The sequence below is a fragment of the Cornus florida genome, unplaced genomic scaffold, assembly GCF_030987335.1.
Source record: "Cornus florida cultivar Cherokee Brave unplaced genomic scaffold, ASM3098733v1 CherokeeBrave_3.0.0_Hap2_Chr10, whole genome shotgun sequence".
In the NCBI taxonomy this organism is placed as follows: Eukaryota; Viridiplantae; Streptophyta; class Magnoliopsida; order Cornales; family Cornaceae; genus Cornus; species Cornus florida.
The window spans coordinates 74,135,225-74,207,313 of record NW_026775580.1 but is presented as its reverse complement, the minus strand read 5'-3'; the positions used below and the strand labels follow the sequence as shown (position 1 = coordinate 74,207,313).

The 72,089-nt window shown below is 37.7% G+C and overlaps 4 protein-coding genes, 1 long non-coding RNA gene, 1 other non-coding gene and 1 pseudogene across 12 annotated transcripts; 2 read left to right on the top strand and 5 right to left on the bottom strand.

Moving 5' to 3' along the window:
* Positions 1 to 3,466: 3,466 nt before the first annotated feature.
* On the bottom strand, positions 3,467 to 13,520 carry LOC132278886 (uncharacterized). The gene is made up of 6 exons (XM_059780786.1): positions 13,149 to 13,520; positions 13,026 to 13,074; positions 12,884 to 12,935; positions 11,977 to 12,140; positions 6,733 to 6,846; positions 3,467 to 3,959 (listed from the first exon to the last, which is right to left on the bottom strand). Exons 1-6 carry the CDS (start codon positions 13,475 to 13,477, stop codon positions 3,804 to 3,806), a joined length of 864 nt encoding a protein of 287 aa, XP_059636769.1. The 5' UTR covers positions 13,478 to 13,520; the 3' UTR covers positions 3,467 to 3,803.
* Positions 13,521 to 17,278: 3,758 nt separating this feature from the next.
* On the top strand, positions 17,279 to 17,381 carry LOC132280628 (small nucleolar RNA Z279/snoR105/snoR108). The gene has a single exon (XR_009471635.1). It is a non-coding gene; the product is annotated as a small nucleolar RNA Z279/snoR105/snoR108 (small nucleolar RNA).
* Positions 17,382 to 17,725: 344 nt separating this feature from the next.
* On the bottom strand, positions 17,726 to 18,574 carry LOC132277857 (uncharacterized). The gene has a single exon (XM_059779698.1). It carries the CDS (start codon positions 18,572 to 18,574, stop codon positions 17,726 to 17,728), a length of 849 nt encoding a protein of 282 aa, XP_059635681.1.
* A 574-nt stretch (positions 18,575 to 19,148) lies between these two features.
* On the bottom strand, positions 19,149 to 29,251 carry LOC132276345 (protein PSK SIMULATOR 2-like). Of its 3 annotated transcripts, none has more exons than XM_059777736.1 (13): positions 28,923 to 29,251; positions 28,347 to 28,636; positions 26,219 to 26,544; positions 26,002 to 26,094; positions 25,814 to 25,904; positions 24,027 to 24,120; positions 22,117 to 22,214; positions 21,684 to 21,753; positions 20,678 to 20,781; positions 20,475 to 20,591; positions 20,188 to 20,264; positions 19,948 to 19,992; positions 19,149 to 19,854 (listed from the first exon to the last, which is right to left on the bottom strand). In XM_059777736.1, the coding sequence occupies exons 2-13, from the start codon at positions 28,590 to 28,592 to the stop codon at positions 19,368 to 19,370; spliced, it is 1,848 nt and encodes a 615-aa protein (XP_059633719.1). In that variant the 5' UTR covers positions 28,593 to 28,636; positions 28,923 to 29,251; the 3' UTR covers positions 19,149 to 19,367. The 3 variants fall into 3 exon arrangements, with proteins under 3 accessions (XP_059633719.1, XP_059633718.1, XP_059633717.1); XM_059777735.1 differs by having other exon boundaries at positions 29,026 to 29,251; XM_059777734.1 differs by having other exon boundaries at positions 28,911 to 28,997.
* A 6,146-nt stretch (positions 29,252 to 35,397) lies between these two features.
* On the bottom strand, positions 35,398 to 36,625 carry LOC132277856 (heat stress transcription factor C-1-like; annotated as a pseudogene).
* Positions 36,626 to 38,090: 1,465 nt separating this feature from the next.
* Positions 38,091 to 71,810, top strand: LOC132277324 (uncharacterized). Of its 5 annotated transcripts, none has more exons than XR_009471009.1 (7): positions 38,091 to 38,335; positions 40,506 to 40,626; positions 63,088 to 63,677; positions 63,766 to 64,015; positions 66,748 to 66,833; positions 70,488 to 70,598; positions 71,454 to 71,810. It is a non-coding gene; the product is annotated as an uncharacterized LOC132277324 (long non-coding RNA). The 5 variants fall into 5 exon arrangements; XR_009471010.1 differs by having other exon boundaries at positions 70,461 to 70,598; XR_009471011.1 differs by having other exon boundaries at positions 63,828 to 64,015; positions 66,748 to 70,598.
* LOC132279739 (uncharacterized) lies at positions 56,095 to 59,321 on the bottom strand. Its single transcript, XM_059781776.1, has 2 exons — positions 57,311 to 59,321; positions 56,095 to 57,208 (listed from the first exon to the last, which is right to left on the bottom strand). Exons 1-2 carry the CDS (start codon positions 58,643 to 58,645, stop codon positions 56,393 to 56,395), a joined length of 2,151 nt encoding a protein of 716 aa, XP_059637759.1. The 5' UTR covers positions 58,646 to 59,321; the 3' UTR covers positions 56,095 to 56,392.
* Positions 71,811 to 72,089: the final 279 nt, after the last annotated feature.

The following is a 72,089-nucleotide window of genomic DNA, read 5'->3' as shown; positions in this document are numbered from 1 at the left end:
ATCATGAGTATGGTAAGACATGGAGATGGGATGAAATCATGAATAGCAATAATTATTTCATACCTCTGTCGATTATTGCTTGCCAAACAAGGGATAAGTGAGTGATCAAAGGAGGAGGAATTCAGCGGAAGACGGCCCACCTTAGCGTCATTCAATGCATCTGGTGAGATTACCTTATCCCTTTGTCCCCCAACACAAACCCCATCGTCTCAGGTGGGGTCAACATATATCACTGAGAGCTAATATATCATACAACAAATTTTTTTTTTTTTTTGATGAGGAAACATTTAAGTCCTATTTTTTTATTTATTTTTTTTCCCAACCATTTAAGTCCTATTAACGGACCACCAAAACACCACTTGATTCGTTATATGAACACCAGCCCCCTTTGACATTGAATCAGTCATAAGGTGTGCCTGTGTAGAATTAAGGGCACTAAAACCCTCATTATCAAATAAATTAAATTCTCAAACCAAACACTCTTGGGGGCCACCGGAAGATATTTAAAAGATTTTGTCAAAAAAGAATGCTGCCTTTTTATCAATAGAAAAAGATAGCAAACAGCTGGCCTTAAAAATAATTGGAAAATGACATACCACAAATTCACAATACTTCTGGCAATATTTTGGTTACTGCAGGTTGCAGCGTGTGAACTCGCCGCCTCGTGCCTAAAATTTATGTTGATGACATTCAAATTTATGTTGATGACATTCATCGGTTAGGATTCTCAGTTACACCATAAAAAGTCTGAGAATCAGTATCCAAAATCCCGTAAAATTTAATGTTATTCTTAAACTTTTAAAAAAATTATAATTGAAAAATGAAAATATTTCCTCCATATGAGGACATTGAGGTTTCAAATTTACTTTTTCAACCTCATATTACTATTTTATCATTTCATTTGGACAAATTACACATGAATAGATCATTTGACCTTTATTATTTTGATTTCCCTAAAAGTGTGAAATATCTTTCATACCTTTACCTAATTTAATAAAAAATATATGTCAAACAAAAAAACTCTATTACCCTTTTTTTTTCCCCTTGTAAACACTATATATTACCCTACCTTTTTTAAAAATAAATAAAAATAAAAATAAAAAACCTAATCAAGCCATAAAAAGAAATCTAATCAAATGCCTTAACAAAAATATATATATTATTTTTCTAAAATATAATAATATGAAATTGGTATGAAAATTGATACTTTTCATTTCAATGGCATTTCATGTCAAAATATACGATTATTGAGGTCTTTTAACACAAGGAAATCGCAACTTAGTCATTAATGGCAAGGGGTGGTGTTGAGCGCATGCACCAAATCTCAAATCTCAAATCTCAAATCTCAAGGGAGGTTAAAGTAAAAAAGATCAAATGTTCTACCTATGTGTAATTTGCCCGAGAGGAAGTCAGTGTAATTTGCCCGAGAGGAAGTCAGTGTAATTTATCTTGGTTAGATTAAAAAAAGGTGACAACATTTTTTTTTTTTTTTTTTTCACCTACAATAAATTTAGCTCATTTTTAAATAGACATAGATGAGAGAACTTGAATCCAGATAAATTTTGATTTTTTTATTTTTGTGTGTGTACTCATAAGTAATTTAATGTTATGAACCTACGCTACAACATATCGTCAATCAAAAGCCAATGGAAATTCTTCCAAGAGAAAGTTGGTTTTGCATTTAATTAAATCAGGAAAAATAAAAAGATTCTGGTTATGAGTCATGTTTTTTTTTTATTTTTTTTATGAGTCATGTTTCCACCGTTATTGTTGAAACTAACAGATGAAAATTCAAAAATGAATTCCAAAGTTCAATAAAAAGGAAAGGATCGAATCACAGCTGAGTTTGAAGGTGACTCGGGAGAGTGAAGTCAAAATGTGAAAATCACATTTAGCTTTTAAAAAACGACGGCATTTACTGAAGTTTTTTAGTTAGGCCAGAACTTTGTTGATTTGGTTCACATTATAAGAACTTCAATCATTCAGGAGCTTTTGTCAGTTACCAAAATCAATCAGTACAAAAAACATCAACTCATAACAACGCACCTGAAACTGATGCCATCCTTCATTTTTATACTCTTCCTTTTCCGGAAAATGACGAGTTCTGAAGCAATGTTCATGTGAATGCCTCCAATTCTCAATCACATCAGATGATGCGTAAAGGAAGCCAACCTGGAAAAATAAACATTATCACGGAGCTAGAGAGATTGAATTTTTTCTTCAAGCAGTCTTGTAGTTTACAATTAGGACAACTATGTTGTTATCCTGATGACATCAATGGCCCGTAATCTATGACCTTCCATGCCTTCATGACCTACAAAGGTCATAGGTAACTACAAATCCCTGTGAATAATCAGATTGAATAGCATGAATCTATAAATGAGAGATTAAAAATGATTTGAGTTCAAGAACTACCTAGGTTGCACACGGGAACTAGATAGGTTGCCCACACAATGCGCGTGATCTGTGTGCGCTTCTTTCGGAATGTTAAATGAGTACAAACCTCATACTGGGAAGATCGTGTATCCGTACCATTGGTCCATTCAGCGAGTATAATTCAGCTTCGCATTCCATATCATATTTCTGTTATCATAATAAGTCTCATAAATTTGGATATTTGATTTTGCAACATTCAGCATGTATATTAATCAACCTAATTTTGTTAAAAAATTAAATTGCAGTTCGATTACCTGAGTCTGAACCAGCTGGGCGTCGCCTAGAGTTTACAGCTTCTTTAGGCAAGCAAAAATCATTTTATCCTCGATGAGCAGCTGGTTGGGTATTTGGGCTATAGAACCGGTCATGCATCAGACTTTTGCCCACCACAAGCAGTTCAGATGGTCATACTCCTACATCACCTGGTCAGGAGCATACTAACATGCATTGTCAGATTTACATTTCTTCAAACATCAGAAAAGCCTTTACATACATATCAATTAAAAACACATTCTGTAATTATTATTTTTTTTATCTTGTACTGTACTAGCTAAGCTAGCTAAATAAAGAGGAATAAGGAAAAAGAAGGAAAGAAAAAACAGCATAAACAAGCTACGGTTTACAACATCCTCAAATATTCAAGGGAAAAACCCTTACTTGCACTAATTGAAACATCAAGTCAAATGCCATCTTACTACCATAATACCATTACAAGAAACTTGTTTCGTGAACTTTTTTTTACCTGAATTTTGTTTCGCAAACTTGATAGACTGAATGTCACGATCACAAAGATGAACTCATTTACAACAATGAATAACTCAAATAACTTGAAAGAAGCAACTTTAAAGCATCGACATCTCTCTTGTTAACTTGGTTGGAAACTCTGCAAAAGCATCATAGACAGCTCAAAGCTCCAACCCGAAAAAATATACCAGTTAAGGTGGTGACTTAGTCATTTAAAACAAATTCTATAAAGGGGCAGCTCTGATAAGAGTATTAGAATATGGGGGAGGAAAAATGGACAAGGCACTAAAAGAACCGGAAAATGAATACTGATTTGAAGGTTGCCACATAACCAAGGACAATGCGAGCTAAGGTACAACATTTCCCCCAATTAGCCTGAATTCTATTTGATGGTACAAGATAATAATTAATCAAAATAATAAAGCTATTCAGTTGGCATCCTCTTTGAAATGGACCAAAGGAAGTGGACAAGAGCCCTGTTGGCACCTGCTATGCTGCATCGACTTGCCCTTCATTTTCCTCGCCAAGAGACCCTGCCCTCCTACATTTTCCCCCAATCAGCCTGAATTCCTTTTCTCTGAAGATTTGTAAATTGTGTCTAGTGGTACAAAATAATAATAAATCTATTCAGTTGGCATGCTCTTTGCAATAGCCTGAAGGAAACGGGTCAGAGCCCTTTCAGCACCCTCTAGTGCTGCATCTACTTGCCCTTCATTTTCCTCACAAGTGACCCTGTGCTCTTGCGTAGAGTGTACCTTCCGGACAAGTTTGCGTAATTCCTGTCAAACGGATTCTAAAGTATCAAGAGGTGACATTGCGGACTTCATTATAAATCAGTTGCACAATTTATAATTCACAGTTAAAATGTTTTAATGGGTCAGGCAAGCTAATGTACTGTGGCTGAACTCTGAAGTCATCAAATGTAAATATGATAGGATTTAACACATCAGACTGGTTGAACTACTTCAATATTCACATAGCATCAATTCTATAGTAGAATAGAAAATCGATAAACAATCTTTAAATAGTTCTCCATGCTTAAATTTGCTTATTCAATTTTAAATTCAGTGCCCAAAATTCTATACTACGACCAACAAACAATAAGCTGGAAGAATGGGTTCATTCAACTAATAAAGGATCCAGTTCTTCACCAAAAAAAGATTGGTTAGAGAAACAAAAATAAATCTCATACAATAATACAGCAATAGTTTTTATCAGTCAAAGTGTATAACTCTATATATCTCAAAGAGAATGATGTCATAAAATAATCAGCACATTCATTTACAACATATTCAGAACATTAGAATATGAAACATATCAATTCAGTATTCACAGAAGCCAGTAGTAACACTCTTTTAGAATTCAAGAGCAAACAATTCCAAGTAGTGAGAAAAGCATAGAAAACAGAAGATGTTAATGGCTAAAAATACAGTGACATGTCTTTAAGCAAAACATACTAAATAGAGCAGCTCCTTGAAGGCAACAGCTGCCAAAAGCAAAACACACAGGTTATAGCTGCATATTGTACATTAATAAGGCACAAGGCCCAAGCCTGAGCCTAGATTTAGATATCCAAACTCATATTAATAGGAAACATTTAAGACTGGGTCTTGACAAACACCACACAGTCCTTCAAAGAGTACAAGGTGCAAGCCTGAACAAAGTAAGCTACAAGAGATAACTTAAGGTGCAAGCCTGAGCAAAGTAAAGGTGCACGTTGACAGAAATGTATAATAACTATAATGCAGATGAAATATTTCACAAGGTGCCTCACAAACTAATCAAAGTTCTATGAAAGAGAAATTATTTTGGCATATCGAAAGAGGGTTGCCTAAACCAATGTACACATATCTTTCATTTTGTGCATTCAACTCAATCATATATACCAGACAAATATGCAATAATAAAAGGCTACAATCATAGAAATTTTAAATATATATTATCAAAATATTCTGATGAGGCCTCAACAATAAGCTAATGATCTTTAGATGAAGACATCAAATACGTATTTATTTAATGATTTATGCAGTATTACACATAGGACTTAAATAGGGAAAACCCTATTGGGTTTTATTTCAAAAGAACAATCTCGTCTCAAACTCAACTAGGAATTCATTGATCTTGGTAACTAACCATTCGCAACTTTAATTTTTTTTTATTTTACCATTTAATTACTCGTAATCACATCTTGGTAACTAACTATTCATAACTTGATAACTTAAAGCAGAATCTTCAACAATTACTATGTGTATCGGGTTTATACCATAGTAGGAAGTCACATCTAGGGCTGCAATGGTGCAATGATGGCCTGAGCTATCCGTGTTAAATCCAAGAAGGTTACGTCAGATCCTCCATTTGGAATGAGGTTGCACTCAAGCTCTAATCTCAACCCTAAAATTCAGTAATCAAGGGCTGGCTTGGCTCAGCCTGAAGCTCAAACGCCCACAATCACACAATCTTGCATCATACAAGGCCTAATTTATGAGTAGTAATGGTGCAGACTTGTAGTCTTCTGAGGAAGCACAAGTTCACAAGCATTTATTAATAGCCAAGAAGATGGTACACATCTTAACCAGACACGGATTATGTAAGGAAGATTGACAGCACTACTAGCTGGAAACTTCATTAGTTGGTGAAGTTTCTTATTGTACAACGTAAACTAACCTCACTCACTGGTCTGCACATATGTCTGTAAGCAAAACGAGAAGTATGTGCAAGCGCGCGTGTGAGAGAGAGAGAGAGAGAAAGAGAGAGAGAGCTTTCAGCACTTAAATGACTATATTACATAAACTTTGTACATGTATTGGATGAAGTTGTGTTTAAACTACTATATGGGATCAACCTCAAATGTGTCAAAAAGTTAGGTAGTTGTATGTCAATACTCCTTACATATTCTATTCATGTATATTATGTCTTATATAACATCAGAAATTTCTAATGTTTGATGTCACTATAATATAAGATTATGGTTTAATAGAAGTTGATTTAATTGGGATTTACTTTAAAAAGTGGGGTTTGTCTCTATCTGTGTGAGCAATTGGAAAGCTTTCCCTGCTGTAAAAATCTGAGCTTCTTCTTCCTCTTTTTTCATCATTACATGTAAAGGATCGGGATCATTATTTCGGTGCATGTGTCAAAATATATCCCATACCTCAAACCCATTCCATGTCATGTCGACATGAGTACCTTGATGGAACAAGAGAATTCGAGTAAACAGGTTTAAGTTACAAGATCAAACATTTACAATTAACAATCATCATTTAAGAGCATAAGAAATATAACATTAAACGAAAGCAAAATATGATGTATATTCTCTTGTCCTTTTTCCAGAGACACATCATGAATCAATATAAATATAGGACACACATGTAGACTTTCTTTTTCTTTTCTTTTTTTCGAAAGTTCAAGCTCCCTCTTAAGGAGGAGAGCTTATATCATCTAGGCTAGTGCCCATTGATCATGTACACACTTTCACACACAGTACATATTTATGTAATAATATATGATATTGCAGTCAAATTTGTAAATCAGCAAGAAATGCAGGCAACTTACCTGACGGTCAAACTCAACACTGTGAAGTGAATAAATCTCTTTTGTGATATCGATATCCTTAGCAATTAGGCCATCAAACCATCTGGTTGCTGTATCAACGTAATTATTGGACCCCTGTAAAGAATGCCCAAGAGAAGGCAGATGTCACATGAACTTCCCAGAGTTCTCAAAATGTAATTTAAACGGGAAGAAAATAATTGATTACTTGTTTTTTACAGATCAATATTGGAAGTTTTTTAAAGGTTTCTGGTTAGGTAATTGAATGAGGTTAGAATACTATTGACCATTTTTTCCCAATTTTGAACTTGCCAGAGATTAACATTTTTTAAACTCTTAAAATATAGATAGTTCACATTTCTTAAAACTTTTTGTAGAAATTCAAAAGGACGACCCATCTTGCTGTATGGAAAGAAAAGATGAGAATAGTTAAATTATCAGTAAAAAGATAATATATTGATATAAGCTCATAAAAGCAAGCCTACTAGTTTCTCGAGCCGGATTATATAATAAATTAGTAAACTGATGAATATCTAGCATATCAAACACATTTCCGTGTACATATCAATACAAAACAGACTTTCTTATCTAATGATGAAGGATAATAATCCGAGAAAAATAGAAAATTAATGATATCCAGACTCCCAGTTTCACAAAACAATGGAACTAAGCTTCTTAAAAAAAAGAAATATTATCTGTAATGACCCGGATTTTTCGGATAAATTTTTTTTCCGTTGTCTTTTCCCTTCTGAGTTTGGTTTCTTGTCGATTAGTGTCGTCTCGTGTGCTCAGGAGTGATTTCCGAGACTCTTTTCTTTAGATTGACAACTTTCTTTGAGGACTGAGTCATTTCTACATTTTTCGTTTTTCGACACTATTAACTTTTCGTCTTTTCCTCGTTTGGCACTTTGTTTGCGTAACCACACTTCTTGTGTTCGGAGTTGGTTTCTGACTTCGCGTATCTTCATTCTCAATGATTTCTATGAGATACGTATCTTTACTTTCGTGAGAAAGTACTCTGGTTACTCCCGGTGTCCATAGGGGCATAAATGCAAAGTTCTTTGGAAACTTTTTCTTTTCTTTGGGTGTTTTTCATTAATATCTTTTGAAGATATTTTATTTCAGAGATATCTAAGAAAATATCTTTTGGAAGATATTTTCATTCTGGGGCAGTTTCGCAGTTTTCACTTTTTGGAGGGGCCATTGTACAATTAATGAAAGTTATTGCTGAATGCCTTGTTTTGAGCCTGGATCCTCGTATGGGATTCATTTTCACATTTCGTCGAGTCGTAGACTCTTAGAATTTCCTCCTGGACGATGTTTTACAGTTTCAAGGTTTCTGACCCCGGTTTGCGCTAAACTTGTTTTGGGCATAACTCTCTACTCGGGACTCGGTTTTCGACTCCGTTTCTTCCGTTATTCATATTTTCTCATTTGGAATCTTTTTCATTCACGGAGTTTTGCCATTTGAGCGCGTCTGCGTGAATTTCACTTTTCCGGACCAGCAAGGCCCGTTCGGGGCTCTTTTTGAGTTTTTCCATAAATAGGAGGTCTTAGAAAGAAAAATCAGATTTTTCTCTCTCTCTCCTCTCTCATGGCCGGTCCAAGCTCCATCCATGGCTACCATCTTCTCTCTCCTCTTTTGGACCTCTTCCCTTCATTAAAAAGTGGTGATGCCTTTGTGTTTATTGTTCCCCTCGGCGAGGCCTTCGATTCCAACCGATTAGAATCTCGTTTTAGCCATTTCTTGAGTTCGGGTTTGAAGTCAAGTTGTGTTTTTGATGGGGCTTCCTTGGGATTCATATTCGTGGTGTTGTCCCCGACAAAACCTAGGAGTTTCGTCGGATTCGGAGCCGATTTATTTTGGTGGGGATTTGAGATTTCATCTCAAATCGAGGTAGGGAATGTTTTAAGATTTTATATGTGTTGTATTGTGTGTTTTCCATGTTTATACAACCTATATGCATGCCTTGTATCAAATCTAGGAAATTTGAAATATTTAATTCTTTGTATGAGATTTAATTTTCATTATGATGAGAAACTTGGTTTTGAATTGTGGCATGGTAGAAACTCTTGTTTTAATATGTTGGTTAACATATATTAATTTGGGGTTAATTAAATAAGAATTGCTCTTTTTAATTAATATTTATCTTTTGTGAAAGATTAAAGTTCATGACCGTACCTTGCATGAAATTGAGTTGTATTATGCTTCTAAATTAAGTTTTGGCATATTTGTTAACATACTTTAATTTGAGAGCATTTGGTTGAGTTTGAAAATTTAGAGACTTTAATTAAGAAAATTAATTAAAATCTAATTTTATGGTTTCATGGGCCTAATTAAGCTTTTGTGTGAATATATGTAATGACCATGATATGTCTATTAACATATATTAAATTGGGGCCAATTAGAAATGATTTGAAATCTAGAGAGTTTAATTATTTTGATGTAATTAAATTCTATCTTGTGTATCCATGGATCTAATCATGTTTTAGAAGTTGTTTCTATTTTAAGAGTATGGATTTAGACTTGTGATGTATTCACTAGATTGTGTTATATACATTGAAGAGCATTGTTGTTAAGTTTATATTCATGAGAGTATGTTTCTAATATGAATATATTATTGGCTTGTGATTTCGTAGCATTATGGATATGAAATGCTTATTATGCACAATTGAGAGTTATATTGCTAACTTGTTACTATGTAATAGTAATATATATAAGTTATGAACTTATTTGGCTTATTTTGGAATCTTGGAACATTGTTGAGTTGAGATGGCTAGGGTTTGGCTCTAGTACGGGGACGTGAGTCCTCTAAGTCATTGAGATAGTGCGCACTTAGGGTGGTCTTCCCTGCGGGTTAGTACCCAGAATAACCATTGAGGTCTCGGCAGAATTCCGAGCGTGATGTCCAAGTATTCCACTGTTTGTTTTCGCATTCAATTCCAAGTTGACAATCATGTTTACCTTGTTGACTTGTGGTTTTGGCTATTGGCGATTTTGATGTTGTTAAGTACATCCATACTAAATTGATATATTTAGTTGATTTTACACTTTTAGATTTCTAGTTGATAACCTAAAGAATCTATGTCTTGATGTGTGGTATTAGATATTCTAATTATGCTAAATTGTTATATTTAGTTGATGTTGCATTTTAGACTTCAAGTTGATAACCTTGAGAATCTATATGTTGTTGCTTTGTGTAAGCATGCTCCTATGTTGTTGCTTTGTGTAAACATGAACCTATGTTGCTAAAATTGCATGAATGAGGTGATTGATGCTAGAAATGATCTTAGATAGCTAGGATGCTCCTTGAGTCTCACCTTTAACATAGACGTTAGGTGGAATGAACCACAATGACTAAATCATGCAACTTGTAAAACGTAGGTCGATGCATGCTCATTTCCTACGAGTAGCTTTATGTTACTCACCCCTACGATACCGGGGCATATTTCAGGTACAAGAATTAAAGTTGAGGCCTTCATTTTGCTTGGATGGTTTGTGGACTTAGAGACTTCCATTTTTGTGAAGATTGGCTTGGAATGCCAATTGTAGTCTTATATGTCGACATGTGTACATTTGATTCCTTATATGTAATGTGTACATGAGTACACTCTTTACGATGTATTTGACATGTATGAGATGAGGCCGGAGGCCAATGACATGTAATTTGTATCTTATGTAAATTTTGACTTTATAGAATGTTATGAAAGTATTAAAAAATATTGAGTTTTTACTTCACCATGTTTGCATTGGGTGTGGGAATTCCATTTTGATTCTTCCATTAGCATTCATTCACCATGTATGAAGTGTGGCCAAGGGCCAAACGGCATTTTGAAACCATCTCATGATTGTAAATTCCAAGTTTTCGTTTCAAACTTCATTTTTGGCATTTTGGCCGTTAGGGAGTCATATTTTGCATCGGCCATATTTTTGGGCCATGGACCATTGTAGCACATCTTACTAGGTAAGTTACGTTTGTGTGCATGGTCATTTCCGGACAAAGCTTCTTCTTAGGTGAAATGAGCCTCTTACGGACTCATTTTATACTTTTGTTGCATTTTCTGACCTAAGGGTATTTTGGGAATTTCCTTTGGGAAATAAATTTCATTCTTCACATGGTTGAATAGAAAATATGATTTTAGGGGGGGTTTTTTTTTCGTGTTTTTCCAGAAAATGCCATCTTGGCATCGTATCGCATCCGAAATTCAGCTCTTAGTTTTTAAATTTAGCAGCTTTTTGGACTCTCTGGACCAATTTTCTTGGGAGGGCATTTTGGGCATTTCACATTGCGTATTTTTTTATTTTCCTCCCTAGTCACGTAGAAAACTCGATTTTGAGGGGGGTTTCTTCTTTGAGTTTTTCCAAAAAATGTCATCTTGGCCCTCAAATTTCCATTTTTTCCGGAAAAACCCCTGCTGCCAGGTTTTCCTTGCTGAGTATTCTGCCCTCTTCACATGTAAACGGTTACGAGGAGTTTGGTAACCGGTTACATGTGCATGGGCAGTATTTTGGTCGAATTTTTTGGCCTCTTAACCGGTTAGGAAGGTCTCCTAACCGGTTAGATGTTCTTGGTTGTCACTTTTTTGACCGTTTTGCCCCTTCTTCTTCCGTTAGCCATATCTTCTTCATCCGGACTCCAAATCAAGCGATTCTTGAGTCTAAATTCATTAATTTTTCGTTGTCTTTCCAATGGTGTGCTCAGTGGCACCCACTTTTAAGCTACAAATGACGATTTTTCCCCTAGGTTCATTCTTGTTCGTTTTTGAAACGTTGCTTCCCCATTTGATTCCTTTGGGTTCCGTGACCTCGTTGAGGGTCATAATGGTGTCTTAGAGCCATGTTGTATCTCTAGAGACCGTTGTTTTGTCTTTTGCTTCCTCACTTCGGATCCGTTATCAGGTCATCTTTCGGTTCATCACTGACGCACCGGGTTGAAAAACTTGGGCCGTCACATTATCACACTAATGAGTACTACTTATATAAAAGGGGGTCGGCAGAATATGTTTGTTCTAAAAGCAAAGTACTTTAGAACTTTAAGGGAGGTCAATGACATTAATAGAAACCTTATGTTCTTTTATTGCTAAGTTGATTAGAGGGCTGAAGTTTGAAAAATGAAGTTAGAACCGGCATCCCACCAACAATATACATAAAACTGAAACACCAATATGTAGCGATGAGCTATCGATCCATGTGTCATGCAAGCTTCAATTTTAAAGCACAGTTATAGACAAGAATCGATAGTATACCTCCTCTTCCTCTTCATATTCAGTTTCAAGTGCCTCATCATTATCATCTTTAATGGCATGAGTTTCTGTACCAGATAAAGCTTGCAGCCTACTCTGGTCACCATCTCTTGTGGCCTGAATTAAAGAATCCATCAATTCGGGTTGCACTCCCCTTAGCAGTCTTCCTAGCACGCAGTTAGATTGCCAAATAAGAACATATGCATTAAAATGTCGATTATATAACTAGTCATATAAAACTCAGCATGAAGAATCTCAAGATACACTTCTAGATACTGGCCCAGTACAAAGTTTCCAGTTTATTGGGTTAAATAACACCCAAAATATGTATAAAATAAATATTTGAAAATAGGATGTTTGAAGGATGGTTCAAACGTGTTTGTCCAAAAGGGAAAGGAACGCTTAGCTATGCTACCAAATGAATTAAACAAGCTTTACCAGTTGAGTTATCACGCTTCTTCTGTCCATATTTTGGATTTACTAATCAAATTTTCCAAATTACAACAACAATTAATACAATATTGTCAACTGTTTTGAGTTTCAAAGTTTCAGTATGCCACTAATAATTTGAGCTATTGGCACATGTGATATACAAAAGCAGAAAAAGTCATGAAAGAAAGCAAACCGAGAATATATATATATATATATATATATATATATATATATTGAGCATGTACATTCAGGAGATCTACACTGACTCTACATGTGAAGCAGAACAATCATTTATAAATGTAACAGCAACCAAAAACTGAAATGTTCTATTTTGCGGCACTTGACATGCACATTTCTACCGGACTAAAATAAGATAAGCCTTTTAATTCTAAATTCGACAAGTATTAACTGTATAAACTTGCCTAGTAGTATTTGATTCTGCAAAAGAATGTTCTTTTACTATTTTTAATTTACATACCTATATAATTGTACTGTCTCCGCTTTCCTTCTCGGACATCACGACCGAATGTCTGAGACAAACAAACAAACACCTTGACATCAAAGAACAACATCAACCAAAACTAAAAGAACGCAAAAATCACATTACGCATAATTACAACCTTCACTAGCACCAGTGCATCGAACAAGTCTTCCTCAAGCGAAGCCACCCTAAAAATATATATATATATTTCATCAAACAGTGTTTATAGTGATTGTTTGTAGAAGATTGGTTGGGGAATTACTCGATAATTCGTTTGATTTGAGAGTTAGAGAAGGAAGCGAGTTCCATTGCCCATCGGACGGCTCGGCGAGCCTCACGCTTCTTCTCGTTCCGGCTCTTCTTGGCATTTGAATCTGAATCGGAATCGGAGTCTCGGAGATCGGACGGTGGCGGAGCGTTGGGCACCCTGAGACCACCGCGTGATCGGAAATGGAGGTTCCGGCTATAGGAAGGTGTTGTGGTGATGAAGGATGGAGGTTGTGAGTGGAGGAGGTGGTGGAATGTTGAGCTAGAACGATACTGATGCAACCATCTCGGCCACTGCATTAGAGGCTTCACCAAATGAGCCATCCTCTCGCCCTCTCTCTATCTCCGAACTTGAATGACACTCATTCGGTTATTAACCTGGTGTTTCTTATGAAAAGGAGCTGGAACAGGCCCATATGGCCCATCATTGTGAGGCCCAATGCTGGTAGGTATTTTGACTATTTCTTCTATATGAAAAATTATAATTAATTGCCGACACAGTAAGGGATGGCAATTTGCACCATCCCGCCTATAATGGGAATTGTTTCTGTACCGTAGCGGTAAGTATGAGATAAAATATGCCCCACCCCACCCCACCCCTCATACTTTAATTTATTTATATATATATATATATATATATATATATATATATACATGTATACATGTAAACGGAGTTGGTATGGATTGTGACTTTGCTCATGTACGATTTAAGCACACTTGTATCATACTTACTCCGTTGTCATCCCAAATCGTATAGGAGCGAGAAAAGGGTCCAAAAAAAAAAAACACATAAGAGTAGAACCCACCACAATGGTGAGTAGGGGTGCACAAAAATCCATCATGATATCCAAACCGGACCGGACAGTTTGTTTTGGTTTGTTAATGATTTTGTTCAGTCACAGTTCTAAATTTGTGAAACCGTAAAGATACGATTTGGTGACTGTTTGAGATTCTTTGCTGAAGACAAATCTTCAGCTTGTCTCTGCTCTTGGTGGATCTTGGTCTAGATATGGAAGGGATGCCAAGTGAGATGCTACCAGGTACGCCTCTATCTATGATGCTGGCTCTGGTGCAAAGCCTGCTCCTACTCGATCTTACTCGTACGTTTCTTGCTCTTACCAACTCTCACGAGGATAACTACAGTCTTAAAGGCTTTAGAGACGAGGCATTAAAGGACAACTTGTTAAAGGCAACAGCGGTAGGGAGTTCGACTCTACTGTCAGCCATTGCATTCAGACAACACTTGATTAGTCTTTTTCTAGCGTGATTTCGATGCATGGTTAGGAAAAGTCAGCTAAAATATGGTATATCTTCATATAAGACTCTTCCTTTAAGGCGGGCTCCAGTGCTTATCGTAAGGTTGCCTCCACATATGAAAAGTAAACCTGCAGTATTAGCTAATTGACTCGCCTTAACAGCGCCTCTCACCTACACCTAATGGCTAGGCAGTCAAGGGAAGAAAACTAAACCGTTATGTTATATGTGTGTGTGTGTGTGTTAAATTATACAGTGTATATAATATAATATAATTTTACAATTCAAATCACTTCGAAGTTTGTAACAACTATCTATCATATGGTCCACCCTTAATTTTCTTAGGTCTTATCAATTTATTAGATAATTTTTTTCTTTCTTTTTTATTTTTATTTTTATAATGGCTAAATTTTGAAGATTGTTTGTTGTTAAATTAGTAATTCTAAATTTATTAGGTTATTAGCAATTTTTAATTTATTCACTTTAGTTCTAGAAGTGATAGAAAAGAATGAATTAAAAATTATGAATATATTAATAGTTCTGAATGTGTTGGTAACTTGGTTTATAATTGTGCATACGGATTTTGAAATGTGAATACTTCTATAACAAGAAATAAAGAAATGGAACCACGGAACCGAACCGAGCCAAACAAATTTTTCACTATTTTGGTTTGGCTTGGTTCTTTTGGTCAAATGGTTTGGTTTGGTTCCAAATTTTATGAATCCGTTAGAATATGTTTGGTTTTAAAAAATTCTTAAATCGGTCCAAGCCGAACCGTGTGCACCCCTAATGGTGAGCATAATCAGTGGTGGGTCTCACAATCCATTGTAAACGGGACGGACACGTGTACACTCATCTCCAAATGGGGCTGGTACGGATTGTGAATTTGTTCATTAGTCGGGTACATATTTGAACAAACCCGTATCATATTTACTCCGTTGTCATCCCAATTCATATAGAAGGGGGCAAAGGGTCAAAAAAAAAAAACACATAAGAGTGACCCACCAATGGTGAGCCTAGTCAATGGTGGGCCTCACTCCTATGCGAGTCGCCCGACTTTCAAGTGGGACCTCACTTCTATGTGAATCACCCCGACTTTGAGTGTCAAAGGGTGAGACACTGAATATTAGTGTCAATTGTGGGCCTACTCCCATGTGAGATGCTGCATATCGGTTCACATGGTATTGATCTTTCAATATTGGTGGTAGTCGTTTACCTTGAGTTTATGGGTGTTACTAGAGTAGTAGGTATATCATGGAACCAAGTTAACACACGTACAGAGTACAGAGGTCTTGTGTTCAATTTGTGTAGGTGCAAATCCTAATTTTTTGAGTGACTGTTGGGTATTCGAAAGGAATTGTTCAATTTTGTTTTGGTGAAAACAGCTTAAAATGATTTTATTTCAATTGAGAAATGAGCAGGGCAATGAAAATAGACATGTGGTTTGTAGCAACTGCCTTAAGGTTCATGGACATGTTTTCAATTACTACCTTTCCTTTCTTTTTTTGAAATATTTCAAGATTAGTGTCTAACTTCCCTCCTTGAGACATTCTAAATTTCAACATTCTCAAGTTGTTCTTAGATTTTGAAAACCTATGTTAATCAACAAATAAAATGCTTAGAAAAAAAAACACAAGTGTATCATACCTAATCTCTATCCAGATAGGCGCAGGCAAAGGGCCAAAAAAAAAAAAACATAATAGTGGGACCCACCACAATGGTGAGCCTAGTCCGTGGTGGGTCTCACTCCTATGTGAGTAGTCCAACTTTCAAGTGTAGTGGTGGACCTCACTTCTTTGTGAATTAGCCGAGTTAATACGAGTACAGATTACAGAGGTTTTATATTCAATTTGCGCAGGTGCAGATCCTCATTTTTTGAGTAACTATTGGGTATTCGAAAGGAATTGTTCAATTTTGTTTTGGTGAAAACAGCCTAAAATGATTTTATTTCGATTGAGAAATGAGCAGGGCAATGAAAATAGACATGTCATGGTTTGTAGCAACTGCCTTCAGGCTCACGGACATGTTTTCAAGTACTACCTTTCCTTTCTTTTTTTGAAATATTTCAAGATAAGTATCTAACTTTCCACCTTGAGACATTCTAAATTTCAACATTCCCCAGTTGTTCTTAGATTTTGAAAATCTATGTAAATCAACAAAGAAAATGGTTAGAAAAAAATACAATTGTAAGAATTTTTTTCTTTAATTTTTTCATTACAATTGTAAGAACTCACACGCTCCACACTTGTCAAGAAAAAAAAGTTTCCAATCTTTCCTTTAGCACAAAGGATAAAAAGTGGACAAAAGAGATGATATAAGGGTTGAAAGATGCATCCATCTCCTGGGAAGGAAATGCATCTTTCAACCTTTTTGTTTTTCGTTGCTCGAATGGAATGAAAAGAAAAGAGACAGACATCCTCTATTGTTTGATAAAAAGAAGAAAAAGTATTTTACCGTTACAATCCCAATGATATGAACTACTCCCTAGTGCATAACTTAAAATCCAAATGTATTTTTAATGAAAGTAGTTAAGGCATTTAACATTTGACACCATAGTTAACCTTTCCTTTCATCCACCTCTTGAAAGGAGGTCTAGATGGATACCTAATCCACTCCTTTCCTTTTCACTTGCTCTCCCTTGTACCAAACCGAGGATTAGACTTTGTAGGGCTTGACTGCAAGTGAACCAAGTAACATTTTGTGACAGAGTAAAATAGGTCTAGTGGATGAGTTGGGATTTGAAGTTAGTGGGTAATTAAGTGTGTGAGTATTGTCCCACATCGGAAGAAAGAGACTGATATAAGAAGCGGTTGTTAGTATAAGTAGGAGACGATTGGATTGAGCTAGAGCATGATCCTTCAGGCAGAGCACGGGATGTGATGAGTGGTCAATGCTCGCTATGATGCGAGTGGGGTGTCCAGCCCACGCCTGGTTACGACAATATGGGCACCCTCACTTATACCGATCTGATCCCTATCCTGAAGAAAAAAACATTTTTAAAACAGTTTCAATTTTCATTTTATAAATTTTCACAAAATAACATCTGCTAAAAATTGTTCTTATAAATTTTCCCAAAATAATATCTGCTGAAAATTTTACTGTTGTTGAGTCGGAAGATTCACAATCCAACTTCTCTGCTGTAACGACGAGTCGGTTGGTGAGTTGGATGATTCACGATCGGATTTGGACATTTAAATCATTAGACTTCTCTGCTGGATTTGGGCCTAACATTTAGATTATGGGACATTTAAATCATTAATTGAACTAATTATATATGAAGAGAGGGGCCTCCAAAGGCTATACATACTAAGCTTGAAATCAGAAGGCAAACATCAAACTAATTAGAGAAACCAAAGCAACTCTAGCACTGAATTTCTTCTTCACAGAAACCCCTCTATCAAAAGGAGTTTTGTTCCTCAAGCCTTGTTGGTTATTAGTCCCAAAAGGCTGCTTGTTAGAGACAAGTGGTTGGTTAAAGCCCGGGAAATGCCGGTTGCAAGAAGAAAATGGCTTATTAGAACTCGAGAATGGCTGGTTTTGGCTCTCACTCTGTTGTGTATAACCCACCTCTTGGTTGCCCAAAGATTGTTTTTCAATTGCAGGAGCAATTCCAGGAGTCCCCAAATAGCCACAATTTTGATTCACTGAAGGAGTATTGCTCGTCTTCCATACCAGCTTGCCATCTTTGTCCCTTATTTCCATGTCACCACCATCAAGCAAGTCCAACGTCTGCAAATGCTCGTCATCAGCACCTGTATCCCAAGCCGAATGACTCCCTTCGAATAACTCAAGGCCTGCATCCGAGAAGACTAGTGTGCAAGTGTCAGCATTGCTCACTGAGGTGCATTCGGATTCCCAAACACTTTGGCCTGATTGTTGAACTTGAATGTAACAGAAGTCGTTTCCAAAACCGCCTCCGCCAATTGAGTTCTCTGTTCTGACAAGAAAAGCAGCGTACTTTGCTGATGGTGAAGTGAGGAATTGCTGGGAAGAGCCATATGTTGGCATGGTTTCATGACTTGGCGGGAGGCTTGCTAGGACTTGCTGCTTCGACGTTCTTTCTATGGTTCCGGCTAGAGATGACGCACATCCAGGAAGGAGAAAGAAAGAGAAGGAGGTGAGAACAGAAAGGATGACAAAAGCTCTGTGGGCATTGAAGATCTCCATAATGGTTTCAATGCACAGTAGGTGTCAGTTCACATATATATATATATATATATATCAAGTGTGCATGATATAGTTAAGGGAGTTGGCGCAACTGTTTTTCAATTGAAGTAGGAGTTGAAAAAGTTGTGTATCAAGTCTGAAAAATTGAAGAAAGCATAACTTGGCATAAGATTATTTGCTGTTTTTATAATACATCGACAACCTACTTGATCCATTCTGAAATCAATACTAGTTCCAAACAAGATTTCAAGTACTTTTGAAGAGAAAGGAATAGGGTTTGCCCACCAAATAGTTTTAGACATTATCACAACTGTCACGACTAGACCGTATAGAGTCTGTTCGGAGCGTCTACACAGTTAGAAGGACTAGACCGTATATAGTCTGTTCGGAGCGTCTACACAGTTAGAAGGCATCCACACGAGTGCCAACAACCCCTCCCCACTGGTGATGTGGAACATTACACTAGGGATTATATGCAAACATTATTAGCACGGGAGCTCGTGTTTCTCGATTTTAAGATTGCTCCATCAGATCAGTAATTTCCGACTTGCAGAACATCACAGGCATTCATATCTTTCAAAAACAGGCCATTCCAATGTGAGACTAGTAAAATTACCTTCTCTTTTCCTTTGGCTCCGAAAGAGGAGTACAACAAAATTTCAATATAATTATTATCCATATGATGCAACATATATCATCATACATAAGTTTATATACAAGATAATGGTAATAAGGAGACAGATATATAAAATTAATTAAATAACTTAAACAAAAACACATTGGATGGGACTGATCAAGAAGGATCACAAAATGCTGCATCCAACCCATCCAGAACATCCAAAACACTAGACTTCGGCCGCTCCAACTGCCGTCGCGGAGAGCACCCAGTGCTCCTGCTCATGGCCCAAACTTTGGTCCCTATCTGCTTGGCCTTGGAAAATTCCTGACTTTTGCTTATTCCAGGAACCAACCTTCTCCTACTCATCACCTCTTCCAACAAATTTCTATCTTCTGGAGAAATTTGGACCCTCTGGCCTTGGAAGGAATCGCTGAAGGATGGGAGTCGCTGCACCCCAGATTGCAGAAACAGTCCCTTGTGGGTTGGGGATCTCAAAGGGATTCTGAATCCATTATCTCTCTGCCTTATGAGACTCATCAGACGGTGAAGCCATGTCACCAGCTCAAGTATGTATAGGTCTGTCTTCTGCTTCTGTGCATGATAGAGCGTCTGGAGACGAATCAAGTTATTTTGTGTGGTAGTCTTCTTGCTAAACTCAGTACTGCCAGCAGACAAACAAACACATTCAAACTTTTGAAATGTTCACAAAAATAAAAATAAAAAAACTCAGAACCAACAAAAAGGCCATACTGACCCAGTGTTTGCCCACTCTCCAACCCATCCAAAACCTTGATGTGCTCTGTTTCCAATTGCCACAAAAAGTAAAAAATAAATAGGAGCAAAACGATGTAAATGCAAGAGCAGAGGTTTACAAGAGAAAATTACAGTCAGTTACAAGCTTTAGCTGTTAAAAACTGCTTAGTTACAAAGAATTACAGCAAGCATGGGGAAAAGAGCATGTAAAAAATTCACCAAACACATTGGCTCAACATACTTGGTAGTGTTTGTAGCTACCGGGATGAGCCATTGGAGAGTCTTCTCCATTTCAGCTTTAACTTGAGGAATTGTGAGCTGCATATTAACACGATGCGAGGTAAGTTCAAATAATATTGCATCTATACACTTCTGGATGAGAAAGGATTTTATTTGGGGGAAAAACAAAAGTACAAGAATTATACTCAAGTTACATAAAGCAAAAGATGATAAAAGCAATTGAAATGGTTGAATAATGTCCATTGAAGCCAGCATTATAGGAACCACACTATTTCAGAGTGAACATACCTCTTCCTTAGCATCAATTGTTTGCAGTTGGGAACGAAATGCTGTCTTAACACTGTTTGGCAATCCATGATATAATGTGTCCCTCACATTAGGAGGAAGTGAGGTAGGCCGAGATGCCTAAAATCATAACGATAAAAAATTAAGAAATGAAACAAATTAAGTTGCACATAATACCAAAAAGCAAAAGTAAGATTTAAACTTACAATGTTGTCTATTTGATTGATTATGTTAGCATAGTGCAATGCAAGACCAGCTACACCTAGTCTTTCGGGTTTGTTAGCAGGCTCTTTTTCAACCAATACCAAACCTGCCAAGAATTGACAGCACAATGAATGGTGAAGAAAAAAAATATATATATATATGAAACACTTTTCACACCCAACAATGACAACAAATAAATAACAATATTTGTGTATATTTTTTATCCGAAGCCCTAAATAGTTTATCATAGGCAGGACTAATGCATCACATAATGGTTCAGTAGAATTTATCCTATTTTGGCAGTACTGTCTGGGTTATAAATGGCCTACGATAACCAATCCTTCCTACAAAGAGAAGGGCAAAAAAAAGGCATGATAGCTGAATACTGCAACAGAAACTTTTAAATTTCAGATTTAGAGTAAACTCCACATCTGGTCCTTATTACAAAGGTAGCACTAGTTTGTCATAGAATAAGGCTCAATGAAAATGAATTCATTCCTAAAATATCATCCACAATATGCAACGGAAGAATTAGTGGAGGTACCTCTTTGAAAAATATTCATTTCAAACATATCAAAAAAAGTAATTATTTCTAGGAAATCAAGTACAACTAATGGATCCGCACGCGCGGGGGCGGGGGTTGGGGGGGAGAAAAAAAGAGCGTACAACTAATGGAATATGTTACAGTAAGACCCCTTAATTCGAAAAATAATTATGCTCGAGCAGAACAACTGTGTGACCAGCATTAAGTTCTCTAAATATCAGTACAGTTCTAATTTACATTTTCTTAAAATGTCTTGTGCTAATGCAATGCAAATAGATGACAAGACAGGCTTAGAGCTCGTAATGATTCCATCAGACACCCAAAAAAGAGGCAGGTAACAGCACAGGAATTTAAGCAAGTTTCAAGTAAACATTCCAGAAAGTATATCACAGCAAAGAGAAAAAGAAGTGATGACAATCATGTGGCAATTAACGGTTAGTATATCTATGCTATGTTGCTCATACCACTGTCTCCAAATGCTTCCAAGATCTCTTGATGTATGAAAGTTACAATATCAACAAGTTTCTCCACAACCTGCAAAAAAAAAAATGTTTAAAAGAAATGTTGATTGCTAACACCAAGTTGATAGACAAACATTCTACTTTGCTCCGGAAGACATTAAGGAATAGCACAAACGACATAACCTCCTATAGAGTCCATGGAAATCCAAAATATTTATGTTCACAACCATTTACACCATAAAAAGCAGTGGCATATCAATTCCAGGGGCAGAAAATTTATTTACCAACTGACAGAGTACTATAACTAATAAAATGATTCAAGAAGAAATTAGAGTAACAACTGGATAATGCATTCCTTCAGGAAGAAAAAGAATATTTCTTTTTCATTTCACCAATTGATAAGAAAAGAAAAAAGTGGTTAATTACAATTATGTACCTCCTCCAAACTTTTAGCCCATAGAGATTTCTTTTTCAAGCTCCTCACAAGTTTTCTTTGATGTTTCAGCTCACTTTGCAATATCATAACACTCTCTCCTACAATTACAAAGAAAGAAAGTTAATTGAAAGATCTTACTGATGATACCAGATATTAGAAAAGTGAAAACAATAAACAGCAAAGATCCACATAAAATGGTCATATATAATGTGCTTCCTTTTGTCGGATAATAGAAGCAAATGGATAACTAAAGTGAACAGTAATTGTAAATGCAAAAACAGAAGTCTTGTAAAGCATGCCAACAGATGGAAGGTATACAGCAAATGACAAACCACTAAGGCACTACAAATGATAAACAACACAAGAAAATATATGTTTCCCCTCTCATTAAGAAACACCCTTCAATATAATCAAACAAAAACAAATCATATTAAGCCACCATCAGTCATTGTACGTGGTAGATACAACAATTTTAATTTTTAGAATATTACACAGCTAAGGATCATACGCCTTTGATTTTTTAAATATATATATATAGATCCATGAGTTTGATCCAAGTTATTGATACTAACAGGATTTCACGAAGAAGAAGAAGAAGAAAATTGTTATAAAAAAATAAAAAATAAAAAAATTGTTATATGCACCAAAATTGTTATTCTGTGCGAGTATCAAAACTTTATCCGCTAAGGATGAGCCACTAGTGAGAATATTATTTTCATAAAACCAATATAACTAAATATGTGAATTTTAAATGATAAGTTCATATTCTTTTTAAGTTACAACCCCTTCTGCCAAAAGAATAGTCATATCAAGCACCTCTTCCATCACAAACTTGTTGAATTTCCACGTCAACTTACTGACACCAACACTCAGCAAATGCAGACACCTAATTCTAGTTCACATCCTGTTATTCCTAAAAGTCAGCAATCAAAAAGAAAGGAGTTAAGCAATCGGACACAAAAACCAAAAAACTACTACTGCTGCTACTACTTTTAGAAAAACAGGAGGGGATTAAAGAAATAGCTATGCTTAAAAGAGATAATGGACTGGCACACAACTACAGAATGTGAAATATCCGAAGTACCAAAAAAAAAAAAAGTGTGCTACAAAAAGTGATTGACAAATTTAATCATAAATTAACACCATAGAAGGGCAAAATATCATCCTAGAAACACAAATGAGTAGCTTCAGATAATTACTTCCTAAAAATACAATATATGGATAAAATGTATCTGCAATTCAAGGATTTGTTTCCTTTACAAAGGAGAGAGAGCGGTTTTTAGTAAGATTTTTTCCCCCTGGTTTTTAGTAAGTTTAGACTCCTTCAGTAAAAAAAAATCCCCATTTGGCTCAAAAACACAACAAGAAGAAAGTGTCCCTTCATTGCAGTTTGGGTGCGTTGGATCTACAATCTCTATCCATATAAAAAAAATTAAGCTTTCGACACATTTGCTAGAATGAGCACTCATAAAAATAATATATTGACTAAAGTGAACAGGGAAACCATCTTATGATGACAAGATAGAGAAGCCTCAAGAAAACCTAGCCTCCTTTCCAAACAAGGATCAAAAGCACACGAATAGAAATACCAGTAAAGAGAAAAACAAATTTTACCATAATGTACTCATTCAAAGATCAAAGCTTTCATGAAAGCTGACAACTGCAGGACTCGTAGGAAATATTTAAAAGCAATCACTTGAAAACAAGTAAATACAAATCATATATTTTAACTTTTGAACTATTGATGGGTATGGTGTTTCCTTAGTTTTTGCCCTGTCTTTAATACATCAGGCAATCATACAACTCTACAAATGAAAACAAGATAATATTGACAAAATCCCACCGCCTAACATTGCTATCTATTTTAAATCTAAGAACACTTCAATGAGGAAAGTATAGTTTGTGGCTACCTCTTCGAGGGAGATGTAAGGACTCCACTTCCTCAAGCTTCCGTCGATAATCTTGTTCGAATCTGTCCAGTGCATTCAACTCGTGATACAATTCCTACACATGCAGAAGGAGTTAGCCTCCTAAGATAGTTTATAATAATTAAAACCAAAGCTTTTTAAGATCCACAAAACAAGATCTGACCTTATTCTAGTATATAAAATGTGTCTTCCATATTTTTAAAAAATATTTAAAATAAATAAAAAAAGAAAGAAAGAAAATGTATATTTCACTTTTTTTATAGATCACAGAAAAATTATATAAAAGACTGAAAGGATCATACACTGGAGAAAATTTTCTAGAATTTATTTAATATCATTTTTTAAATGTTCAAGAATACTTCGAAATGCAAAAGGATGAACCAATACGAGTGTGACTTGCGAGATCCAACTAGAAGTGCACATTTGAACCGCTGAACCATAGAACCAATCCAATCTGTGCTGTTTGATTCAATTCCACAAGGGTTTCAGTTTAGTACTGGTTTCAAACATTAGGGAATAGTTGGGACAGATTCAATTCATGGACCGGACCAAAAAACCATCCGAACCGCCAATCATATGCATATTTACATTCTATTGGTTTTGTATACATTTTACAATGTCCCCACCCAACACCATATTACACGCGCGCGCGCGTTATGAAAGGTAACCCTGAATCCACCAATCAATCAAATGATATTCTCACAGTTGATACCCACTGTCGCTACCAACCACAATGCTCATGATCCTCACTGTCGCCTCCATTCTCCTCTCTCCTTCCCCTGCCCACCACCCCCCCGGGCGGGTATTTTCGAGTGAGTTACATCTCTCTCTCTCATGCATGCTAGTGGGGCAAGCTTCTTCCATCTTCTTCAATATTTCACCAGACTCACCCAGAATATAGCATTGTCAGATTTCGGCTTCCTCTGGTTTCAATATCTGGTGGAAAATTTTTTGTGTTTTGACTCTATTTTGAATATAACTGATTTCAGCTTCCTCAGATTTCATGTATTCTCATCACCCAGAATAAATTAATATACCAGTTTTTTCGGATTTCACTGATTTGATTCTACGTTTTGTTCTCTCGTGGTTTCTCATTGATATAATGAATGTATTATCAAACAAAATCCAAGGGAATTTTTCTTCGTCTTCATACTTTTGTGGAATGCTATATTGTTATTCATGCAGACCAATTCTTACAGAGCTTTAAAGCCCAAACCGCCAAACTGAACTGATCCAAACCATTACTATGCGGTTTGGTTTGGTTCAATTTCAATCTTCACGAAACTATTGGGATCAGATTGGTTCCAATTTTTAATCCAATCTAACTCAAACTGTGTGCTACCCTAGAGACAACACAATATTTATTGAATATGAGAAAGCATTCCACATACGTTACAGAGTAGACTGCAAACCATACATACTAATAACCGTTATCAAATAATGAGGAACCACTAAGAACCACCTCAGAACCTAGTACATGCCCATACACAACAAACACTGTCACCGTTGCATGTTGAAGACAAATGGCAACATGATAATTGATGTTACTGAAAGCATTCATAATGGAAGAATGGCAATTGCAAGGCAATACACATCTATAATAAAATCATGCAGTATGTTGCCCAGCAGACAAGGCGAAGAGTAAAAGTGTAAAATATCAATCTGATGACTTGCAGCATCCGAGTATCCAAGTGCTCAAACAAAGTAAGCACATCCGTGGAAGTAATTCTATAAATCTAAAGCTCCAATACATACAATAAGGAACTTACAGATGTATGCTGAGCCAGAGTACTCAATTCTTGCATTGTCATTTCTGCCTCTTCTCTTAGTTGTTTAAGGGTTGCATGGTCTGAATCCAACCTGACAAATTACATCATTTCAAGAAATGTATAGCCAACTTTAGAATACATCAGCAGCTTGGCTGGTAAAAAACTGACTTATAAAGCATGTGGCTTACTTTTCAAAGAATCGACCAAGGTGGTGCCATTGCGGGTCTTTACATAGATCACCAAACCTAACTACTTCCCGGGAGAAAATATGAAATTCCTCCCTACAAATACAGTAAAATATCATGATATAAAAGACATAAATGCTGCTAATAAATCCCAGAGCATGAAGCAAATAAGATATAGCTCTAAGCAAGGATAAAATATTCTGTGTAACAAGCGGAGAACCTTTTGTCAGCAGCAGCAATACTTAGCAACTCTTTCATGTCTGTAGAAACTAATTGTTGTACTCCTTCTGAAGGTAAAATCTCCTTTTTCAGGAACTGTACGTTTTCTTCAGAGAGAGATTGCAACAAATTTGAGCCTTTGGCGATTGTATTAGCAATTTCAAATGCTAATATGGATATTTTGTTCCCTCTAGAGGCCATGCCAGATACAAATCCACTGTTGGAATTCAAATTTGACATGCTGCTTCCAAGTGTGTCTAGAACTTCAACTGCCCTCTCTAGGCCCACAATTCCAGCTCTTCCCAGCAATGAGGTCTTTTGGGGCACCTATAAAAGAAAAATACATCATGTAAACCACAACGCAACAATAAGTTTCATTTTAACACTATATCCACACAACAGATTTCATAATAAAGACAAATATATTCAGCAGGTTATAAGATAAGTGGACAGAGAACGGAAAGTAATGATGCTGAGTATCAGATGCCAGGAATGGTAAATGATCTTGGTGAACTGCTTTATTTCTGTTTTCAAGGAGTTGAACAATAAAAATAGACGAAAAGCACTAGGGGCCAAAGACTTATCCCAACATATACATTTGCCAAACAATATTCAATCAATCTTTCTGAGGGCAGATCTTGGCACAACGGTAAGGTTGCCCCATTATGGAGGTCACGGTTTGAACCCCTCCCTATGGGGAGGTAAGGTGACGTAGGCCCTGAAATGGGGGGAGCCTCGCGCACTGGACCAGCCCTTATTCAAGCAATCTTTGTCCAAGGCATGGGAACACAGTGACATTTGAAGTACATTTAGTGCAGGCAATTTTAGCTTGAAATCTTTGTTCTTTTGTAGTGTCTTGAGTTGTTGGCAACACAATTCATTGTTGACAAAGAAAATAGAACAGATTTTTCTTCGTTATAGATCACGCTTAATCATTGTCTATACAGCGCGAAGTGCCACATACTAGCTGATTATCGCATTTGCCTGACAACAAAATTACAGGTGAATTTATGCTCAATGCAGATGTTCGTGCTCCTAATAATGTAGCCAAGAGCCACCCATTGCAACTTTGTCACTGAGCAGCTTGTAGGACTCTCCCAAATATGAGTAGAATTCACATCCTTCTTCTATGTGAGAGGAAATCACCCATTTTCAAACTTAAGAGGAAGGAAGTGTCGGCAGTGTACCAATGCATATGCTCAAATTATTCAGCCAAGGAGGAGAAACCGTGCCTCCCCATTCTCAAATTTCTTTTGGATTTCATTGAGGCCTCCAACTGTTGACCAATGGAATGGAGGAAGCTTTTAGCACACATAATCACTTATAAATATCACATGTATTCCTGTGCAAGAGGAACACGAACTGGGATTGAAATCAGAGAGAGCCTCGTGCATCAAGTTTGGCAAAGTATATAAAGCCACTAAACTGTATCCCATTTCCCAGTGAGAGGGAACTCAAACTAAGATTGAAATCAGAGACAGCCCCCTGGAACAAGCTTGATAAAGTGTGTAACTCCATTAAACCGTCTTCCGTTCAAAGCCCTCCACTCGGAGCAAAAATGATCAAAATCCACATATCAGACAGCAGATCTGCATCCTACCGGGATTATCTTCCAAGATGCAACACATTAGACAGACTACCGTGGCTTCACAATATCCTTCTACTTTTTTCTCTTCCTGTTCTATCCCCTCTTTTCTTTTCTTTTCTTTTATTTTTATTTTATGCAGATCAAAATCCCGCTATCTAATTCTAGGAAAACAAATCTCTTGCAATAGCGCATATAAATTTGTTCCTTGTAAAGCAGACAATTTCACCTTCTCTGGTTCGCAACCTTTAGTCGGTACAAAACAGAACTTAAATCCACTCTTTCACATAATCCTCCCTCTCCGTCTGGTTCTTTTCATAACAAAAGAAACCACCATTTTGCTCTCGTGATCTGCAAAGCTAGTAACAACAAGAAACAACAAACATTCATCTGAAATCAAAATTAGGAAGATCAATGTGTTTCTTTTTCTCCTCCCTGATCTCTTGCAATCAAGTTCATATTTGCTTATGCTCATTACTTACAAAAAATCACAATTATAATCACTTCATACAAGTAATATATATAGAAAGAGATAAGAAGGTACCTTGGTAATCCCTGTCCTAACGGGTGTTGATGGCTTCAATTCACGGGAAATGCAGAATCCAAGCTCGCCAGAATCATAAGGACTCCGATGCGCCTCGAAAACGTCCATGTCAGGATACGAATAAGGTTCCTCCTTTTTCTTACCGAAGCTCTTCACCGACTTGAGCTTCCCCGAAAATCCAGAATTCTTCTCTGCATGCTCTACCGACCTATGCTTCACCGTCCCACCAGAACACACCCCTCCCATTGTGCTTCCAACAATTCTACTTCGAACACTGTCCAAATTTACACCTGCCAAAAAATTCAAAAAAAGGAATCCAATTCACACAAATGAACAAGAAAACAGAACTGCGAATCTACTTCTAGCCGAGCTGTTCTGATTTTTATTTCTATAATCCTCCATTTTCCTGGTAACCAAACATAGAACAAAAACAAACCCTAGGTAACAGAAACAAGCACAATTCTCCGATCAGAATCTAATCGTGTCAATTAACAGAGAAAATAGATTTCTGATTTCATAGCTCAGTGAAAAAAAATTAAATTGTGAAATGAGATTTAGAAAAACCTGAGTACATACAGTGAAAGCGATGATGAATGTTAGAATGATTGTAGAAAAAAGGAAAAGAAAAGAAAAATTAATAAGATTTGATTTGGTTTGGTTGAATGGGAGTAATAAGTACCGCGTTATTGAGCATCGCAAATCTCGTGGGTATCGGATTGACTGAATTGAATTGGAACGAGGTGGGTATGTGGCAAGTGCCAACCAAACAGATGACACGGGATGAGGAGAGAGAGGGGGAGCAGAATTGCTTGACTGTTTTGATTTTTTACTCTCTCTCTCTACTTTCTCTCTCTAGATTTTGTGCACAAAAGTCGCCTCGTCTGAATGTGATTTGCTTTGCGGGAGAAGTGAAAGTCCCCTCCGCCCGCCGTCTGAGTCTAGGTGTCCGACGTCACTGTCAGTCATCGAATGACCAGTTTACCATAATTGCCCTTTGTTGTTCAACTTAATTAGGTTGTCCTAAAGAAAAATCTAACGTTGACCGATAGTAGGATATCCTTGTCTTAGGCTTCCTAATTCCTACTCTTCTCTGTTTGTCTTTTTCCTCCCTCGTCTACTGAGTTCTCTCCCTTTTTTCATTTGTGGACTTCTCCCTGCTCCCTAAGCTAAATCAGACACAGTAAGAGCTAGAGGGGAATCGGGATTGAGATCGAAATCCCAATCAAAATAAAAAACGGACCAAGTACAAGAATGGGAGCGTAAAAGTAACATAATTAAATATATCGTATACAAGTATAGAAAGAAAATAATATTTAAAAAAATTGTGTAACATAAATAAAATAAAATAAATCGATATTACTATACGCACTCACACTATAGTTCTAAATTTGGCCATTTGATTTGGAGAGTACTACTTCTTTTTTCTTTTTTTTAAAGTGTTATGGAAACTACTTTGCTTTAAAAAAAAATTAAATATTGCATTTTTAAGCACTTTGATCTGGAAGGCTATAGGATTTCCGATCAATCTTGATCGATCAAGGCATTCAATAAGGGTCGTTTTTTTTTTATTACTAAAATTAAGACATTAAAATCATATTATTATAACTTTTATTTGTTAATAAACACCCTCTTATGTCACAAATCCTTATAGAAATAGAATATATAGATAGACACACAAGTTTAAGGGATTTAAGCAAAATTGAGGGCATACATATATATTTTTCTTTTAAGCATTCATCAATTGCAAATTGGGATTGTTATATTTGTGTGTTGACATCATGATGCTAATTTGAGGAGTTCAATTCCAATATAAAAATAATTAAGGAGTATTGTGCTTAAGATTTAAGAGTGGAGGAAATTTAATTCAAAGTCTTAATTAAATTTCTTCTAATTTCAAATCTAAACAGTTAATTATGTACTCTCAAACATAACATCAGTCAAAATTGAATTAGAATACTAGTTTCAAAATTGGAATTGCTATTGAAATAATGAGTGAAGTTTGTGGATATAGAAACTAGATCTATGCCATTGAGTAGTATGTCTAACTAATAAAAATAATTATAATAATTATTTGAAAGTAGTTTTAAAAAATAGGTGGGACCAATTTTATGAAATAGTGTACTTCCATTGGTCTAACATACCAATGACCTTGTATATTGGACACACGAAATATCTTCTCTCATGCATATCTTATCATAGTAGATCAACTTGTGCACTCTCGTGTTAAGAGCTTAATTTTTAATTTGGCTGTAACATATCTTTTAAGAGTAGCGATACTTACACCGATTTGTTTCAGTGAATTATCTAACTAAATATTTTTTATTGATTATTTATACATAATACAAGTAAGTGGAGGACCCTATTCCCTTATTTGTTACATAAATGAATCAAATAAAATAAGTACGTCTCATAATTTAGTTTATCAAATATCATTTTGCATCTTTTAATAACAGATTTGATTTGATTGGATTAGATCCCACAATGTCCATGCATGCTTTAATCTCCTTTAATTTACTTTTAATTGAATGGTTATTGTGATTAATGGGTTAATTGATATTTTGCTATTAGCTTTAATTTTAAGTTTGAATTTTCAATGAGACAATTAAAATGTGAAAAGTCGTTAAAATTAGTTAAAAGTATGACAAGACCTACACACTCCCTTGGTCCATTTTATGCTAAAATCGATATTCTATTAAAGACTAGACTTTCAATAAGTATTTATATTTAGAATAGGTTACTAAAAAAGTCATTTCATGATACAAGTCATGAACTCTATTTGTTCATTATCAAATTAAAATATTTATTAAAAGATGCATATGAGCACTAACCGTTAAGTTATTGTCAGATACACTTGGTGATAAAATTCATTTACATGAAACCACAAATTTTTTTCCCCCCCAGATGGATAGTGGTAGCATTAACCAAAACAAAGGTACAATTTGGAGATCACCAAACATGGTCAAAATAAGAGAAGTACAAACTGGACTTGATTGTTTAAAATTGGAACTCTAATCAAGCACACATCAAGTGACAAAATCACAAATCACGTTTGATGGAAAAAAAGGACAAAATCGTAACTTTAACATAAAACCACATTTATACACTAGTCAGACTTGTCAGGAAGTTGGACTAAAAGGAGCAAGTAGTGTTAGGTGATTTTGAATTGAAAAGGTCCACACAATAAACTGGTAAGAAGGAGAGACGAATTAACTAATTAAAAAAAAAAGAGAACAAAAAAGTCTACGATTTAATATCCGACGGTCATGCCGTGCAGTTGTTGCAATGTCCACGTGGTAGCTTCCCATTGGCAAGGTACGCCGTACGATGGCCCACCTGTTTTCAGGCGCGAAGAAGACGTCAAGCAATCAATTCCGTTCAGACCTAGGATTATTAAATTGGTGGATATATAAGCCTGCGTGTGCATGAAGAGTGTTGAATCTACGAATGGTTTTGAGTTGACTGAGATTGCAATTGACTCGGTCGTGCACACCAATGAGGGCTTGCCACTCGGAACCTTTTAAATTTTATTAAATAATATATTGTTTCAACTTTCAAGGGTGTAAATTTTGATTAACATTCTTTAATCTTTTAATACTTTAATGTGAAAGGGAGTCTACAATTTTGTTTTGAAAATCATTTTTCATATTTTAATTGCTTTTGCAAGGAATGTGATATTACACTATTCTATTACTCTTTAAATTGTATTTAGAAATATCCACACACTTTACAATTATCCTAAAGTTTAGGATCTTTCATAAAAAAAATTTTAAATTCTCAAAAGTCTTTCATTTAAAAATAAATAAAAAATTTGAACAAAAATTAACATTGCTCATATGACAACTCGAATTCTCTACATTCTATTTCCAAAATCTAGAAAATACTACTAGATCAATTATTAGAACATTTTTTAATTAACATGAGAAGTGCAAAAGGACCATGTCCTCTCAAAAGTTAAAATATAAATTAACATACATTATTATTATTATAATTAAGTTATGAGAATCTGACATGTAAACGTTAACACAAGTCTATAAACGATAATAAAAAGGGTTGAAACAATTACTTTTATAACCTTTATTTTATTTTATTTTAATTTGTTGATATGGCTCATTTTGTGTCATATATGTATGTAAAATATTGTGTATCAAACTCTCATTAACTTAACTTCCAAGCATTTTACCTTTGTACTTTTGAATTTTTTTTTTTCAATAAATTATATGATACAATTAGCTTTAAAAAAATGTGATTAAAAAATACATTTTATTCTTGATATAAATTCTGTAGTGTATGAATTACCTTTGAATGATAATTGCATGATTTTAATTGTCATTTTCTTCTTAAAGAAAAGCAGTAGTAGCTGGAATGCAAGTCTATAGAAAGAAAATGTGATATTTTATTATATGACACGTTTCTGTTAGAATGCAATTTTAAAACGCGTATTGTGTTTATCACGTTCCAAAAAGTGCTTTTATGAAAGTCAAAAATTAACAACAAAGCTTGGACTTTGGCTTACAACTTAAGCCGGAAGCTCCATATATAATAAGACGTGAAACTTTTAAATTTCAATTAAATAATTACCACACACTCAAAAAATTATGTGAGGGAGAACAGAATCCAAACTACCTTAATATCTAAAATAAATAAAAATATTAACGTTCATTGATAATTTCGTTCGACTACAATTATTATTATTGTAATTGTGGATGAGCAAAAGTGATAGTTGTACTTCTAAACCTTATTTTCCTAGAAAAAAGAAATCATATATTTTTGGAAGGAAATTATTTATTTATTATGTAATATATTTTTTTTTACACTCCTATTTGTTTTCACCGTAAATTGGACAGTAAAAAAAATTAAAAAATTAGACGGTAAAAAAAAGAGTATCTTTGAGTGATCAATGCATCCTTTGACTGGACAATCCAATTCATTAAAAATGTCCTCAAGCATGCCTGAGGTCCCATGCCAAGCCCACCACTTTAACTAGTTGTGACATACATTGGACAAGTCATTTTGTATACCATTCCAAACCAAACTTGCAATTTCCACCCGGTCCCCATAATTTATCTTCTGATTTTTACTATAAAGCATAATGTCATGGACATGTTCGATTTTTTATAATATTATGATGACATCGTCTTCTATTTTTATAAATATAGTTTGATGTTGTATCATAACTAAAAGTAAGTCTAAGCACATCCAACTCATTAAAGATTCAACTTTTGAAAAGAGATATCAGTATACCACTAGCTTGATCTGGACCACACTCAATCTGGAGCTAAAATTTGATGCATGATTAACTTTGAATGTCAATATGATCAGCAGAAAAATATAATTAGACGTGTATATATATATATATATATATATATTTTTTTGGTAATCATTATTAGAAATTACTTAATTAATTGACTATAAGATTAGGAAGCATAGAAGATTAGAACCCACACAAAAAATAAATAAATAAAATAAAATGAGAAGCGTCTGTCACGTAAAAGAAAGAACAAAACATGTATGTGAAAATAGCTTGGGGGCACAGTAGAAGCATTGTTGGTTGTGACAGAGTTGTGACTTCCTCCTAAATGAAATCATTGTCTCTAATTTGGTTATCATGTATAACAAGAAAAGAAAATAAATAGGGAAGCAAACAAAAGAGAACTACAGAACCTAAAAGACGTGGACAATGAGAGTGGACTTTGCATCAGTAAAATTTATACCAGTTCGAAGACCGCAACAAATATGAGTTCAAGAGTGTATTAAGTAAAGCTCCACAATTGATTAATTTATTCTATAGTCGTGATACACGACATTCTATTCATGTAAAACCGTTAGATATGTCCAACTTTAATACTCTATATCATTTTCCTTTATTCTATTTAACCAAAATCAAGAAGAGAGTTTAAAATAACAAAAAAGAAAAAGGATATAATAGGTTATACTTTAATTTATTTTTAAATTTATTTAATTAAATGTGACGAATTCTTTTAAGTATATAATACATTATATATATATATATATATATATATATATATTATATTAGATAGATAATAGTTATTATTTTATAATTAATGGACTCTTAAGTAAGAATAGTATATGAACTAAATATCTGGGGTATTTTAGAGTATTCTTCTAGAGAGAAGAACCTAGAAGGAAATGCTTGGTATTTTAAAGTATTCTTCTTGAGAGAAAATCCTAACCATTGAAGGAAGGAGGGGGATGCCTATACAAAGGGAATGAGATTTTTTTTTTTTTGGCTGGCATCCCCTTCGGAACCCACCCCACCCCAGACTACAAACCGAGAATGTTGTCGACGACCCCACACCTTAACAATAATTTCAGTCGAGGATATAAAGGAGGGAGGAAGACTTGAACCTGAGCCAGTGGTAGCCAAGCCAAGGACCTCTCCATCTCATCCAAGCCCCCGGGGGCGGAATGGGTATTTTTTGTAACCAAAGAAATATACAAATCATATGCCTATGAAACTGAGATGACTGGCATCTAAATGAAGTTAGAATGGGCCAAAGATTTTCTTATTGAATACCTTATGTCTACTACAATGACAATAAGGTGATTGTATATTGTACATTGGATCAACGGTGTGAGAGAAACCTTTACTTTTTCTCACTAATTCGCCAACCGAACAAAAGAAAATAAAAGGTGAAAGTTAAAAAAAGATTTCAACTTCTTTTTAAATGCATTTATTCTTGCATAATTTTAAAAATTAACCCTCCAAAAACTCAAAAGAAACTATTAGCTTGTAATATTAACTTTTCAAAGAGATGATTAAAATTTGGCCAAAAAAATGAAGCTTGGTCTAACAAGAGTACCCTAGCCAAAATACCCTAGCAAGAGCAGCATACTAAGTGATTGACTAGCCGGTTACATATATTTGAATATTTTATGAATATATAAAATTTCACTCTATTCCTACCTTTCAACCCTAAAGACAAAGAAGTCTAAAAAAAATTTATAGGACAAAAAATCCCTACTTTACATAAATCTTTTCGGTCTTTCCAATCAAATCCTAAACTAAATAGAATTCCTATATTACCCTTTTCATTTTCCCGCTCTCAATTCCCTTTCTCCCTTGAGCAATTGTCCGGCGCAAGAGGGGATATCACGAGACGTCTCTTCTTCTCGGTCAATTTTGTAGTCCTCTGTTTCTCGAGCATCATACGGGGCAAAATCTCTGGGTCTTCAACAACTTTATAGAGAAACTCCATCATTTGTTGTGGGCGCCTCTCCGTTGCCTCTAACCTCTTGTTCATGCCTTCAAGCTCTTGCTCTAAATATGTTTTTTCCTCACAATATTCTTTAGTAATTTTGCTTTTGCCCACGCTGAAACCACTCATTCGCAAACTCCCATCTATCTGGATTCACCTTTTTAAACCCCTGATACATAATCAATCGTACGCAATTCAAATTACATAATTAAACATTATGATTACATATAAATATTTATATATGTGTGTGTATGAGATTACTTATATATACATGTGTTGAGGTGACGAACGAAGCTGGAGAAATTGTTGTGTTTGAAGTGGATAGGTAGAATTCTGTGAGAGAAATCTAAGGGGTCGATGACGATGAAGCTGTTGTTGGCTAGACCCATGTGATGAGGCCGTCGGTCATGGGATCGCTGACCATCTGATAAGTTTTCATAATGAACAGTGCGATTAGGGGTGTTGGGTTCCATCCCCATTGTGTGGCTCGACAAACTCCGCTTTGTGCTTTTTGTATTTTGTAGATAGATAGATGATAGATGGATGGATTCAGTTGTATGTATTGTTGAGAGTGAGGGGAATATGGAAAAGGTAAAATAGGGATTCTATTTAATTTAGAATTTGATTAGAAATATTTATGTAAATTAGGACTTCTTTGTTCTATAAATTTTTTTAAGACTTGTTTATCTTTATGATTGAAAAGTAAGACTAGAGTAGAATTTTCCCAATAAACTATTCAAAGTGTCCACTGAGATGTAAATAAAGCCTGGTCACAGATGCAGGAGAGGACATTTTTTTTTCCCGGAAAGTCAGGAGAGGAGAGTACATTTCCCGCGAAAGAAAGAGAGTTGAAAATTGAAACAAAACAGGAAAGGGCAATTTCGTCCTTTAGCCAACAGTATTAGTTGACACACTCAGGTACGAGCTCAAAAAATTATATGAGGGAGAGCAACTTTTAAAAAAATATATACGAGTAATAAAATTCAAACTACTTTAACAAGTAAAAAAATAAATAAAAATAAAAATAAAATAAACTTCCACTACATTTATAATTATACTCATCGAGCAAAAGCATCGAGGGGCAAAACTTAAACGAGAGAGAGAGAGAGAGAGAGATTAAATCTAAAATTATTAGTGGGAACACACTTTATACATTGGGATTGTTTATTCCAGACATTTTTACAACTTTATAATATTAATTATTAATCAAAAATTGTCTTTGTAGATGAATGGTAATTTCTCGGGAAATAGGTAAAAATAAAAAATCAGTGAGGTCCGTCCTTGCACACACTTTAAATTAATTGATGATACATTTTTTTCACTCCTATTATTTTTCACCGACCGTCGCATAGGACATTATAACCCACACAAAAAAATAAATAAAAAAAGAAAAGAAAAGAAAAGGAAAACCTCAAATGAGAAGTGTTTGTCACATAAAAGAAAGAAAAAAACATGCATGTGAAAATAGCTTGGGAACACAGTGGAAGCATTGTTGGTTGTGACAGAATACTTGTGACTTCCTCTTGAATGAAATTGTTGTCTCTAATTTAGTTATCATGTATAACACGAAAAGATAAGAAATAGGGAAGCAAACAAAACAGAACCGAAAAGATAAGAAATAGGGAAGCAAACAAAACAGAACCTAAACGATGTGGACAATGAGAGTGGACTTTGCATTAGTAAAATTTGTACCAGTTCTAAGAACTGCAACTAATATGAGTTCAAGAGTGCGTTAAGTAAAGCTGCATAATTGGTTAACTTATTCTATAATCGTGATACACGACATTTCAATCACATAAAATCGTTAGATATGTCCAATTTTCATATTTTATATCATTTTCCGTCATTCTATTTAACCAAAGTCAATAAGAGAGTTTACAAAAAAAAGAAAAGAAAAGAAAAAAAAAAGGGGATATAATACATTATACTTTAATTTTTTTTTTTTTAGATTTATTTAATTAAATGTGACCAATTATTTTAAGTATATAATACATTTTTTATATATTTTATTTTAGATAGATAATAGTTATTATTTTATAATTAATGGACTCTTAAGTAAGAATAGTATTGAACTAAATAACAACATTGAGACTGTGCCAAACATAAGATCTTCGAGAGAATCAACAAAATTAGACAACCTATGACGTAAAGGCAAAGCTCTAAAATGATTGTTTTAAAGAATAAATAATTTATTAAATTATATCCTAAATGTATAAGTACTTGTCATATGCTAAATTACTTTGTATAAATTATAGCATTTGTAATTACATTTTGTTAAGTTGATTGGCATTTTCATTTAAATTTGTGTCCCAATAGTTACCATTTATTAAATTATCTATTTTTTTTTTTTTTTTTTCTTATAAAAAAAATGTAAAAGGCTGGGCTCCTCAATTGCTGAGGTGGCGCGATCTTCGCCGTTCGAAGAGCGGCGTAAATCAACGGTTCTTAGCAACGAAGAGGAGCCCGATCACACAGCTGCGATAGATTTCATACTCCCCTCCCCCCCCCCCCCCCCCCCCCCCGCCCTCTCTGTCTCACACACGTGGAAACCCTAGAGATTGCAATAATGGCATCAAGAGCTCTCGCCAAAACCTGCTCGAAGCTCGCCTCTCGAATGGCGGTTCGTTCCCTCTGCACCTTCGCTCCTTCCTATCCCAATTCTGAGTTACATATTCGTTTTGGGCTACCAATTCCGAGGAAAGAGAAGAGGAAAAGGAAGAGGAAGAGGTGGACAATAAGCCTCTGAAACCGGATGATTACCCGTGCGACCTAGTAAGTATTACTTTTGTACAATCAGATATTAAGGCCTTGTTTTGTAACGCCTGTGATTTTCATTTCCGTGAAAAATGAAAGTAACTGCGATTTGCTGTGCTCATTTATGTCAAAAACAAAAAATATAAAGTTGTACTCATATACAGAATAGGATAATGCTAACATTACATTTTTGAGGTTATGCAAAATATAAAGATGTTTTAGTAAGTACCAAAACAATAAGATTTCTAGTCTACCTATTTCATTTTGCAATAACAATTATAAGAACAAAAAAAAGAAAGATTACAATGATCAAAACAAAAAAAAAATGCTCATAATACCACACCCACAACCACCACAAAAAAAACGAGTCTTTTTCATGCGCCATGTAACTAGTAAATAGATGAGCGGCAACACACACACACACACACACACACACACATACATATGTATGGGTGTAGTATAGAATTGGAATGCATGAATCTATTAGAAATTAAAGGTGACACCAATTAAGAATAGCTGGATAACTGTGGGTGATCTAAAATTTGTTGATCATGTGCAACATAAGAGAATGAATTCATGAAGTAGGGACATGTTTTGAGTTGGAGGTACTGTGAGGACAATAATAAGGCCAAAAAGAATGCAGGTTGAGGTGTTCAGTAAAATTTGCTGGTATATTATTTAGGGGAAATTATAATCATTGCTGAATGGTAGCGGCTATAAGGATTTGTGCATTTGATCCCAAGTTATATCAAAAGAAACATTCATGCTGCAAACACCTTTCTTAGTGCTGCTGACAATTTCTGCCTCCGTAATTTAAACATCAAATTGTGTTTGTTATGAACTAAACTGATACAAAACTGTTGTTATACTTATGTAGGAAGTGGACAATTTAACATGGAAATTCTGATTGGCTGTGCTAGTCATGATGTAAATTCAGGGCCTTTTGCAGGGAACAATTTATATTTGCTTTATTCTAATGTATATTGAATCTACTGTGGCATCTCTATTGTAGCTCAATTATTGCAAGGAAGTTGGATGTGAATCACCTTGGTTCTTTTTTGTCATGTGAATATGATGTCCAGCAACTAGCAAGTGTCAAGACCTTTTGCGTGGTAGAATAATTGGAATTTATAGATTTGATTGTATGCTGGAGTTTAGTCACTTTGCTTTCTTTCCAATTTCTTGGAAATGTGATGAAGAATGTAGGTCAGAATAGATGATATTTTGATGGAGTTTTAGACAACACCACGAAATAGGCAAAAGGTCCATACTTAAGAATCAGTTGACCATTATTTAATCAATAGTTATTCAATTAGATAAGGAATGCTCCCCTCGGATCGATGAAAATTGGACTGTGTTTATTTATTTATATTTTATTTTATGGGGTGGGGGGTGGGGGAGACATTAGACAAGGACATGTTTTGATATTAGAAGTGTGAAAATTATTACACAAATAATGACAAAGTAAGATGTTTTATACTTGAATCTTCAGGGATTTATCATATTGATGAAGGAGAACTTCTATTGTCAAATCATTCATTGTGGGAGGTTTTTATTGGTGATAAACACCAAAAGATGTTAATGTGAACTAGACTTAGTTCATAGCCTGCCATTGTAAAGTGGTAATGATTTTTGTTTTCTTTTTAATGAAGGAAAGAGAAATAATTAAGCTAACTAATATGGGATAGAATAATTAGACTTGATTGAAAAATTAAATATAATGGGAGAAATGGATTTGAATAGTAAAGAATGAAATAAGAGAACATAAAATGATCGATACCATTCATATGGGATAAAAGGAAGGATAATGGTAATGATCCCAAACTTATCCACCCCCTCTTCCCCCGAAAAAAAAAAAAGAAAAAGAAATTGATGGTACCAACTTGATCAATGTGACGATTTGGTTTGAATAAGATTGCCCTTTACTACTTATCAAAAAAAAAAAAAAAAAAGATAGCCCTTTACTATGTTCTTCTTTTATTTTATTTTATTAGTAGAGACCTTTTTACTACGTTCTTCATATAGCATATTTAACATTTTTTTTTTCTTCATATTGTTGTCAAATACTCTTGGTTTACCTTCAAATTTGGTTTGAGTCTGAATTTGGATCTCCTCTAGGAGATCAAATTTAAATGAAAATTACATCTTCATCTGTCAATTTTGGCTGACTGAATTTTTGTATTGTTAGTGGCAATTGATGATGATGAAAAGTTGCGACAGGCGACGATGGCTTAGACGCTGTACTGATGTCGAGGATAGTACTTTTCCTAATGATGCAGATGGTAATGCAATTGATGCTGAGGAATTAGGTAAGCGTGTTTATGTCGAATGTGTCCTCATTTTTCATTACTTTTCATTCAAACGATAATTTTAGTGCAAGTTGTGTGATCCAAAAGCTATACTTATAGCACATGGTATGAAAATTTCCATGTAAAACTCATTTTTAAAACTTTATTTCATCATTTCAAAATTTGACATATTCCTATAGAGTAGGAATGACCAAGACAAGAAATAACTAGCATGCACTTTCATCCTAATAATCTTGGTTCCCCCAAAAGCTATTTACAAGATTTTTTTTTTTTTGATAAGTCAAAAGCTATTTACAAGATGGGCACAACTTTACAAGGGAAATGCAACATCTCTTAACTAGCAAGCATAACTTGTACAAACTCTCATAAGGGAGTGCCAAGCACTCTCTACCTGAACATTGTGCAAGTAACACCCCAAAGTCCATTCTACCCATTACATTTCATCACTAGATAATAGCAACATGGTAACATATGAACAAAAGAAAATGCTCTACAAGCAGCTATTATATGACATTGTTACATACATGCATGCTTCACAAAATATTCAGCAATGAGTAACTACAGTCCATGTATATTACCATCTAGTGTTGTCTAAGGCGCTCCTAGGCTCCAAGCTCATACAAGCACAACACAGGTGCCTGTTGTGTGCCCATTTGCTCCTTTGACAACATTTGCGCCTTTATTATGGAATATGAACATGCTTTAATGGTAAATTAATTTTTCAATTGCGTGCCTCACTTCACTCAAGCACGCGCCTCGCTTTACTCAAGCACGCGCCTCGCTTTACTCAAGCACATGCCTTGCCTTGAACCTAGGCTCCAAATGTCCTGTAGCGCCTTAGGGTACCATCTGTACCACTTGCCCTGATGTCAGCACCTGAAAATTTAAGGAGTGAGACAATGCCCAATAGAGAATCTCTAACAATAGGCTCTAAGAGGTTTTATGCACAAATGATGAACTTTCGAAAAGTATATCTTTTGTATAGCAAAACATAGATTTGCAAGTGCCTCTCTCACGATAAGGGCACAAAAGTATTCTTATCCTTGACAATCTGAAGAGGAGACGACAGATTGTGGTTAACTGGTGTTGTATGTGTAAGAAGACGGAGGAATCCATGAATCACCTTCTAATGCACTGCCTAGTGGCTAGAGACGTTTCGTCTATGTTATTTTATTGCGTTTGGCATGTCTTGGGCGTTCCCAAGATCCACAATGGAGTTGATTGAGGCTTGGAGAGGGTGTCTAGTGGAGAGCCGAGCCAGGAATGTTTGTAGGGCCACTCCCCTTTGTTTATGGTGGGGCTCGTGGTGTGAGAGAAATAGGAGATCCTTCGAGGGTGAGGAGACACTTGTTTGGTCTCTCAAATATAATATATTGTATTCTTTATTTTTTTGGGTTCATGCGCGCAATTGTAAATCTTTGGGTATGGATTTTGTGGATAGCTTAAAGCTATAGTAGTCACCTTTGGTGTCTTGTGTATTCTTTTGGGAGCGCTCCCCTCTTGAGCGCCTTTTATGAAATCTTATATATATATATATATATATATCAAAAGCACGTTTAGTATGGATGCCTAAAAGTAGAATTTATTGGAATAACTAGTCTCAAAGTTTTTCCATATTTTAGAACAACCATTGGTACTCATAAATTAAAATAAATGGAACAACAAGAAGGAAAAGATTTAGAAAGTCTCTGAAAGATGCTAGAGTTAGAGAAACTCTACCAAATTGAAGATGCAAATTGGTGATGATGATGTGGTGAGATGATGGAGATCCCAGGCTTTCTCCTTTTCTTTCCTTCCCCTCTTCTCTTCGTGTTTCTCTTGTTCCCACTTTCTTAAGACATCACGGCCGGGGTTTTACTTTCTCTTCCTCTCTTTTTTTCACAGCCCCCTAATGCGCGTGCAAGTGAGGGACCAAGTCAAGGTGATGAGGTGTTTGGTTGAGACATGTCAAGATAAATTCATGTGTAGGGTATGTGTGTCCTAAGGTCTCTTTATGGCTGCCACATGGAGACCCACTATCTAACTCTTATAGAATTCATATAGCCCTCCCCTACTAACAAAAGAAAATGCATAAAGGACCTTACATAATCACCCACATTAAATACTCCCTCCGTCCCAAATTAAACGTCCCTCTTCGGGAATCTAACTTTTTAAGAGGATGAGTTTTAGTATTTTTTATTATAGTGGTAGTGCATGAATTACCAAAATATCCATAATGGGTCCACATGGATGTGATTGTTTACTTTTATAAGTTCAATGCAAGAAGGTTAAATTAGTAATGTTACAAAAAATAGTACTTTGACTTTTCAAAGGAGACATTTATTTTGGGACAGCCAAAAATGGAAATGTGGACATTTTTTGGGGGACAAGGGGGAGAATAAGGGTTAATTTTAATGACATCCCCTAAGGTTTGGACAAATTTTATATGGAGACACCTTTTGAAAATAGCTATCACTAACATTACAAACGTTTGTTCTGTTTTTCATTGACACCCCAAACGTCACTTTTCAGTGGTGTCAGAGCACTTTTGACATGTAAAATGACATTGCTACCCTTTTGACTTTGTGTTGACTTACAAAAAGGTTGTTTTATGTGTAAAATGACATTGCTACCCCCATTGAACCCCTCTCTCTTCTCTCACTAAGTATATAACTATATATATGTATACACACACACACACACGTGTGTGTATATACACACATAATTACACTAAAAAAAAAAGTAAAAAATACAAAACCCCATAGAACCCATTTCAAGTGACCAAAATGCCCAAACATTGAACACCTCTCTCTCTCTCACTAAGTGTGTGTGTATATATACGGAGTATATGTTTATCTATATCTATGTATCTGTATATATTAACACATAATTACACTAAAACTATTGATCATCAAAGATTTTTGTATATTAAGCCAAATAACGTTAAATTTCTTTTTGTGCAATACACCATTGGTCAGTAAAACTAGGATTATAGTTTGCCCGAACTTCACAAAACTGGTCTAACCTATTTAGCGTCGTAAGCCACAAGATTAATCTGTTTTTAACTCCGATAAATATTTCTGTTATGCACCAATCAGCTAATATTTAAACCATGTACATGATAGCTCACAAAAACAAGCTTTATACTTATTCAATTTTGAAGATGCTAAATCAATTTAACCACAATAGATTGTTTATTAAAGTATATATGCTTAGCCAAATTAAAGTAATCAAAGCAAAAGGTTACTTGCACCTAGAAAAGCAAACTTGGGCAAACTAAATCTTGGAATTTTTTTACTTAGACCTTTTGTCAAACAGTTTGTGTGTGTGCATAACCAATGCCATTGTCTATTTTACTACAACAGGGAGAGATGTAGAAGCGCATCAATACCACCACTTCATCATGTTACGACAATTAGAGATTTTCATACAATTGAAACCAAGCACCATGAACTCAATTCCAAAAAATTAGTAAAATATTGAAAAACTCATAAAAGCTCTAACAAAATTTTCATGATACCTATCTAAAATTGCCTCCAAACACTCAACAACTCGCTGGATCCAAAAAAATTAAATTCTACAACCCATATACATCTTCATTCTATTTATAACTCCAAAAACAAAGTTTCAAAAATGCAACAAGTCAGTAACTTTATAGACCCAGTTAATTTTTTGGCAATTCCATAGATATCCATAAAAATTCAGGTGCAAACATCAGATGAAAATGAAGGTGGAATAAAAATAGGGGTACCTCGTAAGCTGATTTGCTGAGGATGACGAATGTGAAACGGTGATCGGGGTTGATGGCAAGCTTGGCATTGGCAGAATAGAGTAAAGGCGATATAAGAGACAACCCTCCATATCCAATAATCTCTTATAAAAGGGCGAACCTCAAATCCCCAATGAAACACTGCCCCCTATACCCACACCCTCCTCATCCCCCCCACCCCCCACTGATTGCATACAACATTTTCGGAGCTCAACAAAGTCCTCCACCTTCCAATCTTGAAATGGTCTCATGAATTGTATATACCAAATCGACCTCTTGTTATGAAGATGATAGCATTTAGCTATTGTAGGAAGTCTATGTGCTGCAATCCAAAAGAGTTGGAAAAACCACCACTAATGGTCTCTCTCCACACCATCATCCACCCAAACCCATATACTCTTCCCAATATTGATTCGAAACCTAACATATGTTGAGAATTCATCCCGACCCCCTTCCTGATGACTTCTACACCCCCACTCCTGCCAAAGCATGTAACTCCAAGGAGTACTGACCACCCTTCCCCGAACTTACAACTAATGACCCCCCTCCAAAATTGTGCCTCTTGACCCCAAATCTCCAAAGCAACTTCCCCAACAAGGTTTTGTTGGACAAGTCCAACCTTCTAATCTCCGAACCACCTACTTTAATGGGCCTGCAAGTATACTTTTAATTGAAAAGATGATAATTGAACTTGTCCCCCTTACTGCCCAGAAGAAGTTCTTCTGTAATGTCTCCATTCTCTGAGCTATGGTGGCTAGAGTGTGAAAGAGGGAGAGAAAGTACGTTCGAAGACTCAAAAGGCAAGAGAGTTAGTCACCCCCCTTCGATAGATATTACTTCTTCTACCTTGCAAGTTTCCTCTTGAACCGATGTATCCAGTGGATCCCACGAAGCCACCTTCCTCGATGGAGCTCCCAATTGTAAGCCCAAATACATCACCAGGGATGCCCCAATTGCACACCCCAGAATCTCAGTCAAAAAGACTTCATCTTTCCTACCTCTCCCATAGGCATAGTGACACTGTTCTCCAGATTGACCTTTAGGCCATAGCCGAAAAGCACACCAAAATACTTCCAGAGTTCCTCAAATGGCTTCACAGAAGACGACTATGTCGTCCGCAAACAAAAGATAAGATATCTCCAACTGCGAAGATGCACCCCTATATACTCTAAAGCCTCTAATATTGTCCAGATCTAAGTCAATCCAGATCCACCGCTCTTCTCATCAGCTTGCTGAATGCCTCCATGACATAAATGAATAGCAAAGGGGACAGGGGTCCTTTAGCCACAACCCTCGAGAGCTACCAAAGAATCTAGATGGGACCTTGTTCACCAAAATTGAGAACCTCACTGAAGAGATGCAAAATTGAATCCACCTCCTCCACCTCTCTTTTAAGCCCATCCTCTCTAGCATAAGAAGCAGGAACGTCCAACATTGTAAGCCTTCTCTACATCACACTTACACATCACACCCGACACACTGTTCCTCAGCATGGAGTCCACACACTTGCTGGCAATCAGAGCCGACTCCAATATCTGCCTCCGTCCAACAAAAGCATTCTGGGTCTTCGAAATTACACCGTTCGCCACTTCATTTAACCGTAAGGCTAGGACTTTAGATATTAGTTTGTACACACTGCCAACTAAACTAGTCGGTCTAATATCTTTGATGTCATTCGCCCCCCTAACCGATCATGCCCATGGAAAGAGTTGACCGCCTCCATTACCTCTCTCCTCACCACCTCCCGGTGCCTTATCCCTGTCACAACTCTTCAAGGCACAAACCACCTCCTCTTTCGTGAATGGTCTCTCTATCTCATCTCTATCCTCCACTGGGATCACATCAAACTCCAATATTAACATCCTCCTCCCTGCTCCACACAAGTCCATTCTCTCGGATTTCTCCAATAGTGTTACTCCTTCGATGGGCATTGGCCAACCTATGAAATATTTTTGTGTTATGGTCCCCTTCCTTGAGCCACAAAGCTCCTAGACTTTTCCTGCCACGAAATCTCCTATGAAATAGCAATCTTCCTGAGCTCTAGTTTACATTCCTCTCTAACTCATCTAACCCACCCCCCCCCCCCCCCCCCCCGCTCCCTCCTTATAATCAAACGGAGCAATCTCCATCAATATTAAGTTCTTCCTCTACTCAAGTTTCCCAAACACCTTCTTATTCCTTTCCTTAACATCCTCTTTTAAAAGGCGAAGCTTGCTAACAAGGACAAAGCTCGAGCTACCTTCTACTTCATACCCTTCTCACCAATGCTTCTCTCTCTCCTTAAAAAGCTTTCTACAATAAAGGGATGTGATCTGAAACTGGTCTAGCCAATGCCACCTGAACAACATCTGAAACTTCTCCTCCCACTGCCCCAAAATTAAAAATATATCCCACTGGTTTAATGTAGGAACTCCCTACCACTAGACCAAGTAAATGAGGAACCCTTTAATGTAAGATCTGTCAACTGTTGTGCGTCGATAAACTCCAAAAACTACTCCATAGTTAAGGTCCACCTCTCCTAGATCTCTAAAGGAATCTAACCACATTGAAGCCCCTACCAAACACACCACGGAAATTCCACCGCCCATAAGCAAAAGGTAATTCCTCCCACAAAAGAGCCCGTACCCCATCCCCCACCGACCCATGAACCTTGGAGAAAGCCCCCAAGGATCCATCCTCCTCGAATGAGAATAAGCAAGAAACTGAAAATCTCCCCTTCCAAGTTTCCACTTTGGATAATCATCTCATATTCCATGACGCCAAAATGCCTCGTGCGAAACCCTCAACATCAAGTGCCTCCCACTCTACAAAACCAGCCACCCAAAAGACTCCTTACTATCCTCTTGGAAGTGGATGCCAACTTCGGCTCTTGAAGACAAACAACTCGAAGCATTCCCACTTTCGCAACGACAACTTCACCATTTTTATCTTGTTCGGGTCATTTACTCCTCGAGCATACCAAAACACAACGTGAAGCTTCATATGCAGATGATGTCTTTCCCCTCCCCTGCTCCCTCTCTGCTCCATCCTCCCGTCATAGTTCACATACGTGATTAGGTTGCACAATTCCCTCTCCCCACACCATACTTATTTTTTCCTCCTATTAACTTCCCACTCTTCATCAATGGTGTGGAAAATCTCCATTGCCCTCTCTTCTTCCCCTTCAAAGGACAACCCCAAACACTTACTAACCTCCAACATTTTTCATCAACTAACTGTCTCCCCTCTCATCCGTAGCCTGATTGGACGACTTCTCGGCCTCCTAATCAGGTCCCATGACTGCTAAAGGTTGGAACAGCCTATTTCCGTCGCCTTCAGCTTCCTCTCTCACCACCGTGGCTTGGTTGATATCAAATGGGTCAATCAGCATATTTTCTTAATCCTCTTTGCTTGAATGTTACTTTGTTTCTTGCATGAAATGGGCATTGTACCCACCCTCAGTAGAAGTGTCCATACCCATTGTTTCCCCCCTCGGCTACCCTAACTTTCCCATTCTTTGATATAAACTTAGTTCATCCATCATGGCTGCGCTTCTCAATCTCAACTGCATCCCCTTTCCGTCGCGTAGTGTGATTATTCTGCCTTCATCACCCTCTATAGTCATCACAATTTGATTCCGGCAGTCCCCTCCATACATCTAACCAGCCAAAGTAGCCATATTCACATTTGTTACATGTTCTAAGTAAACTCGTGCCACCACTTGCGGCTCCACCCTTTTCCATACTTGTTCTGTGACTTCTGTCACTCTGCTACTCTTACCACTCGACCCTTCCTTGCCTTTAATTCCCAGTTTATTTCCAAAAAGAGGAGAGAAGTGTGAAGGGGCTTTAGATGTGTTTTTTCAGAACACTTAGCTGGGTTTTGAGTTTTGACCCTTTTGGGCTACCTTTGAGATCCACTCATTGAAGGCCATTTCTCTCTCTCCGCACATGTCCATATTGTTCTATTAAGGGTTATGCTTTTAGTTTGGGCTTGGTCCAATCCCTTTTGATTATTTGACCTTTGCACCTTTTGCCCTGTTAACACGTTATCCGACTGAATACTATTATGACTAGGTCCAATTCTGATGGCAATCCTCATGATTCTAAGCCCCCCATATTCCCCCCTTCGATCAAACGCTGTTCATGAGCCTACTTGGTGAAAGTCATCCCCTTTGGCTTTTGAGCCCACACTTAGTGTTAGGGGTGGTATTTCGTGCTGGCATGTGTTGTGTTTGTGTCATATCAGGACATGAGTATCTTGTTAAATGGGAAATCACGAATATGACACAACACGCATAACTTGTTTAATAAATCGGTCACGAGTTGTCTCCCACCCTTTTTGATTGTTAAGAAGACCCTCGCCATGTGTCACTTTTTGTTCGCCTCGTTATTTTTGCTCGCCCCAGGCACTTGCAAAGACCCTCGTTCCCTACCTCTCTAGTCCCTCGTCGTCTACTTCTCAGACATCACTTTCTGGCATTCTTCCGTTGCACGCTGTGCTTCGGCCCTCTCTCGCCACCAATCCTCCTCTTGAATTAGAAATTTCTCATCTTGATCTTTGAGCGACGCTACTGCTCGAGTCAGTTCCGACATGGTTCTTCCGACACAGCCACCCGATAAAACTCCTTCCCATCCCTCACCATCACAAAAGCTGGTATCTCCCCTCTGTCCGTACCTGAAATGATTATTCTTTCCGCGTCTACCATTTCATCAGCTTTTACGCCTTTAAAATGGCCACACAAATCTCCAATTGCCATGACCTATGGATGGCACCATAGGTGGAGCTTAGACCATACAATAGAATTTGTCTTCCTCAGAATGCCAAACCATCTCATTCGGTATGACCATACATCAAGCTTTAAGAACGCCTCTGCCCACTCTGGTTTTCCCTCTTTCAAAACCCTATTTGCCTTGATGTGAGAAGGTAGCCTGAATAGAAGCATTGAGTCCGTCAATGGAGTCACCCACCCCACTTGTCACTGTCCATGCCTTCGTAGCCAACTCGTCTGTCTTTTCTAGGCTTCCCACTTCTCTGTCAGAACAACCAACAAGGCATGATTGCAGAGTCTCTTTCCTTCTCTCAACACCCCCATCACCCACTTTGAACTCGTGCCCTCTGTCCGACGGCAGCCTTGAAACCTCTCAGGTGGTGAGAATGCTTGGTAGTTGAGGAGGCCCTGGATGACATGGGCCAGGTCCGACTCGCAAAACACAACCTTCAGTCCGAACAGCTGGGTCAGCCCATAAAAAGACACTGCCATATGGGCCGAGCGGGAGTAAGCCCATCAAGAGTGACCAGGGCTTACTGAGGAATAGGCCCAGGTCCAGCAATTAGTAAATATCTTGTAAATATCTTGTAAATATCTATAAATAGGAGTTGGAATGAAGAGGAGGGGGATCTTGATTCGGGTTGAGGTGTAAGAATTCTAGAGAGAGAAAGAATAGAAGGAGATTCTTGCATCTTCAATTGGCGCCGTCTGTGGGAAACGCATAAAAGTTTGGTTGATCAATGAGGAGGATCGAATGGATTCAAACCAATTCGGTTGATCGAGACTCGATCTTGCGGATTTGAATCCAGATCTGAGCGATTGTGACCTACTCTGGAGGAATTACGATTCTTGAAGCTTTGGCAGGAGTGACTTCAGATCTACGCAACCGCGAGTTGCTCGATTGTGACAGGATCTGACGGATTTAGAGTCCAGGCAATTCAGATCTTGTAAACAGTGAGCATAATTCGGAGAATTAGAAGCCAGATCTAAAAATTCCTACTCACGAAGCTTAGATCTACTCGCGAGCTTGAGATTAATGCCTTTACTCCGTTCGGGAATAATGATAGGTGAAAGCTCCAATCCGATGGAGGCTGTCCAGCAAACAAAGCTTGAAGAGTTGATGAATTTGATTGAAGCTCTCAGAAAAGAAAATGCAGAATTGAAAGCTGGATTGCAGCATCGGCAAATACCCGCAGTCTCGCATCCGCTTCCGGTCGGAGAAGGAGGTGTTCCATCTAGTATCGCGCATCAAGGCGATCAGAACGAGAACAATCAGTCAGCTCACCACCGTGATGAAAGGATGATGGACAATTCGCCGCCAAATGTTCGTCGAGTTGAAGATCACGAAGGCTCGACTCACGTTGATCCGCAGCGGGAAAGGTTTGACCGAGAGGAAGCGATGGAGGTAGATCGCCGTCGAGTAGCGTCGCCTTGGCAGAGAGAGTTCATAGAGGAACGGTCGTTCGATCCGTCTTACCGGCCCTCCATGGTTACTGTCACTCATCGCGGTTCGGAGGGCAGAACCGTAACTCACAGAGCTACCGCCGGACTCCAGAGAGAGAATGAAGCTCTCCGATCCGCAGCTCGGACGGTGGATTCACCATTCACCGACGAGATCTTGAATGCGCCGCATCCAAGGAAGTTTGCTATGCCAGTCTTTATTCTGTTTGACGGAACAACCGATCCGATCGATCATGTGTATCATATCCAGTTGAAAATGGCCCTGAACACGGAAAACGACTCTTTAATGTGCAAATGCTTCCCTACAAGTTTGGCCGGACCGGCGCTCAGCTGGTTCAAAAACTTGCCTAGGAGCTCCATTGGCAGTTTCAGGGACCTGTGCGATCGGTTCATAAGCCAGTACTATGGGAACAAACGCCCGCCGAAGGACATCTCGAGCCTGTTCACGATGCGGCAACACAAGGATGAACGGCTCCAGGCCTTTCTTACCAGGTTTAATCTCACTAAGAGTATGGTAATCGAATGCCATCCTACTACGGCAGTTCAAGCCTTCAAGTTAGCCATGACACGCGGAACTCCGTTTCACACCAGTCTGGTAGTGAATACGCCAGCTACCATGGACGAACTCAATGAGAGAGCCGATGGCTTTGTGCGCCTCGAAGAAGAGGAGGCAGCTAATGCTCGGACAACGTCGCTTGTGTCGACCGAGGAAAAGTCCAAGGCAAAGATCAGGCAGAAGCAGGCTCAGCCGCAGCGTCAGACCACTTGGAAGGCCGAAAAAAGGTCCAGGGAGGAAGAGTTGATTACTCCGCTGAAGGTCACTCTGGCGAGGTTATATCAGGAGAACAAGGACAAGTTTCATCCACCACTGCCAATTAGACAACCCCTCGAACAGAGGGATCAAACTAAACATTGTGCTTTTCATTCTGATTTCGGACATCAGACTAACGAATGCAGGAACCTGAGGAGGCAAGTGGAGATGTTGATAGCTAGAGGGGAGTTTGCGAGTTATGTTCAAGGCTCGGCGATGGAGCAGAATCGACCAGTGGAACAAATAAAAAGGAGTCATAAACAAAGCTCCCACAATTCGCAACCAGTTCGTATAATCAATGCTATCCATGGTCGACCCGAGCCTAGTGAAGAGCCAGATGAGCTGCTACGGGTGCGCCTGCGGCAGGCACAGATGAAGAAAAGGGTCGGCAATGTGACCACTCTACACCAACAGAGCCCGTCAATGCAGATAAAGTTCGACTGGACAGACCTGCAGCGTGTCCAACTGCCTCATGACGACCCGTTGGTAGTCAGTTTGACAGTGGCAGAGTGCTTGGTGCGCAGAGTTCTGATCGATCCTGGGAGCAGTGCGAATGTTATGCCAAGGGACACATTTGACAGGCTCGACATTAAACCAGAGAGGCTCAAGCCCACCGGAAATCCCTTATTAGGGTTCGATGGGAAGAGGGTGGAACCCGTCGGGATGGTGGAAGTAGAAGTTCAAGCTGCAGAGCGAGCTCTTATGGAAACTTTTGTGGTTGTGGAAATTCACCCCTCGTATAATCTCCTGATGGGAAGAGGATGGATTCACAGAGTCCGAGGTGTACCCTCAACTCTGCATCAGGTCATGAGGTGCCTCGGGCCCGATGGAGATAAAGTGATAGACATTCGGGGGGATCAGGTCGCAGCCAAAGAGTGTTATTCCGTCACACTAAAGCATGCAGGGAAGGGAAAGGCGCCCGTCCGGTCGACAAGCCCCAGATAGCAATTACAGGAACCTCCACTCGAGCAGAATAGGGTGGAGGAGTCAGCCGACTTGACCGAGGAGCCCCTTCTGGATGTGCAGATCGATCAGTCCAGGCCAGAACGAACTACCAGAGTGGGTATAAGATTGACCAGAGAAGAGCAGCAAGAGCTAGTGGATTTCTTATCCCACAATGTCGACGTATTTGCATGGAGTCATCTCGACATGCCTGGAATTAGTCCTTCCGTCTCCTGTCATTCCCTGAATGTCAATCCTAATTTCAAACCAGTGAAACAGAAGCAGCGAAGATTTGCTCCAGAACGTAATCAGATCATAACGGAAGAAGTTGATAGGCTGCTTGATGCGGGATTTATCAGAGAGGTGCACTACCCTGAGTGGTTGTCCAACGTCGTTGTGGTGCAGAAGAAAAATGGGAAATGGCGCGTATGCATTGATTTCACCAATTTAAACAAAGCCTGCCCGAAGGACAGTTTCCCGTTGCCTAAGATTGATCAAATGGTGGATGCCACCACGGGGTATGAGCGTTTAACCTTTCTGGACGCATATTCAGGTTATAATCAGATTCCTATGGACCCCGCAGATGAAGAAAAAACTTCTTTTGTCACCGAGCGAGGAACGTACTGCTACAAGGTTATGCCTTTTGGATTAAAGAATGCGGGAGCAACTTATCAACGACTTGTCAGCAAAGTTTTTAAGAATCAAATGGGTAAGATTGTCGAAGCCTATATTGATGACATGGTGGTGAAAAGTAGGAAAAAGGATGATCATCTGAAGCATCTGCAAGAGGTATTTGATGTAATAAAGCGATATGGGATGAGGCTCAATCCGACCAAGTGCTCGTTCGGTGTGAGTTCCGGGCAGTTTCTGGGACACGTGGTCAACCGCAGGGGCATCGAAGTTAGCCCCGCTCAAGCAGAGGCTTTGATTAAGAATGCCGAGCCAAAGACGATCAGAGAGGTGCAAGCCCTAACAGGACGAATAGCTGCATTAAGTCGATTTATTTCAAAGTTGTCAGACCACTGCAAACCATTCTTTGACACGATTCGGAGCCATGGAAGGCAGGTCTGGGGGGATGAGCAACGACAGGCATTGACTCATTTGAAGCAATATATGCAGAATCCGCCAGTCCTGTCAGCCCCAGAACCGGAAGAAAAGTTATTTCTATATCTTGGAGTATCTGGTGTCGCGACGAGTGCCGTTCTGATTCGTTGCAAGGAAGGGGTGCAATACCCAGTATTTTATGTAAGCAAGACACTGATGGAGGCAGAAAAAAGATACTCAAAGGCCGAACGGGTGGTACTTGCACTTGTAAATGCAAAAAGAAAGTTAAGGCATTATTTTGAATCCCACCCCGTAGCTGTTCTAACAACTTTCCCAATCAGAACGCTCATGCACAAGCCAGAGCTCTCGGGCAGAATGACAAAGTGGGCCATAGAGTTGAGTTCATTTGACATAACGTACGAGCCGAGAACAGCTATTAAAGGGCAAGCGGTGGCCGATTTCCTACTAGAATGTGATGCCGAAGATACGGAAGAGGACCTTAGAAGCGGCTCTTGGAAACTTTTTGTGGATGGCTCCTCTAACCCGACGGGGGCTGGGATTGGGATCAAACTGCAAACCCCAGAAGGTACTTCCTTGAGCCAAGCACTCAGACTTGAGTTCCGAGCCACCAATAATGAAGCGGAATACGAGGCGTTGCTAAATGGATTAAAGTTGGCCAAAGAGCTACAGATCAAAAGTTTGACAGTGTATAGTGACTCGCAGCTGATTGTTCGGCAGGTAAATGGTGAGTACGCAACCAAGGATGACATGATGGGGGCATACCGTTCTGCCGTTCTGCGTAGAGCCAAGGACTTTGCAAAGATTGAATTCATACAGTTGCCGAGGGAACAGAATGCAGATGCAGACCGTTTAGCATGCAGTGCTTCAAGTTGTGGTGAAACATTGGCGAGGGTGATTCCAGTGGGAATAGTGACCCAGCCGTCCATTTTCGAAGAACCGATGGTCTCGGACCCTTGGCAAGTCAACGTCATACCGTATGAACCGAGTTGGATTGACCCAATCATTACCTATATTCGAGATGGCGTTTTGCCTATGCAAAGGGATGAAGCTAGGAAACTCAAAAAGAATGCTGCCAAGTACGCCATCGTGCGGAACCAGCTGTACAGAAGGTCCTATTCTGGCCCATACTTGAAATGTGTCACCCCCGCGGAATCGCAGCAGGTATTGCGAGCTATTCATGAGGGTGTGTGTGGCAATCATTCTGGCGGAAGATCGTTAGCGCATAAAGCAATGACACAAGGGTATTTTTGGCCAAACATGTCAAGAGACGCGGAGGAGTTCTCTCGAAGGTGCGATAAGTGCCAACGATATGGACCAATGATCCACCAACCACCTGAAGAATTGCACGTAATGGCCTCGCCGTGGCCTTTCGCGCAATGGGGGATGGATGTGGTCGGTCCTCTGCCAACTGCAAGAGCTCAGAACAAGTATGTGTTACTGGCCACGGATTATTTCACTAAATGGGTGGAGGCAGAACCGTATCCTAGCGTGACTCAGACTCAGGTGAGACGATTTATCTGGAACAACATTATCTGCCGCTTCGGTGTTCCCAGAACAATAGTCATGGACAATGGCACAAACCTCGACAGCAGGCAAGTAAGAAAGCTGCTGGAGGAGTATGGAATCAACCAGAAGTTGGCTGCAGTAAGTCATCCTCAGGCTAACGGACAAGCAGAAATCACAAACAGAACCATTTTCGCCTGCATTAAGAAGAAGCTGGAAGATCATAAGGGGAAGTGGTTGGATGAACTCCCGAACGTTCTATGGGCTTACAGAACCACCCCAAGGCGGCCGACTGGGGAGAGCCCGTTCGCGATGGCGTATGGTACCGAAGCAGTTATACCGGTTGAGCATTTAGTCCCCACTATCAGAAGCTTAGCATGGAGTCGAGATCAGAACGACAAGATGTTAAGATTGAACCTCGACATGATAGACGAAAGGAGGGACGCAGCGGCTATAAGGCTAGCATCGTATCAGCAAGTGCTGGCGAATAGTCACAATAAGAGAGTAAAACACAGGGATTTTGCCCCGGGCGATCTGGTTCTGAAAAGAAAGGTGGGGATGGTCAAAAAAATGATGCCACCCTGGGAAGGCCCATACAGAATTGCAGAAGTCATTGGCAAAGGGGCATATACGTTGGAAACCATGGCGGGAAAGTTGGTCAACAAGCCCTGGAACGCCACGTCTCTGAAGAGGTACTATCAATAGAAGCTAAGTTCTGGTTTTAATTGGATGTTATTTGTTGTTAATCAAATACATATGAATGAGCAAGTTACCGGAATTTACAAAAAAAGAAGAGAAGAATTTTCTTTTCCAATGGTCTACTATAAAAATTGAAAGCCAAGTGGCAAGTGGCATTCTAGCCGAGCGCCAGGCACTTAAGCAAGATAAGTGGCAGCTGGCACTATAAGCCGAACGCCAGACACTTGCTAAAAATTGAAAGCCAAGTGGCAAGTGGCATTCTAGCCGAGCGCCAGGCACTTAAGCAAGATAAGTGGCAGCTGGCACTATAAGCCGAACGCCAGACACTTGCTAAAAATTGAAAGCCAAGTGGCAAGTGGCATTCTAGCCGAGCGCCAGGCACTTAAGCAAGATAAGTGGCAGCTGGCACTATAAGCCGAACGCCAGACACTTGCTAAAAATTGAAAGCCAAGTGGCAAGTGGCATTCTAGCCGAGCGCCAGGCACTTAAGCAAGATAAGTGGCAGCTGGCACTATAAGCCGAACGCCAGACACTTGCTAAAAATTTAAAGCCAAGTGGCAAGTGGCATTCTAGCCGAGCGCCAGGCACTTGCCGTACAAACACACAGCAAAACTAATATAAAAAGAAAAAGAGAGAAAAGATATATATGTACTGAAGATAAGTTGAACAGAGCACAACACATAGAGAAAAAGAGTTCGGCCATTTCATTAATATTGAACATTTAGTTTACAAAAGAGAGGTGTCCATCATTACAAGAAGATATGAACTGGAAGAATTCGAAGGAGCCCTAGCTAGACGCCTCAGTACCAACAGCATCCTGGTCCTGCCGACTCGCCTCCTCGGCCCCATCAGCCGCCTCACCTTCATGAGGTGGGGAATCCAGGTGAATAACTGAGTCGTTCGGCTGGGGTTCAGCGTCAGCAGTGGCTACAGAGGGAGCCACGGTCGACGATTGGGGAGCGGTCAGTGGCAGAGTGGCAGGAGGAGCTGTGATGATCCTTGAGGATGCGATGTCCTGGCACTCATCAAATATACGCTCCGCTTCGGTGGGTTCTGGGTCGACATAGACCCCCAGAGGCTCGATCCCCAGATCCTTGTCTACCTCATCCGGAGTGGAGCTGGTCTGTCCCTCATCCGGAACCCGGTCGGCGAAGCCTTCCCGGAATCCTTGAGCATACCGAAGAGCACCGACCCTGGAGAACCGAGCATGAAGGGCCAGCATCCCACCACCCACTCTGCTGATAACGTCGATCAGAGCGGTACGCTCGTCCAGAGCTCTTTTTTCAAAAGCCATCCGAGCAGACTGTTCATCAGCTAGAAGACGTTGGAGTTCTGCCTTCTCTTCTCTGAGTGATTCCTGCTCAGTCTGCCAGACGCTCTTCTCGAGCTGGAGGGCGTCCTTCTCATCCTGAAGGGAATCATTCTCCTTTTTCAGGACATCTCTCTCTTGCTCGGCTTTGTCAAGCCGAACCAGCGCCTCGGTATTCTTCATGGCAAGGAGGTCGTTCTCTTTATTAGCCACCTCCAGGCTGTCAGAATACTTTCGGGCCCTGGCGTTCCCCATTTCCACCTGCTTCTGCATGGCCATCATCCCAAACAATGTCTGCATAGGTGCACAATAAGAACGGTTAAACCAATAGTCAGAACGGGAGAAGGCAAGACCAAGTAATATAAGAGAATTCATGAGTTAGAAAATAAAAGTCACCTCCATAGCAGATTGGGGAAAGCGACTGAACACGTCCTTCTGGGAAAGGCCCTTTGCCGCCTCAATGTCCTTCGGAGTCCACATGCTCCTGTAGTAGGCCATAGCGGTCTGGCCATCTTTCAGCATGGTCTCGTTCGGTTTCACGAACGTCCCATCCGTTCGAGTGTACCGAGGGGCCCATGGCGGCAAGCTGGGGATAGAAGGGGGGCCTGAAGCAGAAGCAGAGCCACCAGCTGCAGGAGGCCCAGAGTGAGAAGGAGCTCTGATCGCTCGGTGCAAGAGAGTACCCGGCCCAGAGACTCGGGTCCTTCTAATAAGAGGCTCCTCCTCAGGGTCGATTTCACTGTCAGGATGAGGCCTTTTGCCTCGCTCTTTGTCCCGACCGCCCCCCGCAGCAGCAGGAGCTATGGTAGCTGGGGAGGGCGCGTTCTGGTTGGCCGCAGGGGCGCTGGCAGCAGGGTTAGTAGCCACTGCGCTCGGGGCAGTGTCAGATATGGTGGCTGAAGAAGAAGCCGACGCTGGAGAGGAGGTCGCCCCAGCAGCAGGAATGACTGGGGGAGTATTTTTCCTCCTGCCAAAAGAGGGAATCTGCAGTCTGCTCATATTGTAGCCGAGTGATGAGAGCGCAAAGAGGTTGTCTGAAGTGAGGAGATCTGAGCAGGAAGGAATATCGTTCAGAACGTATCTCTTCAAGTAGTTAATCCTATCCCTGCAAACACTGTAGCTCAAGTCATCACAAGGTATTCCCAAGGAGCGGCATAAGTAAGTGCAAAAACGAGGAACGCATGTTTCACAGGGGCAGTCGTGTTTATGGGATTTGAATTTTTTATAGGAGGAGACAGAGCAGACACCAAAGGCGCTCGGGATAGGGTAATCCTCTGCAGCCGGCGAAGACCAAGCCCCACTAATACCCACTATGCTATCCCTCCAACCCTTTTCAGATTTTATTGTGTCAGTGCATATGGACATCTTCTCGAACGGGTAGAGGTGGTAGAAGGGCTCGTTAGTACGGATCTTACTGACCTTATAGCACAGAAGGAGGTCTATGAGGTCAAGGTCCAGATTTCTGTCACGCATCAATAAGAGCATAACAGATATGATCCTAAAGAAGTTGGGGTTGACCTGCAGAGGGGATATCCCCAATCTGTTGAAGACGTAACTAAAGAAAGGGTGCAGAGGGAACCTAACAACATTCAGTTGAAGGTTTGTGAATAAGACTTCGCCGGGCAGGAGGCCGGCGCCGGTCGTAATATTAACGTCTTGGGGGCAAACCCTAACTACGATGTTGTCAGGAAGCCTAAGTCTCATACGAAGGACACCCAGATCTACAACCATGGTGGAAGTGCAAGAAGAATCTAAAAGAGGGAAAATGGAAGCCTGCCGAAAGTAAAAAGAACGAAACTAACCTCGGAGGACTGCAAGATCGCTGGGAGAATGACTCTCGAAGGATTTCACCGGAAAAGGCTTAGCACAGTTCTAGAAAGAGGGAGATTTGGCTGATGATGGAGACGGTAAAGGGAAGTGAAGTGGAATTCGAGAGCATTATATAGGCAAGGGGGCCCGAGGGCCGAAGCGTCGGGAAGGCAAGAAATCCCTCGAACCCCGGAACATTGATTCTGGATCTGACCGTTCGCTCCCCCACGTGGTTATCTCGAGCCGTCAGCGTCATGATGAGACGCCATCAATAATTACCCCTTATTAAATAAGGGGCAATTATGGGGGCAGTTGAGGAGGCCCTGGATGACATGGGCCAGGTCCGACTCGCAAAACACAACCTTCAGTCCGAACAGCTGGGTCAGCCCATAAAAAGACACTGCCATATGGGCCGAGCGGGAGTAAGCCCATCAAGAGTGACCAGGGCTTACTGAGGAATAGGCCCAGGTCCAGCAATTAGTAAATATCTTGTAAATATCTTGTAAATATCTATAAATAGGAGTTGGAATGAAGAGGAGGGGGATCTTGATTCGGGTTGAGGTGTAAGAATTCTAGAGAGAGAAAGAATAGAAGGAGATTCTTGCATCTTCAGTAGTCTTGCTACCTCCGAAAATCTTCTCCTCTCCATTCTGACTTGTCTCGAACACAAAATCACGCAAAAGTCAAATTGCAATCTTTTATTGCTATAATTCCTGAAAATCAGTTCCATGCTTGTTTTGGTTTCGTAGCTGGTTTTGAAAATGAAGCAGAAGTCCGTAATGAAAGCATATTGTTCAGAGCTTGAAATGGTGTCGAAGATATAATTCGGTTTAAAACGTTGCATTGTGTTTCGCCATAGCTTCCCTCTTTTGGGATATTTTATTATTATTTCTGTTTTTGTACCTGATACTTGAACACAATCAAGAAAGATTTTGGCGTCATGTGATTATAATGTTTATCCATTCATTGCTATTTGTTGCTATATTTTTGCCTTTAATGATATTTTTATATTATGCCTCCTTAGACTCCTTAGATATCCTTCATCCTATGGTGATTGCCCTTCACATCAAGAAAGGATTGTAATACCCCGATAATTTAAAGGATTTATTAATTGGGATTAATGAATTTTATTTTATTTTTAAATGATTTATTTTATTTAATTGAGTGTTTAGATTAATTGTCTCATTTTAGTTTGATTTTATTTTGTAATTATATATTTATTGAATTGATATGATGATTGATGTGTGTGTATTTAATTATTGATTGAATTGTTGGCGTATTGATATGATGTGACTTAGTTGTAAATTCTTATTTGTTTATGTGTTTTATGTAATTAGTATTTTAATTTAAGTATTTATTTAATTATTTTATTTATTTAGATTAAGTGGTTTGGACTTAAGGAATGTTGGACCAAAGGATATGGTCTTGGGCTTGAAGGAGGCCTTATTGGGTTAATTAATAAAGGCCTATGGTTATTTAATTAATCCTAATTAATTAATTAATAATTGTTAGAGAAAGATATATATAGAGATATATATTTATGGATATATATATATATATATATAGGATTTATGATTTAATTAATCGATGGTTAATTATGGGAGATATATATATATATATATATAAATAATATAATACATGTTTATATATATTATATTGTTTAAAGAGTATTAGTTTATTATTTTATTTGGTAGTCCTACTAGGAATAGGATTTAGGGTTTAATGTGTATAAATATACACATAATGATTAGGGTTAAAAAGTTTACACGTTAGAAAAATTAAGAGAGACAGAGAGAGAAGAAGAAGAGAAAACAGAGAAGGAGTAGGCCGGATCTGAGGAAGAGGATGCAGGGATTGGAGGAGACAACCAAAGATTAAAGCTTCGATTTCGTTTCGAAATCTTCAGGCAAGTTGTCTCTAACTCTCCTCGTAGGACCCATAAATTTATCACCTTGGGTGCCAAAATTTAGTTTAAAATCATTAATTAAATCATGTTAGATCGAAAAAATATATATATATAAATTATTATATTTAATTTGTGTATTCATTGGATTTTAATTATGTATATAGGTGTGGTATATATGTTTTTAAAATCAATGTATAGGAAAATTTGTGACCCAAAAGGGTTAATTATTTTTCTGGAATTTTTCTAGAATTTTTGGAATTTTTCTATATTTTTCTGGATTTGTTTTATATTTTTATGATATTTTTAGAATTATTTATGTGTATAAAAAAATAATATATGTGCATACGGGGTACACGAATTAGAGGTCTCTATGCATAAAAACGATTCTGATTCGGCGCGGTCAGGTGCATTACACTACGGTGCGCCTCAAATCAAGACCATGGGATGGTCCTGATGACCAGCGAAGGTTCTGGTGTGATATGGTGCATAGGAATTTGGTACACAAGCTGATCTTGGCCATTGGATTATTTAAAGTTAACTAGATTGATTCAGTGTAATGCGGGTGCATGGAGGTTCAATGTACCATAAATTTGAACCTTAGATGTGGCTGATTGAAAGGAGAGTTGATGTGATGTGGTGCTAGTGCATGGAGGTGTATAGAGATGCGGTGAACTGATCCTATGTGACACGCGCATAAGGACCAGTTTACATCCAGCAAATGAGAGAGCGCCACGTCAGCCAGGTGCATGGGCGGCGCGTGAGAGCGCGTGGGGGCGCGTGAAGCCACGTGGCTTCTTGTGGAGGCGCGTTCCAGAGTTTTAGGCGCGTTTGGCGGCTCGTGGGGGCGCGTGAGGAGGTGTTCGGAGTCCTGGAAAGGTCCTGTGGGGTCCGGTGAATTTTTAGAATTGATTTTATGCCTGTGAGGGTTGAAAATAACCACTTGAGGAGGTGTTCTTGGTATTCTAAGAACCATAGAGTGTTACTACGAGGATTAGTAGGTAATTGTTTGGAGTAAATATAATAATATATTATATTGTTATGGAGGGTGGTGTATATATGTGTATATATATTTATATATATGTATATATGTGTACACATGGAGTTTTGATTTAATTATGATTAGTATGGAAGAGAGTATTTATATATATATATATATATATATATATAAATGGAAGGTATTATACATATATATTATATAGTATATGTGTATAGGTATATATTATTTAAGATAATTAATATTAGTTATTCTTATATATTTGGATAGACTGATTATTAAATGGTAATATGCTTATAATGTGCATGAGATGTTTATGTATGAATTAGACATGGTTTAATTGTCAAAGGTATAAATAAATATACTTAGAGGGGCATGGTTGATTTGCCAAAGTTATACATGAATATACTTAAAGGAGGCATGGTTGAGTTGCCAGTATATAAATAAATATATTTATAAGGGCATGGTTGATTTGCCAAAGTGTATTATTGTTATGTGTTAGATGACTAAAGTATATCATCTATAAGTATTGCATGTATAGGTTGGATTAGGATTAATTAGATATTCTTAAATTAGAATAGTCTAATACTTTCAGGATAGTGTATTACTTTATACATATTAACAAAATAATACTAGTGATGACATGGATGATTTGTCAAAGCCTAGCGGTGTGATGTAAATACTTATAATCATTATTGGTTTTGGAAAATAAATATAAATGATGGATTTGGTCTAGGTATGATTGATAATTAATCGTTGGTGATTGGTTTCAACAAATTTAGTGAACCTATTAATAGATAGGATTATTGTATTTATATATAATTATTTATATAAATTTGTATCATCTTATATTAAAGGTTAAAACTTTAATTAGAATGATTTTGGTTAGAGATGCTTTATTTATTGGTTTTTAGAGGCTTGGTAGAGGGAACTTGCTCGTGGGTCTAACCCACGATTTATTTTTCAGGTTATTAGAAGTTCCAGTCTCGAGGTTGAGGATCCGCAGCTGGGAGACTGTCATTCATCTACTCATCTTGTTTACCTTTAATTAGTATAGTTAATTATTGTTAAATGTTTTGTATAAACTGGTGGTTTATAAGATTTTGGTTTAGGAGTCCTTAACTTATGGGATTCCTGAGTTGTATAATATTTTCAAATTTTGAAACTCATGAAAATATTTTTGTAAAAGAGATTTAATTTTATTAATAGAATTCCATTCAGCGATTTAATCATTTTTTTTTATTCCTCTTGTATTCTGTGTTCGTTTAAGTACTATATTGTTTTGATATTCCCATGTTTTCGGGTGTGGGCCTGGCCAGCCTACACGTGGAAATGTGGGGGTATCACAAGGATGCTCCCCTAACATCAACAATATTTATGTAAGTTTAATATCTTTATAGTTTTTTATTGTACATAATCAAATTATTCTTTTAACAAATATATTGTTTGATCTTTAAACAACAGGGTTTCGTAGATACCGACATCTCTTTTCTGAACAGAAGCACAACGTAATATTAGAAAATTATGGGTTGTACAAAAAGAGTAACACTGATTGGCATGTGGCTGGGGATTCCAAGTTCAGATATATCTCAATAGCAGACTTCATGTGGTGGTTCGACAGGATTCATGAACAGTACAAAAAAAGTATTTATAATTACATGTTTAAGCAACAAATTTATGTTTTGGAGAATTGTCCGAAGACTTTATTAAAACAAGCAGTAATCGTCTGTTTTTGGCGAGCGCCACTGGATGGGTGGTACAAGTTAAACATTTCTGGGTTTTTTTAAGGAAAATCTTGATGGGACCAAAGAAGCTTATTGTGGAGAAGTATTAAGAGATTCTTGGGGAACGGTTTTGGAGAGGTTCCATAAGCCACTTCCTGATGCGACGTCTAGAAATGAAGTATTCTTACTTGGAGTGCATTATGGGATAGATGAAATTCTCCAAAGGAGATCAGAAGCAAAGAAAATAATATTGGAGATTGACCATAAAAAAATTGTCTAGGTGCTAACTCGTGATAAGCATGTCCCGTGGGAATATATGGAGCTTTGTGGGTAAGCTTTTAGTATAAAGTTTGAGTTTATTCTTTAAACTTACATTCCAGTTTCCAATTACATTGATATAAAAATTATTGTTTTGCAGGAATTTTTTTTATATGTTGTCAGAATTTGACCAATATAAAATATTGTTTCAATGTCCTCAAGGAAACAGTTTAGCTAAAAGAGTTGCGCATATAGCTTCGCATCTGGCCGAGGGACAGAGCTTTCCAATAGGCGACAGAGGTTATGAAACACAAGTCAGGTGTGATCAATGGAAGATTCCACGATATGAGATCATCCCCAAAAGAAGTAATGAAGTTGAAGAATTGTCTGATGAGGATATTTGAAGTCAGGTACTTTTACTTTGATTTCTCCTCTTCTACATCAAAACATACTGTAAAGAAAAGAGCTTATTTTTTTTTAATGATTTACTTTTCATCACACAAATCTTATCGTCAAAGATTAAACAGGATGGACAAAATAGTAGTATGGGTTTAAACATTAAGAATTGAGAGAGAGAGAGAGAGAAGACTCCTTGTGATCAGTCCTTCAGTTTCTAACAGAAAAAAAAAATAAAAAGGGTTCAGTTCATCGAGAGAGGGAGAGAACGGGAGTCACCTTGGTTCTCTGGTAGATCTGTGGTGGTGTTTCGCTGATGGACAACAGCTCTGGTAGGATTTGGATGAGATTGAGGATTGAGAAAGTGGGTAGGAAATTTTGAGAGAAAAATGCTATGTAATCTGAGTTTGAATTTTTAATTGGCCAAATTGCACTAAATCCCCCTGCAGTTTAAAAAAATTACAAATACCCCCTCTACTATATTATAAAATGAGGGTGTTAAATAGTACATAAACTTGCATAAATAGAGAATTAAATACTCCCGTTAAATTGAAGGCAAATGATGGAGTACTAGTGCAGATGATCCTGTTGTTTCTACCGCTAAAAAGGGTTGAACATAATTTGTTATTGTAATATCCTGAATTTTAAGGAAGTTAGTTAGTTAGTAAGACATGGGTTAAAGTTCACTTAAATTTATATTGGATTAAACCCAATGAGATGGTTGCCTTTGCAAATTTTATCAATATCATTGGTTATTGTGAATTATAAGATGGATCAATTTAAGTAAAACCCAAATAACAGATTTGGACTTGTGGGTTTGGTACGTACATTGAAATTTTAATTACAAAACGATGATGAGTGGAATAGAGATATGAAGTTCAATAGTGGCGGTGAAAAATAGAAATTGAGAAAGTACAAGGATTTAAAATGAAATAAAGATTTATGGTCTTGTGGGAAAATGTAAATTATGAAAAGCTAAAGGGTTAGAACAAAACAAAATAAAAATATTTAAGAACGGTGTGACCACTACAAGTGCCAAATGTTATCCACCATGTACTAAAAATATGTATATGTTATCTTTGTAGAACTCTCCGTACCTTTTTTTATGCAAAACATGTGGACAGTTTCCAAGAGAAGCCATATGTATGTATAGTGACAAGTTTTATGTAAGGAAGCATTATATGTACACTTGTATACTCATAAGGCAGCAAGCTTCCAAAGGGAAGGTTCTCACCTGGGTAGTGGGAGGATATATATACATTTAGGTATATGTATGGTATAAAGAGATGGAGAAAGCTGAGAGTAATGAACTTGATGCTGAAGTATATATAGGGGGTTAACAAAGAGAGAAAAATAGAGAAGGAAAATTGGGAAAAAAGGCTCAAAGATGTAGGTTTTCCCTCTCTTAACCATTTTTAAAATTTGATTTATTTTGTTAAAAATTTAGAAAAAATGCTGCTATTGTTTCATCACCTTGGACTATGGTTTGAATTGTCAAATACTTTGTCAAAGCGTGAAATGAGCTGAAAACTTGTTGGGTTTGGAACTGTATATTTGTGCTGAAGATTGAACTGAACAGTATGGGTTTAGGGCTGAATTTATCATACTTTTGACTTCTTAATTGGCTTTGAAATTTTGAGATACTACAGTACACTGGGTAGGAGTTTACATAGTTTTATTTTACTTAAATTGGTTGAGAATTGAATTTGTTATGAATTTTCGAGTATATTATGTTGTGAAAAACTGTTTTCAAACTAAATTTTGGCTACTGTTATATTTAAAACTGTACCGATTGTTCATTTGCTTGTTTTAATAAAATGTTGGTATCAAAGTACAGTAGGTTAGCTTTCAAATGGCTTTGGATTCGTGTAATTTGGATTAATATGCTATTTTTGGTGAATTTTCAAAGAAAATGTGTTTCTGCAGAAAATTGTACATAAGTCCTGGAATGACATTACTTTTAATGAATTTTAATACATATCTATGGTTGGATTTTTTAATGTGAAATTTTGTGAACATAGTGATGCTTTTCCAGAAATTTTGTTTTCTTAATATATATGAGATTTTTGGTTCTTAATGAATTTTGAAATGAATTGTGTTTTGAAGAAGACAGCTTGAGTTTGAGAAACTCTGAATGTGAACACTGATTTCTTCTTTGAAATGGGATTTGGAGTACAAAAAATTAATTGGTTTAAAAAGGAAAAAAAATGATAAATTGTGTACACTGTTGGCCTTGCTTGGGCTACGGCTTTTGGGCAAATTTCCTTAAAGAAACAGGTACAGGATGTGTCACTGTTGAGTGAAAGACCCGAAGCCCACGTGGTAGACCCTTGTTTGGGTATTGATGGTTGGGATCACTGCGGTGCATTGGATTTTTCTTTGAGGACCACCATCATTGGTTGATAAATGCATTCATGCTGTTGAAAATGAAAGATGAAAAAATTATGACTAGTTTTATGAACTATTGTGGTCTTATCAAAGTGATGATTTAACCTGTTGGAAATGACCCAAATGGTTTTTGATAATATGTTAATTAAATCATAATTATTTTTCATTATTTGGTCATCTAAATCCAGTTGTTCAGTTCATGCTCTAAATTTGCTAAAGAGTTTTTTTTTTTTTTTTTCCGGCCACTATGTTGAAAGAAAAATATGTTTTTTGATCTTTGATGGAAGTTATTGGTTTTCAACAAATATGGAAACCTGCTGGACTCTTGTAGCTCACCCTTGTTACAAAACATTTCCAGGTTGTGAGCTTGGTGAGCGAACTAGGAAGAAGAAAACAGGGCAAGGATGTAAAGTGCTTTTTTTGGAAAATATTTTCCTTTTTCAGGTAAAATATTCTTTTATTTTTTACTTTTTCGGTGTTTGACAAAGGTTTACGTCAAGGTTGAGGTCAAGTCTATCGGGCGGGGCATGTAAAATAACTTTTCGAAAATTGATGGATAAGTTATTTTTGTTAGATTTTAATATTTTTTTTCTTCGTAAATATTTTATGACAACCAAACACCAGAAAATAAAAAAATATTTTTTGAAAAAAGCTTCTAATTTTTGGGTTGGCTATCTATGTATTGATGACTTAATTATTGGAAATTCATCATCAAGATTGATGTAAAATAGTCTTACAATATTATATGGACTTCCCAGAGTGGACTCAACAAATTTTTTACTTTATGGATCAATCCATTTTTAAAAGGTCAACTCAGTTTAAAATGATAGCACGTGAGGCAAAACACAGACCATGGCCGGATGCTCAAAAAGAACATAAACCTATACGAAATCATTCTCTCCTCTCTCTCTCTCTGTCTCTAACCTCAAGCAAAGCGTCCTTAAGTTTACAAAAAAACTAGAGGAACAAAGACAAAACCCTAATTCCTATCAGCCAGGTTAACCCACGAAAATGAGTTTAGCTCAGTTTAAATATTTATTTTGAACTTTAGGACACTTGTTGAATTCTCTTCGGGCAATGTCACATAAATGGCCTAAGGCAAGTATTTTCATATATATATATACCCACATAAACATTTATATGCGCACATTATTGTGTAAATTAGTAGATATGTATTATAATGTACAATGTTTCCTCCAAGAAATTTTTTTGGCTTCGTGCTGATCTTCGATCTAGTCCTAATTTTTTTTTTGATAAATAAAAGTGTATTAGAAGGTGTTCAAAAGGGGAACGCATCCCAAAAGTTGTACAAGAACCATGAACACAAACCAAAAAAGCTTAGGGATCCAAAGACCCCAAAAAAACCAAAAGCTCCTCAACGGAAGAATAATCTCTCCCCATGCCCCAACTAAAAAGAGAACAAATAATAGAATACTTAAGAACCCCAATGGGTAGTTCCTCCTCAGCAAAGGATCTTCTATTGCGCTCTTTCCATAAACACCACCAAATGCATAGGGGAGTCGCCCTCCAAAAGTCACGAACTCGAGTCCCCACCATCTGCCTCCAAATATCGATAAGACCTTGGGAGGTCCGAGGCATAACCCACTGAACGCCAAAAAGGCCCAACATAAGACTCCAACAGTCATAGGCCACTAGGTAGTGCAAGAGAAGGTGGTCCACAGACTCTCCATCGGTCATACACAAACAATACTGATTAACAATGACCTGTCCCCTCTTCCTCAAATTGTCCAGAGTCAGGATCTTGCCCCAAGCAGCAGTCCACACAAAAAACGCGACCCTAAGAGGAGCCTTCGAATGTCAAACCGTTTTCCATGGATAAGAGGGAGCCTGAAACTGGAAAGACGGAAGAAGAAAGACCGGACCTGAAAAGTCCCCCACGAAGAAGGCACCCAAGTCAAAAGGTCCACCCCTGTGCCCTCCACCTCCTAACGATACGAGAGAGCCAAAAAAGCAGTGACATCATCCAGCTCCCAATCCTGGAAAGCTCGCCGGAGAACATCCCAAGATAACCTTCCGCAATCAAGGCGATAGCAATCAGCAACCAAAGCACGGCAATCCTAAACAACCTTGGAAACTGTTGACACAAAGGACGTTCCTCGCACCAAGGATCCTCTCAAAATCGAACACTCCGCCTTTCTCGAATTCTGAATCTAATATGCTTAGAAAACTCATCCCAACCCTTCCCAATAGATTGTCACACACCAACACCAATAGCAGATCTAGCCTATCTAGCAGACCAACCCCCTCTATTCTCCCCAAACTTGCAAGCAACAATCTTTCTCCAGAGTCTATGTCTTTCACTGTCAAACCTCCAAAGCCATTTGCCAAGAAGGGCCCTGTTAAAAGGGACCAACCTCCGAATCCCAAGGCCTCCTGACTTAAACGGCTTGCAAACCTGCTCCCACCTAACCAGATGATACTTAAACTCCTCCCCCCTGCCACCCCAAAGGAAGTTACGTTGAATCATCTCAAGCCTCCTCTCAACAAAAGAAGGAATCTGGAATAGGGAGAGGAAAAAAGTTGGAAAGCTGGACAAGACACTCTTCACCAGCCTAACTTTACCTCCCTTCGAAAGATATTGTTTTTTCCATCCAGCCAACCTTCTCTCGAAGCGCTCAATAACTGGATCCCAATAGCCCGCCCTTCTTGAGGAGACCCCCAGGGGCAAACCCAGATAGGAGATAGGGAAGGAACCCGTCCTACATCCAAGCACAGCTGCAAGGGAATTCACCTCCTGAACCTCCCCCACAGGGACAAGCACACTCTTGCCCACGTTGATTTTCAACCCAGAAACAGCCTGAAAACAAACCAGGACACATCTCAAATATCTCAATTGGGACGCCTCTGCCTCACAAAAAACCAATGTATCATCCGCGAACAACAAGTGAGAAATCTCCAATTGATGAACTGCCTCAGGACCTATCATAAAGCCCCGAAACATCCCTGATGAAACAGCCTTCCTCATCAGCCTATTAAGAGCCTCCATAACAATAATGAACAAGAAAGGGGAGAGGGGGTCCCCTTGCCTCCATCCACGAGAACTACCAAAAAACCCCGAAGGGGAACCATTAACCAGCACCGAGAATCTGACAGACGAAACGCAAAAAGCAATCCATTTCCTCCATCTCTCACCAAAACCCATCCTCTCAAGCAAATAGAACAAAAAATTCCAGCAAACATGATCATAGGCTTTTTCAATGCCACTATGAAGCCTAATTAAAAAACATGGAACGATTTTATTCTGGTATGAAGTCCTTCAAGATTGAAATTGAACCGGAGGCGATATTGGTACTCCACTTTTATACTACTACACTCTAATCTAAAAGGAAATGACACCTCTAACCTTAACTTTAAAAATTAATTTTCTCATATAATACAATTACCCTTTTCAATTATGGTAAGATCTTTTTATCTCCCTTCTTTCCCAATTAACGTTTTTGATATCTAAACTTTCTCTATATTTTATTAGCTTTCTCTTCTCTCTCTCATTTGGGTTTGATATTGATTTTTGTAAATGATAATAACAGATTTCACAAATAAAAATAACAGAGTTGAACGATGTAATTGATCTTGTTAGAATAACTGTTAAAACTTTATGAACTATTAAATTCCTTTGATGATAATAGTGTGATGGGAAATGGTAATTTGTTTTTTTATTTATTCTTCTTTTCTGTTTTATGCCTTGACTCTTGAGTTTATGTTTAGATTGTTGAGAATTTTAAAGGTTTTTAAAACTCCTTATTTGTAAGAGTTTGTGTTTTTTGAGTTTAAAATTCTTTTATTTTGTCTTAACAAATCTTTCCATTATTGATTTTATTGACAGATTTATATATTAGAACGTTTTAGGCTTTTAATAGCTTCAAGTTTTATGGGAATTTATTTGGTTAATAAAGGGTAGATACTCTAGCCATTGCCATCTAGGAGATGCAAATATCCACATTTTGAATAGAATATTAAACTCTCATATTATATACCCTTATTCTAACCGTATTTATCTAGTTTCTACCGTCATATTCTTTCCATATGTTTGTGGCAACTTGACATTCTTAGACAAGTCGCCTGTGGACGTGCTCATAGATGACTTTCGGCTTGAGAAGCTTGGGTTGTATCTTAGAGCCGCATTGGACCATCTGTACTTGCACGATAGGGAGGCCTAACAGTGCCTAGCATGCCCTCATCATCTTCAAGGTCAGCTCTTACTAGCTTTCTATAATACTTTATCTTACTTTGTGTAGCTGTTTTATTTTCTCATCTCTTTATAATTGCTTAATCAGAAAATTATTTTTTATATATATTTATTACAAATCATAAAATTATATATATATATTTATTTATTTATTACAAATCTTTTATAATCCATTAAGTGTTCACTGTTTTAACTATATATATATATATATATATATATATATATCACTTTGTTCATCTTCATAGTATGCCGTTTTTATTATTATTTATAACTGAACTCCATTAGTTCTTCAAACTCTTTAGTCTATATTCCTAACATCTCTCACATAGGGGACTTTTACCACATAATTCAATATAGATGATTTTTATTAAATTTTTTAAAGTCATTTAACACATCTTAATTTCTTAGTTGGTTGTAAAGGATAGAGTGGAATATGGATTCAGATGGTTGTAAAGGATAGACTGATGCTTTGTCGATAAAGTGTTCCCTATTCAAAATATACCAGATTCCTCATATAAAACCACCCCCCAAAGGACCTCGAAAACAAAAAGACCATGCCCCTTTCCATACACCCCTCACTTTCCTAAAAGCTCCATCGGAACATGATAGCCCATATCCCACGTGCCTGCCCCAAAGGACCACAAAAACAAAAAGACCAGTCTTTAGCGACAAAGCACCAGTCTTTGTCACCGAGGCATTTGAAACGGAGATGTTTGGTTATAAAATGGGGGTGCATTGGGCAAACCATGTTGGGCTTTAGTTCCGATTCCATTTTTGTACAAGGGACGCTTTCCCCTTTTGAACACTTTTTTATATTATTATTACTTATCAAAAAAAAGAATTATTATTGTTTGTAGGGAATTGTTTGAAATCTTGAATAGCTTTGATGAGGTTTATATTGATTATATACCAAGGGAGCTGAAAAGGGTCGCTGATTACTTAGGTGGACAAAAAGTGCAGGGAAGAGCATATGATCCGAATGTTGTGGACATGATGATAGCTTATGAGGACATGACACGTGTGAGATGGAGGGTTAATTAGGAGATTTCATGAAGTAAATAATAATGTACAGCAAAACTTAATCAATGAGGATCACCGTGTTCTCTCTATTGTACTGAACATCATGTTTTCTTTAGGCCATGTTCTCTTATACTACAAGGATTTATTATGTCTTATATTTTTTCGAAATTCCGTGCATTTTATTTTGTGCATTACTTCTTTTGTTTTCTTTTTTAAATTTACTCATTTGAAGTTTTAAAGTTGACACTATATGCATTCAAATTTATAGCTATAATCCAGACAAAATAAAAATTAATTTAAGATTTGATCTTATCATAAGGACAACCTTAATCTATTTCATCGTTTAAGCCTCTTTCTTTGTTCCCCTGTGCTTTTATTTGATCCTACCGTCATGAAAATTTTACTGTATTGAGTGGAATTTCATTATTGATCCTTGGTTTGCCTTCTAGTATGAGAAAAACTTATTTAAGCCT

Coding starts and splice junctions, on each gene's coding strand:
- LOC132278886 (XM_059780786.1), bottom strand. CDS start 13,477: ATGGCTCATTTGGTGAAGCCTCTAATGCAGTGGCCGAGATGGTTGCAT. Junction 6,847..11,976: donor AATATGAAGAGGAAGAGGAG/GTATACTATCGA, acceptor CATTCTTTACAG/GGGTCCAATAATTACGTTGA. Junction 3,960..6,732: donor GTGTTGAGTTTGACCGTCAG/GTAAGTTGCCTG, acceptor TCCGTTTGACAG/GAATTACGCAAACTTGTCCG.
- LOC132277857 (XM_059779698.1), bottom strand. CDS start 18,574: ATGGAGATCTTCAATGCCCACAGAGCTTTTGTCATCCTTTCTGTTCTC.
- LOC132276345 (XM_059777734.1), bottom strand. Junction 26,095..26,218: donor ATTGCTGCTGCTGACAAAAG/GTTCTCCGCTTG, acceptor CTGTATTTGTAG/GGAGGAATTTCATATTTTCT. Junction 24,121..25,813: donor CTCTGGCTCAGCATACATCT/GTAAGTTCCTTA, acceptor CTGCATGTGTAG/GAATTGTATCACGAGTTGAA.
- LOC132279739 (XM_059781776.1), bottom strand. CDS start 58,645: ATGGTTGTAGATCTGGGTGTCCTTCGTATGAGACTTAGGCTTCCTGAC. Junction 57,209..57,310: donor TTCCCCAATCTGCTATGGAG/GTGACTTTTATT, acceptor GCACCTATGCAG/ACATTGTTTGGGATGATGGC.